We start from the raw sequence: 72,089 nt of genomic DNA, 5'->3' as shown, positions 1-72,089 counted from the left end.
GTCAAGGCCCTACCGGAGTAAATATAATAAATTAAACAGTAAAAGATATAAGTAGAATTTATGGTAACACAGTTAAAGAAATTTTCAAAAATTTAACAGTTAAGGGAGCCCTCGGGTCAAAACAAGGTAAACACAGTGGGAAATCTCTTGGGATATCATCCAGTAGTTTCAAATGAATATGCAGTACAAGGGGATCTCCCGGAATACGTCCGTAGTCCCAAAGTAAATATGTAGTGCTGTGGGATATCCCGGAATACGTCCGTAGTCCCAAAGTAAATATGCAGTACATGGGGATCTTCCGGAATACGTCCGTAGTCCCAAAGTAAATATGCAGTATAGGGGGATCTCCCGGAATACGTCCGTAGTCCCAAAGTAAATATGCAGTACAGGGGGATCTCCCGGAATACGTCCGTAGTCCCAAAGTAAATATGCAGTACAGGGGGATCTCCCGGAATACGTCCGTAGTCCCAAAGTAAATATGCAGTACAAGGGGATCTCCCGGAATACATCCATAGTCCCAATTTAAATATGCAACGCAAGATGAAATGACAGGTATGATATCCAGTTATACAGTTTATACTGGACACAAATAAGGCAAATAAGGACTTAACTGAACATGACGCACAGAATGTCAATTAGGCAGTTAAAACATGTAAGCATGCTTTTCTAGTCTAAACTACACAATTAAACTTATTAGTACAACTTAATAAGAGAAGCAATTTATGATTTAAAAAGGTTAAACAGGATTTTTGCAATAATAGCCCGTGTACGTACTCGTCACCTCACGTACACGGCGCCCACACACCAAATAATATCAAGATATCCTAAGGGGAAGTCCCCAACACAAGGTTAGACAAGCCACTTACCTCGAACCGCTCAAATCAACTTGATATCACGTTCTTCCCATGAGTATCCGACTCCAAATGGCCCGAATCTATTCAATACAATACAATACCATCAATACGCGCTAATGGAATGAATCCCACAAGAAAAACTATAAAATTAGGCCAAAACCCGAAATTGGCTCAAACCCGACCCCCGGGCCAATGTCTCGAAACCCGACAAAATTCTTGAAACTAGAAAGCTCATTCACTCACGAGTCTAACCATATCAAATTTATTAAAATTCGACACCAAATGGTCCTCCAATCCACAATTAAAACTTCTAAATCCCTAGCTTCCAACTTCCAATTTCCACCTTAAATACACATTAACTAGGTGAGAAAACATATGGCAAGGCAAGATTATTGACCAAAAATAAGCACAAGGAACTTACCTCAAGAAATGCCTCGAAAATGCTCTCAAAAATTGCCCTAACCCAAGTTTGCAAAGCCAAAAATGATAAAAATTGCGAATCCCTTCGGTTTTAATCACTGCCCAGGTATTTCCGCACCCGCGAAACCTGGGCTCGCACCTGCGGGTGCGCTTGTGCGAAAAACGTGCGCATCTGCACAACTCACTTACCCCCTCTTCCTTCGCACCTGCGACGAAAGGGCCGCACCTGCGCGTTTGCGCCTGCAGACATCCCTTCTGCTTCTCGCATCTTGCGCATTTGCGAACAGCCTTGCGTATTTGCGGGCATCGCAGATGCGGAACTCCCTCGCACCTGTGACCCCAGGCCAACTCTCGACTTCTCACATCTGTGCTTCCATCTCCGCATGTGTGGCTCGCGCACCTACAGTCTATTTTCTGCATGTGTGAAACACCAGAACCAGCAAAGGCACCAGATTTTCCTAAGTCCAAATTTCTTCCCGTTAAGCATTCGAAACACACCCGAGGCCCCCGGGGCCTCGACCAAACATACCAACCAATCCTAAAAAACCATACGAACTTAGTTGAGCTCTTAAATCCCATCAAACAATGCTAAAATCACGAATCACCCTCCAATTCAAACTTAAAGAACTTGAAACTTCAAAATTCTACAACTGATGTCGAAACCTATCAAATCACGTCTGATTGACCTCAAATTTTGCGCACAAGTCATAATCAACATTACAGACCTACTCCAACTTCCGGAATCGGATAACAACCCCGTTATCAAAAATTCCACTACCGGCCCAAAACTCCAAAAATTCGACTTTCGCCATTTCAAGCCTAAATGAGCTACGAACCTCCAAAACATAATCCGGACACGCTCCAAAACCCAAAATACCTAACGGAGCTAACGGAACCGACGAAATTCCATTCTGGAGTCGTCTTCACACAGTTCCGACTACGGTCCAAATCCTAAGGCTTAAGCTCACAACTAGGGACTAAGTGTCCCAAAATACTCCGAAACTCAAAACCAATCATCCCGGCAAGTCAAAATAGCAGAAAAAGATTTGGGGAAAGCAGTTAATAGGGGATCAGGGCTATTACTCTCAAAACGACCGGCCGGGTCATTACAATCACGATATTTTTGGAGCATATACACATAGAACACCGGATGAACTGTTGATAAACTAGGTGGTAATACAAGAATGTAGGCTACTTCGCCCACTCGAATTTCGAAGGGTCCTACATACCTAGGGTTCAACTTGCCCTTCTTTCCAAACCTCATTACACCTTTCATAGGTGAAACCCAGAGCAATACTCTTTCTCCAACCATGAATACAATATCACGAACCTTACGGTCGGCATAACTCTTTTGCCTAGACTGAGCTGTGCGAAGTCGATCATGAATAATTTTGACCTTATCCAAGGCATCTTGTACCAAATCAGTACCCAACAACCGAGCCTCTCTCAGTTCAAACCAGCCAACTGGCGAACGACATTGCCTTCCGTACAATGCCTCATATGGAGCCATCTAAATGCTCGACTGGTAGCTATTATTATAAGCAAACTCCGAAAGTGGCAAGAACTGATCCCAAGAACCTCTAAAGTCTATAACACAAGTGCGAAACATATATTCCAATATCTGAATAGTGCGCTCTGACTGTCCATCTATCTGTGGATGAAATGCTGTACTCAAATCAACCCATGTGCCTAACTCATGCTGTACAACCCTCCAAAAGTGTGAGGTAAACTGCGTACCTCGATCTGAAATAATAGACACATGCACACCGTGAAGGCGGACAATCCCACAAATGTAAATTTTAGCTAACCGCTCTGAAGAATAGGTAACTGCCACTGGAATGAAATGTGCTGATTTGGTCAACCTGTCCACAATGACCCAAACTACGTCAAATTTTCTCTGAGTCCGAGGGAGCCCAACAACAAAATCCATAGTGATACGCTCCCACTTCTACTCAGAAATTTCTAACTTCTGAAGCAAACCAATAGGTCTCTGATGCTCGTACTTGACTTGTTGACAATTTAGACACCGCGCTACATATGCAACTACGTCCTTCTTCATTCTCCTCCATAAATAATGTTGCCATAAATCTTGATACATTTTAGCTGCACCTGGATGTATAGAATACCTGGAACTGTGGGCCTCTTCCAGAATTAATTCACGAAGCCCATCCACATTAGGCACACAAATACGATCCTGTATTCGTAGAACTCCATCTTCCCCCATAACAACCTGTTTGGCACCACCGTGCCGCACCGTGTCCTCGAGGATAAGTAAATGAGGATCATCATATTGCCGTCCTCTGATGCGCTCATATAAAGAAGACCGAGCGACAGTGCAAGCTAAAACCTGACTGGGCTCTGAAACATCTAACCTCACGAATTGATTAGCTAAAGTCTGTACATCTACAGCTAACGGTCTCTCACCAACTGGAATATAAGCAAGGCTGCCCATACTTATAGCCTTTCTACTCAAAGTATCGGCCACCACATCAAAATTGTGATATCATAGTCTTTCAACAAATCCAACCATCTTCTCTTCCTCAAATTGAGATTATTTTGTTTGAACAGATACTGAAGGCTATGATGATTAGTAAATACCTCACACGAGACACCGTAGAGGTAATGCCTCAAAATCTTCAACGCGTGAACAATGGCTGCCAATTCTAAGTCATGAACAGGATAATTTTTCTCGTGAACTTTCAACTGCCGCGACACATATGCAATCACCTTGCCATCTTGCATCAATACTGCACCAAGCCCAATGCGAGATGCATCATAATACACCGTATAAGATCCTGAACCTGTGGGTAATACCAACGTTAGTGCCGTAGTCAAAGCAGTCTTGAGCTTCTGAAAGCTTAACTCATACTGGTTTGACTATCTGAATGGGACACCTTTCTGGGTCAGTCTGGTTAATGGGCTTGCTATAGATAAAAACCCTTCCACAAACCGACGATAATAACTTGCCAAACCCAGGAAACTCCGGATCTCTGTAACTGAAGTAGGTCTAGGCCAATTCTGAACAGCCTCAATCTTCTTAGGATTCACCTTTTTGCCTTCTGCCGATACAACATGCCCCAAAAAGGCAATTGAGTCTAACCAAAATTCACATTTTGAAATTTGGCATATAACTTATTATTCTTCAAAGTCTGAAGCACACCCCGAAGATGTTGCTCATGTTCATGTCGACTGCTGGAGTAAATCAAGATATCATCAATGAATACAACCACAAAAGAATCCAAATAGGGTTTAAACACCCGATTCATCAAATCCATAAATGTTGCTGGGGCATTTGTCAACCCAAATGACATCAATAGGAATTCATAATGCCCATACCGAGTCCAAAAAGCTATCTTAGGGACATCAGATTCCCTAATCTTCAACTGATGGTAACCAGACCTAAAGTTGATATTTGAAAACACCTTGGCACCCTGAAGCTGATCGAATAAGTCATCAATTCTTTGCAGTGGATACTTGTTCTTGATAGTAGGCTTGTTTAACTGCCGATAATCTATACACATTCGCATTGAACCATCTTTCTTCTTTACAAATAATACTGGTGCACCCCAGGGCGAGACACTGGGTCTAATGAATCCCTGATCGAGCAAGTCTTGTAACTGTTCCTTCAATTATTTCAACTCTGACGGGGCCATACAGTATAGTGGTGTAGAAATGGGTTGAGTGTCCGGAGCTAAATAAATACAGAAGTCAATATCCCTGTCGGGTGGCATCCCCGACAAATCTGCAGGAAATACTTTTGGAAATTCACGAACAACTGGTACTGAATCCATAGAAGGAACATCCGCACTAGAATCGCGAATATAAGCCAAATAGGCTAGACACCTTTTCTCGACCATAAGCCGAGCCTTCATATAAGAAATAACCCTACTGGTAGAATGACCAGGAGTTCCTTTCCACTCTAACCGAGGTAACCCCGACATGGTGACAGAGGGTGCTGCGGATCCCATGCAGATTTAGACTACATAGGGAGTTCTCTTAACCTTTTACCCTTCCCTGTTCTTATTTTTGTAAAGCATTGGGGACAATGCTTAATTTTATTCGTGGGGTGGCCTATTTTGATTGATTGACATTGACATGTGGCCTGTAATAACTCTTATACTATTTTTTTTCTTTATCTTTATTTTCTCTTTGGTATGTATATATTCTCCCTCTTCGTTTGATGTATATATTCAGTCTCCCTTATGTATATATTCATTTTACTTCGGTTTGTATATTCATTTATCTTGCTTTCTGTAGTTTATTTCGTAGTTTCTTTACTTTGTCTTTCTTAGTAGTATAACTTCTTATTTACTTTAGTAGTTTCTTTTTGATTTGTTAGCTTCTTTTTACGTTTGAGTGATCAATAAGCCTTTGGTTTTCTTAATACCATGGTTCTTTCCAAAGGTGGATTGTGTGTGAATTGGGTGGCTCTTCCCAACGATGGATGGCGTGATAACCTTCTTAAGGGATTATGTCCATTTTCTTTTATGTTTAGGCAAGTATAGTAGTAATGAATAAAAGGGTCTCAAGCATGCTTCACTTGGTACGAACACATTTACCTCCGACCTTATGGTTAAAAACAAAGTTGTTGGCATAAAATAGCTCTAGTTGTGACCTCTTGACTCTTGTGTTGACTTAAACAGTCATCGAGTGGTTCAATCGAGCCATTTGTGATTCTCAATCTTAACTAGGGTTGTTGTGGGACCTCGACTCCATTCTCTTTAGCAATAAAATAGCGTGAAAGGGGAGGTATTGAATTGCAAGTCCAAGTTCCCGTGCTAATAGTCTAGAACTTGCCCCGAATGTTTTTCTAGGCAAAATTCTAAGTGTAGCTTGTCTTGAAAAATTAAAGTAGGCTCTCCTTGATCCGATTTGAAGTTTGAAATCTTCCATAGCCTACCAATGTGATATCCCTAATCAACCCATTTGAGCCTAAGCCTTTTCTTTTCTTTCAATAACCACGTTACAAGCCTTTATCCGTTTTGTAATGACGCTCTCTTGGCATCAAATCTTTCCTTAGCATTCTTGAGAAACAATTGGCAAAAACATAAGTTTGGGGGAGAGACGAGGAGTTTAAAAGTGATAAAAGGTACAAAGAATAGAAAGAAAGGAAGAAAAGGGAAGGCAAAGAAAAGAAAGAAAGAACAAAAAGAAAAATGCCAAAAAAGTGAATAAGGTAGAAAGTTGAAGGGATTCAAAGAAAACAATGATCAAAGGCATGGAGTAAATAGAAAAGGAGAAAAATAAATGTCATGACCAAGAAAGAGTGACGTTACGTCTCTCTAGTTCCCCCGATAAAAAAAGGGAATTGACTCAAAGAGTCGACAAAGTATGAAAGAAAATGGAGTGCTTTAGGAAAGATGAAACCATTCTATTCCAACAAGTCCTACCTTAGTCCAAAAGGCTTCATTACATACCGCAAAATCCCTACATGATTTCAAGTTGAGTGAGCTTACATTAGTGGTGATTTACATAAGGGGCAAGCTTATGGTACTTAGAGCCGGACTTGTGACATTCTTTTGAGAGAGATGAGCGAACTTTTCACAATCCTTGCATCGAGTGTTACATTCTAAAGTGAGATATGCTAATGGAGAGTAGAGGATGAGGAGTTTGGGATCCACAATGACCTACATGAAAGAGCGAGCTTCCTTGACGAATAAAGTCAACTCTTGATGCTCTAGTGTCACATTAGAACTATTGTACTCAAAAAGTCAAATCATTGCATTGTTGATAATTCATACGTGTTGTGGGTAATTGTTGGTCCCAATTGATGTGTGAGTAATTCACCTTAGGCCAGCTGAAATATCCCTTTTTCTAGTGGAGGTGGGAATTAAGTTTGGGGGAGTTGATAAGTAGGGATTTTGACCGCTTATTTGCTCCCTTTTACTTGCGTTTTAGCTCAAAAATGCTTAAAGGTATTCTCGGGAACTAATAAAATGTGCTTTCGTGCAGGAATATTGGGAGACGAGCCAAAGAAGTCAAAATCAACTCATAAAGGAGTTAAAAATGGACAAGGACCAAAACAAGGGAAAAAGGGCCACAGTGCGGACCGCAAAATACTGTGTGCGGCCGCAGAACAATGAAACATCACTGTCAGATGCCCTTCAGAGTATGCGGACCGCACAATTATTATGCGACAGCAGAAGAGGAGATTCAGAGAGTTAGTTTTTTAGGTAGGCTGAAGATATGCGGACCGCACCATAATTGTGTGGCCGCAGGATGACAAGTGCAGCAGCACTCATAATTGTGCGGTTCGCAGAAGAGAAGAATCAGAGAGCCATGTCCCAGTCCAAGTTCAAGTGTGCGGCCGCACTCAAAATTGTGCGGTCCGCACAATCAAATGAAGTGCGACCGCATCCCACTTTTATGCGACCGCAGAAGGCCTAGTTGAACAGTCAAGCTCAAAGTGCAGACCACACACAGAATTGTGCGGCCGCACAACCTCCGCATGGGCATTTTTGTTAGATATTTTTAGCTGAGTATAAATAGAATTTTTTGTCATTATTAGGGTAAGTTTTGTTTTGGGAGAGCACCCGAGCCGTTCTTTTTAATTGTTTTGAGTAATATTGTACTATATTAGCTTCTAAATATTAGATTGTTTTTCCCTAATCAATTATTATGCATTCTATCTCAATTTCTTCTTGTATTTCTTCATTTTTTTATGAGTAGCTAAATTTCTAGCTAGGGTTGTGGCACAACCCTAGTATGGGTACTTAATGGGTGTTTGATTTAGGACTTGTTTGTGATTGGGTTAGTGATATTTAGCCTAGTTCTTGCTTGAATTCAAGAATTAATGGTTGCAAACATTGATTCATGCCTAATTGACTTTGTCTCTACTTGAGAAAGAGAGACTAAGTCTAGGAAAACTTGGATAACAAGAAATTGGGGTGAACTCAAAAAATTGATAGCCCCAATTTAAAGGGTTGAATCTAGATATAGTAAGTCCCGACTTGAGCATTTATCACTTGTTTTGTGCAATACCCATTTGGACTTGAGAAAGCCAAATTAGGCAAAATCACTCAAACTACCGAGAGGTATAGAGTGGGCAATTGTGTGTGATTGCTATATTACAACCCCGAACCAATCAAACTTGCTCTAGACAACCCATTAGGTAACCACCTAGGTGGAAGTCATGCCCCCTAGATCTTTTATCATTTGGTAAACAACCAAAACCAAAAATATTGTCTTCTAGTTTTATAATTGCAATCAATAGTTTAAAGTAGAAGTAGAAACAATAAACAAGAATGTGGAAGTGTAATCTAAGTCATATCGTACAATTACACTAAATATATACCTAATCCCAATTCTAACTCCCTGAGGATTCAACCCCGACTTGCGTTGGGTTTTATTATTGCTTCGACCGCCTCACTATCTATATTTGTGGTGTGAGTTTGGGCGACATCACTGATACCCATTAAAGGTTAACAAGTTGACTGTAAGTCTTCAACAAGCCCAATTCACCCATACATACCCTTTTTATCCTTAATAGATTTCATCCTTGGCCTTTAGTAAAAAGGTCATAACTTCATGTAGAAATCTCCAAATGACAAACGGTTTGAAACATTAGAAACTAGGCACATATACCTTTCATTTGATAGGTTATAAACCATATAAAACTTCATATCTTGAGAGTTATGCTCATTTGAAGTTAGGTCTCGTGCGAACTCACTTGAAACTTTACCCCATCGTATAATTTCCAACGTTTGCCAAATAACCCCGAAACGATCTACATACCTCCAAATCCACACCCGGGCACCCGCCTAAGACCAGAATTACTATACAGAGCTATTGGAATCATCAGAATTCAATTCCAAGGTTGTTTACGCATAAGTCAATATCCGATCAACTTTTCCAACTTAAGTTTTCAATAAAGAGACTAAGTGTGTCATTTCACTCCGAAATCCTTCCGGACCCGAACCAACTAACTTGGTAAGTCATAAAATAATTGTAAAGCATAAATTGAGCAGTAAATGGGGGAACGGGGATATAATACTCAAAACGATCGGCCGGGTCATTACTTATGCCCAAGTCCAAAAACATCATACGAACCTATTGGAACCGTCAAATCCCGATTCCGAGGTCGTTTTCTCAAAATGTTGACCGATGTCAAACTCGACCTTTTAAAGGCAAGTTATAGAACTAAGTGTTCCGATTTCAACTCGAACACTTCCAAATCCCGAACTAACCATCCCCGCAAGTCATAAATTAATAAAAGCACATACGAGGAGTTTTATTTAGGGGAACGAGGTTCTAAAAGTCAAAATGACCGGTTGGGTCATTACATTCTCCACCTCTTAAACAAACGTTCGTCCTCGAAGAGGTTTAGAATTATACCTGGAGTGCTTAATAAGTGTGGATATCTGCTCTGCATGTCCTCCTCGGCCTCCCAAGACGCATCCTCGATTGGTTGGCCCCTCAACTGGACTTTACTGCAGTAATCTTCTTGGACCTCAACTGGCGAACCTGGTTATCAACAATGGAAATTGGTTCCTCTTCATAACCCAAACTCGAATATAGATGAACCGTGCTGAAGTCTAACATGTGTGATAGGTCGGCATGAAACTTTCGGAGCATAGATACATGGAAAACCGGATGAACTCCTGATAGACTGGGAGGCAAAGCAAGCTTATAAGCAACCTCCCTAACTCGTCTCAACACCTCAAATGGGCCTATAAACCTTGGGCTTAATTGCCCTTTTCCCCAAATCTCATGATTCCCTTCATCGGCAAAACCTTCAAGAGAACTTGCTCACCTACCGTAAATGATAAATCACGCGCTTTCTGATCCACGTAACTCTTCTGTCTGGACTGTGCTGTCCGAAGTCGCTCCTGAATCAACTTTACCTTTTCCAAGGCATCCTTCACCAAATTAGTACCATATAACTTAGCCTCACCGGGCTCAAACCATCCGATGGGCGAATGATATCGCCGACTATATAAAGCCTCAAATAGAGTCATCTCGATGCTGGATTGGTAATTGTTGTTATAAGCAAACTCGACCAAAGGCAAGAAACGATCCCACTGACCTCCAAAGTCAATCACACATGCCTTGAGCATATCCTCCAAAATTTGAACGGTCCGCTCTGACTACCCGTCGGTCTGTGGATGAAAGGCTGTGTTGAGCTCTACACGGGTCCCCAATTCACTCTGTACTGCTCTCCAGAAATGTGAAGTAAACTGAGGGCTCTATCTGATATGATGGAAATTGGCACACCGTGCAACCGAACTATCTCCTGAATATAAATCGGACCTCTCCGAAGTATACGTAGTCACAACTGGAATAAAGTGTGCCGACTTGGTCAACCTGTCGACAATGACCTAAACTACATCAAACTTTCGCAAGGTCCGCGGCAACCCAACTACAAAGTCTATAGTAATGCGTTCCCATTTCCACTCAGGTATAATCATCTGCTGAAGTAGGCCACTGGCCTCTACTGCTCATATTTAACTTGCTGGCAATTTAGACACCTAGCTACATACTCAACTATGTCCTTTTTCATCCTCTGCCACTAATAATGCTGCCTCAAGTCACGATACATCCTCGTAGCACCTGGATGAATAGAATACCGAGAACTGTGTGCCTCCTCTAGAATCCTTTTCCTCAGTCCATCCACATTAGGAACACATAGACGATCCTGGAGCCGTAGAGCACTATCCGCGCCAATAGTAACTCCTTGGAACCATACCGTAGTGCCATTTCTCGAAGAACCATTAAGTGTGGATCATCATACTGGCAATCCTTGATCTGTTCAAATAGTGAAGACTGGACCACAACACACGCAATAACTCGGCTGGGCTCTGAAATATCCAGCCTCAGAAGTCTGTTAGCCAAGGACTGAATATCCAAAGTTAATGGTCTTTCCTCTCCTGAAATGAAAGCCAAACTACCCATACTCTCTGCCTTTCTACTTAAGGCATCTACAACCACATTTTCCTTGCCCGAATGATACAAGATAGTAATATCATAATCTTTTAGTAACTCAAGCCATCTGCGCTGCCTCAAATTTATGTCCCTCTCCTTGAGCAAATGCTGCAAACTGTGATGATCAGTGTAAACTTCACAAGACACCCCATAAAGATAATGCCTCCAAATCTTAATAGCGTGAACAATTGCAGCTAACTCCAAATCATGTACCGTGTAATTCTTCTCGTGGGGTTTGAGCTGATGTGAAACATATGCAATAACTCGCCCCTCCTGCATTAATACACAACCCAAACCAACGCGTGAAGCATCACAATACACTGTATACATCCCCGAACTGGAAGGCAACACTAACACTGGTGTTGTAATCAATGCTGTCTTGAGCTTCTGAAAGCTCACCTCACAATCATCAGATCATCAGAACGGAGCACCCTTCTGGGTTAATTTGGTCAAAGGTGCTGCAATAGATGAAAAAGTCTTCCACGAACCGACGATAATAATCTGCTAATCCTAGGAAACTCCTGATCTCAGTCGCCAAAGTGGGACAATGCCAATTCTGAACTGCCTCGATCTTTTTGGGATCAACTTTAATACCCTCTCCCGATACAATATGTCCCAAAAATACTATAGAATCTAGCCAAAATTCACATTTGGAGAACTTAGCATAAAGCTTTTGTTCCCGCAGTGTCTGAAGCACCACTCTCATATGCTGCTCGTGCTCCCCTTTACTGCGCGAGTAGATCAGAATGTCATCAATGAAGACAATGATAAATGAATCAATATATGTCCTGAATACCCTGTTCATCAAATCCATAAACGCCTCCAGGGAGTTAGTCAAACCGAAAGACATCACCAAAAATTCATAATGACCATATCTAGTCCGGAAAGCAGTCTTCGTAACATCCGAATCCCGAATCTTCAACTGATGGTACCCCGACCTCAAGTCGATCTTAGAGAACACCCTAGCACCCTGCAACTGGTCAAATAGATCATCAATACGTGGTAATGGCTACTTATTCTTAATAGTGACTTTGTTCAATTGGCGATAATCAATACTCATTCGCATCGTTCCATCCTTCTTCTTCACGAATAATACCGGTACACCCCAAGGCGATAAACTTAGTCTGACGAACCCTTTGGCTAGTAACTCCTCAAGTTGTTCTTTCAATTCCTTCAATTCTTTCGGAGCCATGCGATACGGTGGGATAGATATAGCCTGGGTATCTAGAGACAAGTCAATACAAAAATCAATATCACGATCTGGTGGCATGCCTAGAAGATATGAAGGAAATACATTGGAGAACTCCCGAACTACAAGCACTGAATCAATAGTCGGAGTCTTTGCAGTAGTATCCCGGACATCGGCTAGATAAGCCAAACAACCCTTCTCGACCATATGTCGAGCTTTTAGAAAGGAAATAACATGATTAGATGTGCTGATAGACGAACCTTTCCACTCCATCCAAGGTAATTCCGGCATTACCAAAGTAACAGTCTTAGCATGGAAATTTAGGATGGCATGATATGGGGATAGCCAGTACATGCCAAGATAATCTTAAAGTCGGTCATATCAAGCAGCAAAAGATCTGCTCTAGTCTCATAACCACAAAATATAACAACACAGGACTGATAGATCTGATCCACAATAACAGAATTGCCCACAGGAGTGGATACATAGATAGAAGTACTCAAGGAATCTCGAGAAACACCCAAGAAATGAGCAAATAGAGATGACACATATGAATACATAGATCCTGGATCAAATAATACGGAGGCATCTTTGCCGCAAACATAAATAATACTTGTAATCACTGCATTTGAGGCCTCTGCATCTGATCTGGCAGGAAAAGTATAGAACCGAGCTGGAGCGCCACCTGGTTGGCCTCCACCTGGCTGGCCTCCACCTCTACGACGGCCCCTACCCACCTTCCCTCCACCTTTGGGAGGTCGGACGGCTGGTGGAGCAACTGGTGCGGTAATCATAGGCTTCTGACCCTGCTGCACTGGTCTACCCGAAGCTTGGGGTAGAATCTCCGCATGTGACTGAAATCCCCGCACTCGCAACAACTTCTCGGTGCGATGGGCTGCTGACTAGAAGTCTGGCCCTGGTGACCTGAATACCCATTGGAAGAACCCTGAGTAGCTGGTGGGCGATAAGAACTTTCTGGCATAACACTGAAATAATGTCGCACTGGGGCACCCCAAGGAGGTGGTGGTGCTAGATATGGGGGCCTGATGGACTGCCCTCTCATGAACTGACCTCTACCCCCAGACGGAGTGCCTATGAACTCTCCAGAATATCTAAACCGCTTATCCCTCATAACCTACTCTCGGCTACGCTGACGTACACCCTCAATCCTTCGGGATATCTCCACAACCAGCTTATAAGAAGTCCCCATCTCAACCTCTCAGGACATAGTGGCCTGAATGCCAGTATGTAAACCCATAACAAACCTCCGCACTCTCTTTGTATCTATATGGAGTATCATAAGTGCATGGCGAGATAACTCAGAGAACCTCGCCTCATAATCGGTCACTAACATCTGCCCCTGCTGGAGCTGCTCAAACTGAAATCGCAACTCTTCCCTCTAGGAGGGTGGAATATACCTGTATAGGAAAATACGGGTGAACCTGTCCCAAGTCATGGGAGGAGAATCTGCTGGTCTGCCAAGAAGATAAGACTTCCACCATCTACGGGCTCTGCCATCCAGCTGAAAAGTAGCAACGTCTACCCTATGAGACTCCAATATCCTCATGTTGTGCAGTTTGTCCCTGCACCGAAAAATGAAATCCTGGGGATCCTCGTGTCGCTCACCCCCAAAGATAGGAGGGTGTAGTCTAGTCCATCTATCCAATAGCTTCTGCATCTTGGCAGCCGCAGCTGGCCTGGGCTCAGGTGTAGCTGCTACCATTGGCTGGACTCCACCCATGGGTAGTGCACCCGGGTCTGATATATAACAGCTGCCTGCCTATGAGCCTGTGCGGTAGGGGTCTGTGCTCCCCCGCCCGCTTGAGATATGGCTGGGTCTGCCGGAAATAAACCGGCCTGGGTCATAGTGTCCATGAATCGCAGCATATGGCCTATGACCTCCTGGAATCCCGGTGCAGACGTGAAATCCACCGGAGCTGGATCTGCTACGGGCACCTCACCCTGTTCCTCAATAATAGGATCCTCTGTTGGACCAACTGGAATAATTCTGGGACATCCTCGTCCCCTACCACGGGCTGGAGCCCTCCCTCAACCTCTGCCTCGGCCTCTAACAACAGGGGGAGTATCTCTTCCCTGCTCTGGAACCTCATTAGAGTGCGTTCTCACCATCTGTGAGAGAATACCAGAAAGATGTTTAGTACTACATCAACTACATGGTGGGAGATGAAGAAAGGTAGTTTTCCAAACACCCTATAACCTCTCGAAGATAAGTACAGACGTCTCCGTACCGATCCACAAGACTCTATTAGGCATGCTCATAACTTGTGAGACCTACGTGAACCTAGTGCTCTGATACCATGTTGTCACGACCCAATTTCCTATAGGTCGTGATGGCGCCCCACACCACAGCCAGGCAAGCCAACTAGTGATTTAAACATATATATATATATATTCCTTTAAAAATTTTTCGAGTAATTAAACTTTTCTTACTTGCAAGAATTTAAGAAAATATGAAAGATCAAATAAATTAAAAACCATGAAAATAATTAAGTCCAAAATTCTACTAGTGTGTGTGCCAAGACCTGGTGTCACAAATGTATGAGCATCTAGTAGATTATACAAAAATTCTAAATATTGTCTGAAATAAAATAGACAGAATACAAATACAAGAGGAGACTCAAGGGTTGCAGAACGACTCAAGAAGCAACTCACCACTAAGTCTCAGGGTATCTGGGATATGCTCTGGTAGGACTACCTGTTGCACCTGTCTCAGGTCCTGTACAAAAAGTGCAGCAAGCGTAGCATGAGTACCTAAACAACGTGTACCCAGTAAGTATCAAGCCTAATCTCGAAAAAGTAGTGACGAGAGGTCGACTTTGACACTCACTATGGGTCAATAATATTACAATAGAAATATTTAATTAAACATGATTTTTAGGAGAACAACAATAATTTTCTTAACAAGCAAAAATAATTAATTCCTTAAATTTCAATAATTTCCAATTTATCAATTAGCTTCACAAGCTGAAATTAAAATATCAAGGTATCGTGTAATTATTATTATTAGGCACGATTTCTGCCGAGGTCGTACGGCCCGATCTAGAGTGTTGTGTACACTATCGAGGGACGTGCGACACGATCCATAGATGCATCTATACTGCCGAGGCGTTCGGCCCGCTCCGCAAGAAAGGAGGACATTTTCTTATGAACCTCGGAATGAAAAGTTGTTATAATTTTAACACATAGGATGTTCAATTTATATTAACAATTAAATAATTTACACAAAATTCAAGTATATGAAGTTTCAATCTTTTACTTTTTCCTCTAACAATTTACAATGTAATTCCAGTAATTTAATTAAATAAAAGATGCAATTATCACAAGTAATTCATGATTTGAGTCCTAAACTACCCGGACATAGCATAATTAGTAGCTACGCACGGACTCTCGTCACCTCGTGCGTACGTAGCCCCCACAATTAGCAACAATTATTAATGTAAATCACCTATGGGGTAAATTCCCTCTTACAAGGTTAGACAAGAGACTTACCTTGTCTCAAAGCCCATTTCCCGATCACAATGTCGCGTAAAATCTCAATTCGGTGCCGAAAAATCTGAAATTATCCAAACGTTATATAAAATAATTAATACATGCTCAATAATTCGAAATTACACTATTAAATTAATTACCCTATCCAAAATGGTAAATTCCTAAAATTTACCCCGGGCCCACGTGCCCGGATTTCAAAAATATTTGGAGGAAATCGTTATCCTAATCTCAAGAACTCAAATATACAATTTCCATCCAATTCCATAACCATTTTCGTGGTTAAAATCTCATATTTATACAAATCTAGGTTTTCCTCTAACCCTTGATTTCCACAATTTATAGGTTATAATCTATCCATAATCTATGTACTTAACTCAAAGTATGTAGAATTAACTTACCTTCAAGTTGCTAGTTGAAATCCCCTCTCAAAAAGCTTCAAAATCGCCCAAGAATGGAGAAAATGGGCTCAAAAATGGTTGATCCCCGATTTTAACCCATTCTGCCAAGCAGTGGCTTCGCATATGCGGCTCCGCATTTGCGGAAAATGCGTCGTAGATGCGGCTTCCCCCCTAAGCTAGCCTCGTCCGCTTCTGCGGTGCCTTTTCATGCTCTTGCGGGCTCGCACTTGCGGCTGGCCAAGCACAAGTGCGGTTGCAGCAGAAGCTGGAAGCTTCAGCTGCTGCTCCAAGGTCCAAAATCGATCCGAGCCTCTTTCGGTTAACACCCGAGGCCCCGCTCGAATATACCAACAAGTTTGAAATCATAAATCGGACTAGCTCGAATACTCGAAACATGTAAAACAACATCAAAACTAAGAATCATACCTCAAACCAAATTGATTCAACTTAGAAATTTCAAAATTTTCAAACTTACTCCGAATATGCCGAAATATACTTATACTACTCGGAATGACTCCAAATTTTGCATGCAAGTCTTAAATCACTATACAGATCTATTCTCAGGTTCAAAATTTCAAACGGACTTCAATTACTCCAAAACCTACTCCAAACCAAATTTAAAGAACATTAAACCTTCAAATAGTTAATTTTCACTATTAAGCACCGAAACGCCCCCGGGTTGTCCAAATCCCGACTCGAACATACGTCCAAGTCCAAAATCATCATACAAACCTAATGAAATCTCGATTTCGGTGTTGTTTTCTCAAAATATTGACCGAAGTCAAACTTGGTGAGTACTTGAGGTTTTCTACTGAGATGTCATATTTCTCATATCGTGCAGTATTGATATATTTTGATTGTACTGAGTTTAACTGTTGAACTTGAAAACATGCCTACATTTCTGTATCATTATTTATGTACTGGACTATACCTGCGGAGCTCGTCACTACTTTCAGCCCATAGGATAGTCTTGTTACTTATTAAGTTAGTTGTACTCATACTACACTCTGCACCTCGTGTGCAGATCCAGGTGCTTCCGGACACAGCGTCTGTTAGACCTCCGTGTGTTGCCAGTTGGAGACTATCAAGGTAGCTACTTGGCGTCCGCTAACCTTGACTCTCTTTCTTTCAGTTATTATACTGTTCTATACTTTTTGACAGTGTTTTTATTAGTCAGACTTTGTATTCATTTAGATGCTCGTGTACTCAATGACACCGGGTTTTGGGAGTATTTGGTATCTCTAATTGTGAGGTTTTCTATTGAATTCAAGTATTATGTTTTCAAACTTAAAAGATATTGTGTTTTATTGAGGTTGTCGGCTTGCCTAGTATTGATATATGTGCCATCATGACAGGTGAGATTTTGGATCGTGACAAGAATAAACTATACCATAACTATTTCATGCTATCCTTATTTTATTAAAAAAATAGCTTTTTCAACAAAAAAGGACCCAACTTAATGAAATACATATGGGAAGTCTGTCATGACCAAAAATTCTACCATAGGCGTCGTGATGACACTTAGTCTCTAAGACTAGATAAGCCAATTACAATTACATTTCAAGCCTTTTTTTTTCAATTAAATACAGGTGCCAAAAACCAACAGCGGAAACAATTATGAAAACCTACCAAGACTGGTAATACTGAGTCACGAATTCTAATTAAATACATGGAATGATCTCAAGGATCTCAAGAAAAATTACCAACGCAATAACTCCACATCATCACATAGCATCCCTGACAATAGCCACCCTTATCTCTCATATAGCCACCCTTATCACTCCTATAATAGCCACCCTTATCGCTCCTATATTAGCCTCCCTTATCGCTTCGTTTAATAGCCACCATTATCGCTCCGCCCAGCCAATATCCCAACACATATAACCACAGTGAAATGCCACCCTTATACCCACATAATATCAACAGTGGAATGCTACCCTTATCCGCCACATAACAGTAACCTAAATCACATAACAATTTACATGGATATTACCACGATAACACAACAACAATTCATATTATAAATTGCCCGTATGCCACAACCATTTCCAAATATGCAACAAAATTAATTAATTTCATAGCAAATAGCCCAAGTCTCCACACAACGTATATAAACCTCGAAAACAACAACAAGGAAGGAAAATTAACTCAGCATGACACAACACCTTTAGTTCAAATTTTTGAAAAATATATTAGTACCTCAATTTAAACTTATTTAATAAATTATTTGCATACGAAAATGTAACGACCCGGCCAGTTATTTTGAGAGTTATAGCCCTGATCCCCTGTTTACTGCTTTCCCCGTATCTTTTTCTGCTTATGTGACTTACCGGGAGGATGTTGCTGTGGTTTCGAAGTGAATTGGTACACTTAGTCCCTAAATGGAAGCTTAAGTCTTAGGATTTTGAATGTAGTTGGAACTGTGTGAAGATGACTCCGAAATAGAGTTTCGTCAGTTCCATTAGCTCCGTTGGGTGATTCTGGACTTAGAAGCATGTTCGGACTGTGCATTGGAGGTCCGTAGCTGATTTAGGCTTGAATTGGCGAAAGTCAAATTTTTGGAGATTTTGACCGGTAGTAGACTTTTTGATATCGGGGTCGGATTCCGATTCCGGAGGTTAGAGTAGGTCCGTAATGTCAATTATGACTTGTGTGCAAACTTTAAGGTCAATCGGACGTGATTTGATAAGTTTCGGCATCAGTTGTAGAAATTTAAAGTTTCAAGTTCATTAAGTTTGAATCGGAGGGTGATTCATATTTTTAGCATTGTTTGATATGATTTGAGGGCTCGACTAAGTTCGTATGGTATTTTAGGACTTGTTGGTATGTTTGGTTGAGGTCCCCGGGGCCTCGGGTGTGTTTCGGATGCTTAACAGATTGAAATTGGACTTAGGCAAAAGGCTGAAGTTTTCTGGTGTTTCGCACCTGCAGTGGGGAGACCGCATGTGCGGGATCACACGTGCGCAAGGTCTATCGCAGAAGAGGATTGGGGTAGGTGATCAGGGTTTGTAGGTGCGAGGCAATTTTCTGCATCTGCGATGCCCGCAGATGCGCCAAAGGAGCGCAGATGTGAAGTGAGACCGCAGAAGCGGACCAGGTTCTACAGGCGCACACACGCAGGTGCGGCCCCTTCATCACAGATGCAAACCCAGCCCCTTAAGTCATTTCCGCACCTGCGAGGGAAATTCCGCAGGTGCGGCATCGTAGGTGCGATAGTAGATCCGCAGATGCGAAATCGCTGGGCAGAAAAAATCAAGTTCGAGGGTTTGTTTTCCATTTTTAATTTTGGGACCTTAAGAGCTCGGTGTGAGGGGATTTTTCGAGGGTTCTTCTAGGAAATTGTTGGGGTAAGTGATTCTAACTCGGATTGGACTATATTTCATGAATCTATTACTATTTGTGTCTTATAATTAGGGATTTGAGTTGGAAATTTGGGGGAAAACGGTATAAACTTCCCAGACTAAAATTTTGAGTTTTGAAAGGCAATTTGAGGTCGTATTCGAGTAATTCTTATATGGTTGGACTCGTGAGTGAATGTGTGTTCATATTTTGTGACTTCTACCCGATTCCGAGACGTGGGTCCAGGTCGACCTTTTGGGGCAATTTTCTAATTTCTTGCTTTAGCTTTGATTTCATTAATTAGATTAGTTTCTTATAGTTGTATTTATGGTATGTAATTGATTTTGGCTAGATTTGGGCCATTCGGAGTCGGATATTCGTGGAAAAGGCATTGTTACCGATTGATTGAGCTTGGTTCGAGGTAAGTGACTTGCCTAACCTTGTGTGGGGGAAATCTCCTTAGGATTTGGTACTGTTGTGATATGTGAGCGTCATATACGTGAGGTGACGAGTACGTAGACGGGCTATTGGTTGTAAAACCCGATTTATTTTACTGAGTAGTAACCTATTTTTTCTTTAATTTGAGTTATACCGTTTAAATGAGTATTAATCTATTTTCATTCTTAATTGAGCTATTCCAATATGTGTAGTTATCTTGTTTAGTCTAATATCGCACGTCTACGTGCTTTAACTGCTTATTTGAACTTTGTGAAGCATGCCTAGTTGATTTCCTGCTTTTTTTGTTCTTTATCAGTATAACTATAGAAATCTTGTTGTTAACTGTTGTATTTATCAGTTTAAGATGTGTGTTTACTTTTGAGACTACGAGGCGGTTCCTCAGGAGTTCTCCCTGCACATTTACTTTTGAGACTACGAGGCGGTTCCTTGGGAGTTCTCCCTACACATTTACTTTTGAGACTACGAGGCAGTACCTCGGGAGTTATCCCTGCATATTTACTTTTGAGACTACGAGGCGGTACCTCGGGAGTTCTCCCTGCACATTTTCTTTTGAGACTACGAGGCAGTATCTCGGGAGATCTCTTTGCTTCTTTACTTCGGGACTACGAGACGGTATCTCGGGAGATCCCCTGCTGTTTACCCCTGTGTTGTACTGCTATTTTTGTTGTGTTTTCCTTTTGTTAAATTCCAGTCTCTTAATATAATGTTATATTCCCATGCTTTATTTATTATATACCAGTGGGCCTGACCTGACCTCGTCACTACTCGACCTAGGTTAGGCTTGGCACTTACTGGGTACCGTTGTGGTGTACTCATGCTACACTTCTGCACATATTTTGTTTTGTGCAGATCCAAGTATTTCTTATCAGCCCCGCTATTAGCTGAGAGTGTTTGCTGTTGTACGGAGACTTCAAGGTACATCTGCCGCATCCGCAGACCTAGGAGTCCCTTTCTATTCTCCCCTATGTCAAACACTTCCTGTATTCCTTTTATTAGACTCTGGTGTATAGAGATGCTATTTTCCTTCTGTAGCTTGTGACTTACGACGTTTCGGATTTTGGGAAGACTGTGTATTTATAGAGTATTGGTTATTGTACATGCCGAGCGGCATTGTTACTAGTTATTTAGTTATCCACTACTGTTAGTTGCAAAGTTTTACTTTCGTTTTGTTATTTTCCGCAATTTGTTAGACTTACCTAGTCGTAGAGACTAGGTGCCGTCACGATGTTATACGGAGGGAGTTTGGGTCGTGACAGAAAAAATCCATAATATAATTATTCCCAGGAAATATCAAATCAACAAACACATGAAATTCTCATAAAATTCCAAGTCGCAATAACACCAAATTATCATATAAATACAAACTCAACAAACAAAGAATGAGGCATGACAAATCAAGGATTTACTAAATTTTCATAATTTTCCAATTTAATACATAAGAGTGTCTACAAATTTTTAACCGATATAGTTTGCACATATAAACCAAGTACGTACTCGTCACCTCGCATACATGGTTTTCCAATCACACAATTTCCACATAAAACTCAATGTCTGGGGGAAATTCCCTCACACAGGGTTAGGCAAGATACTTACCTTTTTGAAGTTAGGCCGATATTCCAAAATTACCTTCTTGCTTGAATTGACCTCCGGACAGCTCAAATCTATCCAAATTAATTCAATTCAGTCAATACTAATTATAGGAATTAATTCCATATAAAAATACTAATTTTTCAACAAAATCCAAAATTTAACTCAAAACTCGCCTGTGGGGCCCACGTATCGGAATCAACGAAACTCACAAAATCCGATAACCCATTCAATTACGAGTCCACCCATACTAATTTTGTCAAATTTCGATAACAACTCGACCTCCAAATCTAAAATTTTTGTTCTTGAAAAGTTTTGCAAAAATCTTGATTTATTCCATTTAAATTCGAAATAAATATTGAATATAACCATGGATTTATGAAATATAATCACTTTTGGATATAGGACACTTACCCAAGTCGAAGTCGTGAAGAAGTCCTCAAAATCGCCCAAGAACCGTGCTCCAAATTCCAAAAATGAAATGACCATTTTTGGTCCTTAAGTTTCTGCCCATCTGCCACTAAAAGTCCATTTTTCGTCACTAAAAGTCCACACTGGAACTTGCTTGCACCAACAATTATTTTTTTCACTAAAAAATTTCTAACTCCATCATACGAACTCGGAATTCGACCATTCTTATTCCTATGAGTGTCAAATAATAATATGAACCTAGTCGATAATTTGGAGCTCATTTGCTCAATGCGATACCAATTTCGCTCGTTAAACAATTAACTCATGTTTCGCGCTAAAAACCCAATTGCGACTTGATGAAATTAGACCAAACTTTCCAGATCATTCCTATAATTCATTATCAAAATCCCTGAAGTCTCGAAATAGAACTTCGATCTCTAGAACTAAAAATGCGAGATCAGTAGAACTAAAAATGTTGAAAACATCAAACTCTTCCAAAACTCTTCCCCGATAGCCTATAGTATATCAACCATAACTTCTTGTACTCAACTCCAACTGCCAAAAGTTTTAAATTTATGCAAACTAGATATAAAGGGCTTCAACTTTTATGTTTTGTTCATCGCCCAAATCCTTATAGATTGCGAGATATAAGCTCCCAAAATCAGCCTTGTGCAGCATAAATTTCTGGCGATGCACGCTGTTGTAGCCAAAATCTGCAGTACCACTTTCAATCAATCGATCATAACTTTTTGTACAAATATGCGAATGATGAATGGTTTATAATTCTGGAAAATAGAATCAAAGGGATACAACTTTCATGTTTTGATAATTTCCAGATTCCTTATAGATTTCGAGATATAAGCTTCCAAAGTCAGCTCTGCGCATCAGAAATTTCGCACATTGCTGTACAAAAACAGCAGTTAAAAATGATCTGAAACCACTCCGAAACTCAGCCGAGTCCCTCGGGACCTCAATCTAATATACCAATAAGTCCTAAAACATCATACGAACTTATTTGAAACCTCAAATCACATAAAACAATGCTAAAACCACGAATCATACTCCAAATCAAGCTTAAGGAACTTAAGAATTTCCAACTTCTACATTCGATGCCGAAACCTATGAAATCAATTCCGATTGACCTCAAATTTTGCACATAATTCATAAATGACATAACAGATCTATGAAAATTTTCAAAACTGAATTCCGACTACGATATCAAAAAGTTAACTCCCCGGTCAAACTTTCCAAAAATTCAACTTTCGCCATTTCAAGTAAAATTTCACTACGGACTTCCAAATAATTTTCTGGACAAGCTCCTAAGTCCAAAATCATCATACGGAACTATTGAAATCATCAAAACTCTATTTCGGGGTCGTTTACACATAATTCACCATCCGATCAATTATTTCAACTTAAGCTTCCAAAACAAGAATTGTTCTTTCAATTAAATCCTAAATCATCCGAAAACCAAACTTGACCACCCTCGCAGGTCATAATACACATTTCAAAGCTACTCGAGACCTTAAGCCACCGAACAAAACGTAAATTTTTAAAATAACAAGTCGGGGCATTACAAAGTCTTTGGTTACGTTGCCTAGTTGCATTCTCTTATATTAGGTTGTATCAGCCATTAACGTGCTCGTGTAAATAGAAAAACTCTTTCATGCTCCATCCGTTTTCTTCAATAACAAAAGTTATTTGTTTGATGTAATTAGTATTATGAGACTATCATATCTTTATCCATTTTTTTTTAAATTCTTGTAGATGAATAGAGAACACGTGACCTAATTAGCAAATCTTTTCTCCCATATAAGCTAATTAGCAATTTGATTATGCCTTTCTAATAACTTCTAAGAAATAATTTTCCTATCATAAAATTAATTCAAAAGACTACAAAAGTAAACCGATAATTGCACGGTACATAGTATTTGTCCTTTCTTTTGTCTGTCTAAAGGGTGTTCTGAAATGAAACAATAAAAGAAGAAGAATATTGTAGAGAAAAGTAGAGAGAGAATTCTTATTGATTTGGGATGATTTACAATGGAATAGAACCCTTCTATTTATAGGGGAAAAGTAATTTAGCCACCAAGTAACAAACCTTAAAATATTTCTAAAATATAGACATTCACCTTAAATATTATTCTATTTATAACACTCTCCTTTGAATGTCTATTCAACAGATAATGTGCCTCGTTAAAATCTTAACTAAAATAAAACCCAGTGGGAAAACATATTTAGTGAAGGAAAAAGAGTACACATATCTAATAATACGCCTTTTGGTTGCCTCGTTAAAAACCTTGCAAGGAAAACCCAATGGGACAAAACCTTGTAAGGAAAAAAGAGTACAACGTGTATTAACTCCCCATGATAAGACAGTCAATTCACATCTTTGAATCTTCGCATTCCAATCTTGTGCACCAACTTCAAAAGATCATTGGTAGAGATTTGATAAACAAATCAGTCATATTAACTCCAATGAATATGTTGCACCTTGAAAATCCTCGATATCATATTATCATGCTTATAGTTATAGCAAGATACAAATGTGCACAAATTGCACTTATGATGTAGTACTTCATGACCAAGAATTCTATATGCTTTAAGCAATTTAAATCCTTCAGGGATTATTATATAAGTTAAGTCATATAAGCCATATAAATAGAATTTATATGCATATCAAGTTTTGATGTCATGCTAGACACATAAGATAGATAAAAGTGATTGCACACACCATTGACTTTTTACTTTCAGGTATTTGATCTGCAGGTCAAAAACTACATGTCTTTCATATGAAACCAATTCTACTTGAATTATTTCTCCAGACTTAAGATCCTCATATATACTTGGCGCTATCATAGATGTCATCGACGAACATTTTATATCGGTTCCAATATTTTTTTCATAAATACATAACATAGAGATCTCTTCGTTCATTTCAAGTACCTAAATCTCTCCTGAGGGTTTATAAAATGTTATGTCATGTACTCTTCTAGAGCACTTGCCTTTTATTATGATCTTTTTGATCTTTTGCTCATCTTCTTTATCAAGAACTTTATTTGAAACCGATTTGTCTATACGCTTTAAGTGTATCATAGACTTTGTCCTCTAGGACTTATTCTAATAGGAGCATTTACAGTGAGAATATAGTTACTTTCTTTGGGTCAGCAAATGCTTTTGGCATGCTTTGCAATATATTGCAGGTGAATTATCCTTTTATGAATTTTCAGTTCATATTATCCTATTCGACGATCTAAATATACAAATGATAATTCATTCCACGTAACTCTTTATCAACTCTTATCATGTCTCCTCCTCATGTTAGAAAAATTAACTTGCTTTCTCAACTTTGGAAATCCACCTTTGTATGTTATGATGTTAATCACAATATACACCGCACATTAATAATAAATAAGATGAAATTATTTGGTTCCTGACCATGAACCATTTGTGAGGGGAGAATGTAATATACTTTCGTATATAATATATATCAAACTGATATAGATAACTTTATTCTCATAAGCAATAATTTTGCTATTACGTGGAGGCACTCAATAAATTATTTTGCTAAACTAACTTATCAAGATGAACTGTCTTAAATAGAAAATATGCAAATTATGCTCTAAATTAAATTACTGAGCAAGTTACTTCGCAAATACTAGGTTGCTAGTTAATAATAATCGCACATGTAACTATTTCATAGATGCATCTTATGTGGTATACATGGCAGGTGAATGGACCCACATTCACTTTTGATATTTTTAGCATTCATGGGATTCAATCCCAAATTTAGTTGGTCTATTAATTAATAAGAACAACCAACATAAGAGAATTCGTAAAGAACTTTCTAGTTCTTTAATATCTACCCATGTGAATTCTCTTTTATTTTTGCACATCATACTTAAAATAACATGGCTAAACTAATTATGCCAACTGAATAAATTATCAATATTGATAAACTTCAGGTTTACACCATGACGTGTGCAATTATGAATAAACTCCAAGTTTATTATGATATGGGTTTTTATATCAATAAACTTCTACTTTATTGTGACATTGATTTGTTTGTGTAGTACAAATTGGAGAATAAAGCAGGTAGCTTTTCACATACATATTACCCCGCTACAAGTTGTAGTAATAGAAGATATTAAATATTTTCTTTCTTTATAGTCTCAATATAACCAATCACTTTCGCGAATACTTTAGAAACTAAATAAGTTTCTTTGAGACTTACTACAATATAATGCCTTATTGATAATGAATTTTGTTCCTCCAAAATAGTAATAATTGGCTCTTCCAGAGCTCTCAATTAATTTTGTACTACCACATATTCATCAACATCCATATGGTGAATATCTCTTTTAAAGAGAAAGTTATACCATTATGGTTATGATCAAAATTATATGCAAGATCTGTTTCTTGCATTACCGTTGTCTTTTAATAATCACATTGCCAAAATATTTTGGCGTACAATAAGTACATGACCAATGACCATTTGTGCCATAATAATGACATTATTTTCTTATTTCCTCTCAAACCTCCTTCTAGAGGTGAGTGTGGTATATACCACTAGCACGCTCATATTCTTTCAAAAATGAATATGTATTCATAAATCACATGTTGTCATATTCACATCATGAATGGACCATAATTATCTATATGTGCTTTACAAAATCTCATGTCAAATCGATGACAAATATTACTTTCACATAGTGGGATTATTTTGAGAATACTTATTGTTCTCATTACCACAATGATGACGATTATAATTTTGTCTATTGCCACGTCCACATCCATTTATACATTCATGGTAATAATTTTGTCTTCTTTCAGACGTATCACATACTGCTATCATATTCTCTTAAGGGAATGAGAATGAAGAAAAATTTCACGATCCAAAATCCTACCAAAGGCATCGTGATGACACTTAGTCTCTAAGACTAAGTAAGCCGATTATAATTATATTTCAAGCCATTTTTTTAATATGAATTAAATAGGTCATCAAAACCCAATAGCGGAAACAATTATGAAAAACTCCCAAGACTGGTAATACTGAGTCACGAACTCTAACTGAATACATGAAATGATCTCAAGGATCGAATACTCAATACTGTTTGAATAATAATTAATAGTACAATAAAATGGAAAGACTCCAAGGGAACTAACGACCAAACAGCTCTACCATGAATCCTTGCGATCACACTTTAACTCTGTCCGAGTCCGATAGCTCCAATACCTGGATCTGCACAAAAATGTACAGAAGTGTAATATGAGTACACCACGGTCAGTACCCAGTAAGTATCAAGAATAACCTCAATGAAGTAGTGACGAGGTACAATCAAGACACTTACTAGTCTAATAACCTATACAACATAGTATACAAAATAATAGGAAACAATAACAATAATGGCAACACTAATCAATCAGTGATATGCACAGCAGGGCAACAAGAACACCATTAATATTGCTCAACAAATAATAAATACAAGTACACCCAATTAAATCAAGTTTTTCAAACATAAATCTTTTGCCTATATGCTTCTCAAATAAATATCTACAAGATATAATACTTTCCAATAAATATATTTTAATAATGACCCGGCCGGTCGTTTTGAGTGTATTAGCCCTGATCCCTTATTTACTGCTTCCCCCGTATCTTTTTCTTCTTATGTGACTTGCCGGGAGGTTTTGTTGTGGTTTCGAAGTAAATTGGGACACTTACTGCTTCCCCCGTATCTAAGGGATTTTGACCATAGTTGGAAGTGTGTGAAGACGACTCCGGAATGGAGTTTCGTCGGTTCCTTTAGTTTCATTGGGTGATTTTGGACTTAGGAGCGTGTCTGGACTGTGAATTGGAGGTTTGTAGTTGATTTAGGCTTGAATTGGCGAAAGTCGAATTTTTGGAGATTTTGATCGGAAGTGAACTTTTTGATATCGGGGTCAAAATTGGCGAAAGTCGAATTTTTGGCCATTTTCATCATTTTGAGCTCGGACCTTGGAGGTTTTTGAGAGGGTTTTTGAAGAGATTACTGAGGTAAGCTTCTTGTATTCATTTTTCTTCAATAATGATGTTTCTCCACTGATTTCCCACGTAGTTGGTGTGTTTTTGAAGTGAAATTTGGGGGTTTGAGGCTAGGGATTTGGAGAGTGAATTTTGGGGATTTAAAGGGCCATTTGGTGTCGGATTTTAGTAAATTTGAATGGTTAGACTCGTTAGAAAATGGGTGTTCATATTTGGCCATACTATAGCAATTATATCAACGGGCTGGGCCTCCCCTCTAGGGTGCCCTCTACCCGCCTGTCCTCCACCCCTAACTGGCTGTGCATGTGGGGTAGTAACTGCATTGGGGCCCATAGCCTGAGTGTTATGATAAAATCCACCCCTCCCAAGTCTGGGACAATCTCTCATAATGTGCCTAGTATCACCACACTCATAATAACCTCTTTGAGGTCGCAATTGCTCGTACTGAGTATGTGCCGGATAACTGGAATAACCACTGTAAGAATCCCGTGTCGGTAGTGCACTATAAGAACTTACTGGAGCATCCCGAGTAATCTGATGTGCGGACTGAGCTGGATGACTGCTCGAGCCTCCTCCATAATGGGTCATAGCTGAAGAGTAAAATCCACTGAACCCTCCAGAGCTTCGAGACCTTTTAGTCTCCTTAGACTCCCTTTCCTCACCTAGAACACCCTCAATCCTCCTTGCAATCTCCACTACTTATTGAAATGGAGTATCAGTTTGCAACTCTCGATCCATGCATATTTTAAGATCATAATCGAGCCCCTCAATGAATATGTGAATCCGCTCTCTGACTGTAGGTACCAAGATAGGTGCATGACGGGTTAACTCACTGAACCTAATAGCATATTCTGACACTGTCATCGTGCCCTGATGCAACCGTTCAAACTCTGTGCGCCACGCATCTCGAAAAGTCTGGGGAACAAACTCTTTCAAAAATATTTCCAAAATTGAGCCCAAATTGGTGGTATTGCATCGACTGGTCTACCTTCTTCATAAACTTGCCACCACTGATACGCTGCGCCTGACAACTGAAATGTAGTAAAGGCAACTCCGTTCACTTCCACAATACCTATGGTGCGGAGAATACAATGACATATTTCTAGAAATCCTTAGGCATCCTCTGAAGCTGTGCCACTGAAAATAGGTGGACTATACCTCTTAAATCTCTCAAGTCTCTTTTGTTCTTCTTCTGATGCCTCTGGCCTGACCTCAGGTGGAACCGGAATAACAGGTCATACCGGTACTACATCCGGAACCTGACCAATGTGAACCTGCTCCTCTGGAGTCATGGTAGGAGTCTGAGCTACTCCCCTAATATGCGAAATATTTGGTTCAACAGAGATCAATCCCGCCTGAGTTAATGTACCAAACATACTCAATAACTGTGCTAAAGTCTCCTGGAGTCTGAGGGTAACGACAGGTGTTTCTGGTACCTGTCCCCCAACTGGAGTTATTGGCGGCTCCTCAACTGTTGTTCTGACAGGTGCTCTAGTCGCGACACATGCCCTTCCTTGGCCTCTTGCAGCCCTAGCAAACTGTGCGGGTGCCTGGTCAGTTGACTCGGTAGCACGTGTCCTCACCAACTGTGAGATAATAGAGATACAAAGGCTCAAATTCCAAATTCAACAAATTCTGTATGACAAGAATGAAAGAAGTGGAAATTCCTAACAGTTCTGTAGCCTCTCGAAAATAAGAACAGACATCTCCGTACCGATCCACAAGACTCTACTAGACTCGCTCGTGACTCGTAGAACCTATGAACCTAGAGCTATGACACCAACTTGTCACGACCCAAAATCCCACCACATGCGTCGTGATGGCACTTAGTCTCTCAGACTAAGTAAGCCGATTATAATTACATTTCGAGCCATTTTTTAATTTTATTTTTTATATGAATTAAATAGGTAATCAAAACCAAACAGTGGAAACAATTATGAAAAACTCCCAAGACTGGTAATACTCAATACTATTTGAATAATAATTAATAGTATAATAAAATGAAAAGACTCCAAGAGAACTGCGAAGACCAAACAGCTCTACCTTGAATCCTTACGATCATACTTTAACTCTGTGCGAGTCTGATAGCTCCAATACTTGGCTCTGCACAAAAATATGCAGAAATATAGTATGAGTACACCACGGTCGGTACCCAGTAAGTATCAAGACTAACCTCAATGGAGTAGTGACGAGGTACAGTCAAGACACTCACTAGTGTAACGACCCGACTTGTCAAAATAATAATGGCAACACTAATCAACCAGTGATATGCACAGCAGGGCAACAACAACACCATTATTATTGCTTTAAATCAAGTTTTTCAAATATAAATCTTTCGTATATATGCTTCTCAAATAAAAATCTACATGATATAATACTTTCCAATAAATATATTTTGATAACGACCCGGCCGGTCATTTTGAGCGTATTATCCCTGATCCCCTATTTACTGCTTCCCTCATATCTTTTTCTGCTTATGTGACTTGCTGGAAGGTTTTGTTGTGGTTTCGGAGTGAATTGGGACACTTAGTCCCTAAAATGGAAGCTTAAGTCTTAGGATTTTGACCGTAGTTGGAACTGTGTGAAAACAACTCCGTAATGGAGTTTCTCCAGTTCCGTTAGCTTCGTTGGGTGATTTTGGATTTAGGAGAATGTCCGGACTGTGAATTGGAGGTCTGTAGTTGATTTAGGCTTGAATTGGCAAAAGTCAAATTTTTGGAAATTTTGATTGTCCGTAATGTTGAATATGACTTTTGTGCAAAATTTGGGGTCAATCAGACGTGGTTTGATAGGTTTTGGCATTAGTTGTAGGAACTTGAAGTTTCAAGTTCATTAAGTTTGAATCTGAGGGTGATTCGTGTTTTTAACATTGTTTGATGTGATTCTAGTGCTCGAATAAGTTCATATGGTGTTTTAGGACTGGTTGGTATGTTTGGTTGAGGTCCCGGGAGCCTTGGGTGTGTTTCGGATGCTAAACGGATTGAATTTGGACTTAGGCAATTGCTGAAGTTTTCTGGTCTTCTGGTGTTTCGCACCTGCGGTGGGGAGACCGCAGGTGTGGACTCGCACGAGCGGAAGAAGGAGCGCAGGTGCGATCTGGTCAAGCTTGGTCTGTGGGCGCAGGTGCGAGATTAGGCCACAGAAGCTGAGCCGCATCTCCGGAAGGCAGAGCGCAGAAGCGGACGGGGCCTGGAGCGTGAGGATCGCAGAAGCGGATAATATTCGCAGGAGCGGGCGCGCAGGTGAGGCCACTTGCTCGCAGATGCAGACCCTGCCCCCTTAAGTCATTTCCGCACCTGCGAGGGAAATTTTGCAGGTGCGTCATCGTAGGTGCGGCGTCGTAGGTGCGACTGGTGGTCCGCAGATGCGGAATCGCTGGGCAGAACCTACTTAAGCGAGACTTCGAGATTTTTGGCCATTTTCATCATTTTGAGCTCGGACCTTCGAGGTTTTTGAGAGGGTTTTGGAATAGATTACTGAGGTAAGCTTCTTGTATTCATTTTTCTTCAATAATGATGTTTCTCCACTGATTTCCCACCTAGTTGGTATGTTTTTGAGGTGATATTTGGGGGTTTGAGGCTAAGGATTTGGAGACTGAATTTTGGGGATTTAAAGGGCCATTTGGTGTCGGATTTTAGTAAATTTTATATGGTTAAACTCGTGAGCGAATGAGTGTTCATATTTTGTGACTTTTACCCGATTCAGAGACGTGGGCCTGGATCGACTTTTTAGGACGAATTTCGGAATTATTTGTTAAAGTCTTGATTTCATTAATTAGATTAGTCTATTATAGTTGTATTTATGATATGTAATTATTTTTGGCTAGATTTGGGCCATTCGGAGGCGGATAATCGAGGAAAGGGCATTCTTACTGATTGATTGAGTTTGGTTCGAGGTAAGTGGCTTGCCTAACCTTGTGTGGGGGAAATCCCCTTAGGATTTGGTACTGTTGTGATATGTGAGCGCCGTGTACGTGAGGTGACGAGTACGTACACGGGCTATTTGTTGTAGAACCCATTTTATTTTACTGAGTAGCAACCTGTTTTTCCTCAAATTTGAGTTATACCGTTTAAATGAGTATTAGTCTGTTTTCATTCTTAATTGAGCTATTCCAATAAGTGTAGTTATCCTGCTTAGTGTAATATCGCATGTCTACATGCTTTAACTGCTCATTTGAACTCTGTGAAGCATGCCTAGTTGATTTCATGCTTTTCCTTGTTCTTTATCAATATAACTATAGAAATCTTGCTGTTAACTGTTGTATTTATCGGTTTGAGCTGTGTGTTTACTTTTGAGACTATGAGGCGGTTCCTCAGGAGCTCTCCCTTCACATTTACTTTTGATACTACGTGGCGGTTCCTCGGGAGTTGTCCCTGCACTACTTTTTAGACTACGAGGCGGTTTCTCGGGAGTTCTCCCTGCATATTTACTTTTGAGACTATGAGACAATTCCTCGGGAGTTCTCCCTGCATATTTACTTTTGAGACTACGAGCCAGTACCTCGGGAGTTCTCCCTATATATTTACTTTTCGGACTACGAGATGGTATCTCGGGAGCGCCCCCTGTTGTTATATCATTGTGCGGTGTTATTATTGCTTTGTGAATACTTGCTGTTATCTTCTCCGTTTTACTTCATTTTTATCATAGCATCTATCTTACTATTATATTCAAGTAGGGCCCGAACCTGACCTCGTGACTGCTCTACTGAGGTTAGGCTTGGCACTTACTGGGTACCATTGTGGTGTACCTATGCTACTCTTCTGCACATGTTTTGTGTGCAGATCCAGGTACTTCTTATCAGCCTCGCTACTAGCTGAGAGTGCTTGCTGTTGTACGGAGATTTCAAGGTATATCTATCATGTCTGCAGACCTCGGAGTCCCCTTTTATTTTCTCTTATGTCATTTACCTTCCGTATTACTTTTATTAGACTCTGGTGTATAGAGATTCTAGTTTCCTTCTGTAGCTTGTGACTTACGATATTTTGGCTTTTGGGAAGACTGTGTATTTATAAAGTATTGCTTATTGTACATGCCGAGTGGCATTGTTACTAATTACTCAGTTATCCGCTGCTGTTAGTTGCCAAGTTTTATTTTCGGTTTTTTGTTATTTTTCGAAATTTGTTAGGCTTACCTTGTCATAGAGACTAGGTGCCATCACAATGTTATATGGAGGGAGTTTGGGTCGTGACAAGTTAGTATCAGAGCTCTAGATTCTTAGATGTCGTGAGTAACGAGTAGGTTTAGTAGAGTCTCGCGGATCGGTACAGAGACATCTGTATTTATCTTCAAAATGCTATGGAACTGTTAGGGAAATATCACTTCTTGGATTCCTTGTCGTGCGAAATTGTTGACTTCGAAATTCTAAACTTCTGTATTCTATTCTCTCACAGATGGTGAGGAAACATACAAGTAGATCTGATGACCAGGCACTTGCGCCCTCTACTAGAGCCGGCTTATGAGTTGGGTAGTCCGACTGAGGCAGCTTCACTTACATGGACTCAGTTCTCGGATATGTTTTTGAGAGAGTGTGTCCTTCAGAGTCTCAGAGACGCATGGTGCGCGGAGTTTGAGCAGTTGTGCCAGGGTGCTATGACTGTGTCAGATTATGCAGTTTGCTTTAGTGATTTGGCCTGACATGCACCAGCCTTGGTTGCCACGGTTCGAGAGAGGGTTCGTCGGTTTATTGAGGGACTCCACCCCAGTATCAGGCTTAGCATGGACCGGGAGTTGGAGATGGATATTTCTTACCAACAGGTTATGAGTATTGCCAGGAGATTGGAGTGTATGCTTGCTCGGGAAAATGAGGAGAGGGAGGCCAAGAGGTCTCGAGAGTCTGGCACTTATAGTGGTACTCGTGTCCCAGTTGCAGTTCGCCATGGTAGGGGCTATGGGAGCCTCCCCATTCATTCAGCTCTTCCAGCCGCCAGTGGTATTCCTATCCCTTCTAGGCCCAGAAGCCTTATTATGCACTGCCAGTACCTAGTGTGCCTCCTACACGGGGTACTTTTAGCGGCCAGTCCAGGAGACCTGGCCTGAGCCAGTCACAGCAGCCACGCCCTTTGAGAGCTTGTTTTGAGTGTGGAGACACTCGCCATATGGTGAGGGATTGTCCCAGACTTAGGAGGGGTGCACCTCCATAGACTTCTCAGCCATCGCGTGCTCCACCAGGTCCTCAGGCTATGATTCCAGCACCAGCTACTGCCCCACCTACTCAGCCAACTCGAGGTGGAGGTCGGGGAGGTCGAGGTCGCCCTAGAGGGGGAGGCCAGGCCAGATATTATGCTCTTCCGGCTCGTACAGAGGCAGTTGCTTCCGACTCTGTCATTACAGGTATTGTTCCGGTCTGTCATAGAGATGCGTCGGTTTTATTTGATCCAGGCTCCACTTATTTCTATGTGTCCTTTTATTTTGCCCCGTATTTGGGTGTATCTCGGGATTCTTTGAGTTCCCCTATTTATGTGTCTACTCCTATGGGAGATTCTCTTGTTGTGTACCATGTGTATCGGTCGTGTTTGATTTCTCTTAGTGGTTTTGAGTCCAGAGCCGATTTATTATTGCTCAGTATGGTAGACTTTGATGTTATCTTGGGCATGGACTGGTTGTCTCCCTATTATGCTATTCTTGATTATCGCGTTAAGACCGTGACGCTGGCTATGCCAGGATTACCGCGATTAAAGTGGAGAGGTACCTTAGAGTATACTCCCAACAACATTATTTCATTTCTTAAAGCTCAACGAATGGTTGAGAAGGGGTGTGACACGTATCTAGCTTATGTGAGAGATGTCAGTATTGATACCCCTATAGTTGAGTGAGTTCCAGTGGTGAGGGACTTTCCGGATGTTTTTCCAGCTGATCTTCCAGGCATGCTGCCCGACAAAGATATTGATTTGTTGTCGGGCACTTCATGTAACGACTCGATCGATTGTTTTGCTTTCTAGAACCCCGTTCCCCTAAATAAGACTTCTCGTACGTGCTTTTACTGTTTTATGACTTGCGGGATGGTTATTTCGGGATTTGGAAGGGTTCGGGTTGAAATCGGAACACTTGGTTCCTTAAGGTTGGCTAAAAAGGTCAAGTTTGACTTCGGTCAACATTTTGAGTAAACGACCCCGGAATTGGGACTTGACGGTTCCAATAGGTTCGTATGATGATTTCTGACTTGGGCGTATGTTCGGATCGGGTTTTGGATGACCAAGGAGCGTTTTGGCGCCTAATAGTGAAGGTTGGTTCATTGAAGGTTTTAGAAGTTCTTTAAATTTGGTTTGGAGCGGGTTTTGGTGATATCGAGGTCCAAATGGAATTTTGAGACTGAGAATAGTTCTGTAATGTCATTTAAGACTTGCACGCAAAATTTGGTGTCAATCCGGGTAGTTTAAGTACGTTTCGGCGTATTTGGAGTAAATTCAAGAACTTGAAGTTTATAAGTTTGACTCAATGAGTTTTGAGGTGCGATTCTTAGTTTTAATGTTGTTTCGGGTGTTTCGAGAGTTCGAGCGAGTCCATTTTATGATTTCAAACTTGCTAGTATATTCGGGCGGGGCCCCGAGTGTCGATCGGACGATGCTCGGACCAAGTTGGGAGCTTGGAGCAACAACTGAAGCTCCCAGATCTGTCATAATCGCACTTGTGCTTGGCCAGCCGCAGTTGCTGGCTCGCAGATGCGAGCCATGAGCCGCGGAAGCGAAAAATCATGGGCAGCCTAGGAACCGCAGATGCGAAAGATTGGACGCACCTGCATGACTGTAGGTGCGAGAGATGTGGTCGCAGGTGCGGCTAGGCTCGCAGAAGCAGACCCTTTCTGTCCGCAGATGCAGAGTAAGGCCAGGTGAGGGAAAAACGAACCTGCGAGGCATTTGCCGCAGGTGCGAGATCGCAGATGCGGCCAAGGCACCGCAAGTGCGAAAATCGCTGGGCAGTGATGGTTAATTTAATACGGGACTTAGGCCATTTTTATCACATTTTTCTTTCACTCTTGGGAGATTTGAGAGCTCTTAAGGAGGGGATTTTACCTAGCACTTGGAGGTAAGTGATTTCTACCAATCTTGAGTTACATACATAGATTTAAGGTAGCTAATAACATGTAAATTAGAAATAAATAACGGGTTTAAGTGAAAACCTAGGTTTTTGATAAAATGAGATTTAACTACAAAATTAGTTATGGAATTTAGTAAAAATTATATATTTCAGTTCATAAGGTTATGGGTAACAACTTTCTTCAAATATTTTCTGAATTCAGGCACGTGGGCCGGGGGGTGAGTTTTAGGATTTTTGCAAATAGGCTTGGGAAATCACTTTGATAGTTAGGGCATGAATGTTTAATCATGTATTAATTATTTTATATAACATTTGACTAATTTCGAGTCGTTTGGCACCAAATCGAGGGTTTGGGCACAAATCTTGGATCGGAAAGTAGGCCTTGAGGCGAGGTTAGTCTCTTTTCTAACCTTGTAAGAGGGAATTAACCATATATGTAAATTATAACTAATATGTGCTCTTACATGTAGGGGCGACGTACGTTCGAGGTGACGAGAGTCCGTATGTAGCTACTAATTATGCTATTGTCCGGGTAGCCTGGGACCCATACCATGATATACTTGAAATGTTTGCACTCCTACTTGTTGAGTTAATTGCTTAAGTCAGATTGGAAGTTGATAAAAGAGTTGTAAAAGGTTAAATTAATTTACTTAAAGTTGCAAATGGAACACTTGGCTATAAATGAGGATTTGTGTGTTATTTGAAATGTTTTCTATTTGTGGAGCGGGCCGAACGCCTCGGTAGCAGATAGATGCATCTATGATTCGTGTCTTTTGACCCTCGACAGTGCACAGTTTAAATATTATATTGGATCGGTCCGTACGACCTCGGCATAATATGCGCATGAAAATCTTTGGAACTATTCATGAGTTAAAATGCCTCGAAATACAAGCTGTTAAATAATGAAACAAAACTTGGGATTTAATATTTGTGAAAGAAGGATTTACTATTTCCTGACATTGAGCTTTCAGTATTGTTCATGAAATCCATGCTTAGTATAAAATTTGATATATCATTGTTGGCCCATAGTAAGTGTCAAAGTCGACCTCTCGTCACTACTTCTTCGAGGTTAGACTGGATACTTACTGGGTACATGTTGTTTATGTATTCACGCTACACTTCTGCACTTGATTGTGCAGGATCTGAGGCAGGTACATCTGGTTACCAGTCCAGTATGCATATTTGATCCCCGCTACGAGACTACACGGTGAGCTGCCTTCTAAGCCGTTCTGCAGCAGCCGGAGTCTTTCTTTTGTTTATTTGTTCTGTCTATTCCATTTCAGACAGTAGATTAGAATTCTTTTGTATAATCTACTAGTAGCCTATATACTTCTGACACCAGGTTTTGGCACACACTAGTAGACTTATGATTTTAGGTTGTATTTCTACTATTATGATTTCATTTAGCTGCTTTCGTTTTGCTCACTTTAAATTCCGTTATTTGTTAAATTCTTTAAATTTAAGGAAAGTTAGTTGTTTGAAAAACTTATTAAAAATGGAAATCACTAGATTGTTCACTGTCGGCTTGCCTAGCAACGATGTTGGGTGCCATCACGGCCTAAACCAGAATTGGGTCGTGACAACATGGTATTAGAGCACTAGGTTCACGTAGGTCTCACAAGTTATGTGCAGACCTAATTGAGTCTTGCGGATCGATGAAGAGACGTCCGTGCTTATCTTTGAGAGGCTATAGGGTGTTAGGAAACTACTCTTTATTCATCTCCTATTGTGCAATTGATGGTATACTAAGTTCCTTTCTCTCATTCTCTCACAGATGGTGAGAACACGTACGACGGACGTTCTAGACCCGGGAGGAGCTGCTCCCCCCGTTGCTAGAGGCCGAGGCAGAGGCTGGGGGAGGCCACCGGCCCGAGGTAGGGGACAAGGACGTCCCAGAGCCGCCCTGGTTATACCACCAGCAGATCAAGTGGAGGATCCCATCATTGAAGAGCAGGGCGAGGTGCCCGCAGCAGAGCCAGCCCTGGTAGATTTATCTCACCACCGGGCTTTCAGGAGGTCATGGGTCGTATGCTGCGGTTCATGGACACTATAACTCAGGCTGGTTTATTTCCAGCGGACCCTGTCACCTCTCAGGCAGGAGCGGGAGCACAGACCCCTACCGCTCAGGCTCCTGGGCATGAAACAGTTGTATATCATTCCCGGGGCACTCTCCCCGTGGGCGGAGCCTAGCCAGTCGCAACAGCTTTACCTGAGCCTAGACTAGCTGCGGCCGGCGAGCCGCAGAAGCTTTTAGACAGATGGACTAGGCTGCACTCTCCAGTCTTTGGGGGTGAGCGACACGAGGATCCTCAGGACTTTATTGATAGGTGTAGGGATAGACTACACAACATGAGGATATTGGAGTCTCACAGGGTGAATTTCACTACCTTTCAGTTGGAGGGTAGAGCACGTACGTGGTGGCATTCTTACCTTCTTGGTAGACCAGCAGATTCTCCTCCCATAACTTGGGACCAGTTCACATGCCTATTCTTGGACAAGTATATTCCACCCTCTCAGAGGGAAGAGTTGCGGTTTAAGTTTGAGCAGTTCCAGCAGGGTCAGCTGTCTGTGACCAATTATGAGGCGAGATTCTCTAAGTTGTCTCGCCATGCACTGGTGATACTTCCTACTAAGGCGGAGAGAGTGCAGAGGTTTTTTGCGGGGTTGCACTCAGGTATTCAGGCTAGTATAACACGTGAGGTAGAGATGAGGACTTCTTACCAGCTAGTAGTAGAGATTTCTCGGAGGATCGAGGGCTATCGCCAGAGGGGTAGGGAGCATATGGAGCAGTACAAGAGGGTCCATTACTCCGAGGAGTTCAGAGGTGCCCCAGATGTGGGCAGAGGTCAGTTCAGGAGGGGTCAGCCCAGTAGGCTCCATATCCAGCACCGCCGCCTCCACAGGGTGCTCCAGCGTGATCCTATTACAATGCCTCAAAATACAAGCTGTTAAATGTCTCTATGCTCGTTCAGGTATGTCTCTATGCTCAACCGCTATCCTCGTCTTTTCACCACTCCAGGTATGTCTCTATGCTCGTTCGAGGAATAACAATTATTTTAAGAGGGAGAGGATGTAACTCTTCAGTCGGTCGTTTTGAGTATATTAGCCCTGATCCCCTATTTACTGCTTTCCCTACATCTCTTTCTACTTATGTGACTTTTCAGGAGGTTTTGTTGTGGTTTTGGATTGAATTGGGACACTTAATCCCTAAACGGAAGCTTAAGTCTTAGGATTTTGACCGTAGTTGGAACTGTATAAAGACGACTCCGGATTGGAGTTTTGTCAGTTTTGTTAGCTTCGTTGGGTTATTTTTGACTTAGGAGCGTGTCAGGACTATGAATTGGAGGTCTGTAGTTGATTTAGGCTTGAATTGGCAAAAGTCGAATTTTTGGAGATTTTGATCGGAAGTGGACTTTTTGATATCGGGGTCGTATTTTGACTTCGGAAGTTGGAGTAGGTCCGTAATGTTGAATTTGACTTGTGTTCAAATTTTGGGGTCAATCAAACGTGGTTTTATAGGTTTCGGCATTAGTTGTAGGCATTTGAAGTTTCAAGTTCATTAAGTTTGAATCAGAGGGTGATTCGTGTTTTTAGCGTTGTTTGATGTGATTCGAGGGCTCGACTAAGTTCGTATGGTGTCTTAGGACTGGTTGGTATGTTTGGATGAGGTCCCTGGGGCCTCGGGTGTGTTTCAGATACTTAACGGATTGAATTTGGACTTAGGCAATTGCTGAAGTTTTCTGGTCTTCTGGTGTTTCGCACCTGCGGTGGGGAGACCGCAAGTGCGGACTCACACGAGCGGAAGGAGGAGCGCAGGTGCGATTTGGTCAAGCTTGGTCTGTGGGCGCAGGTGCGAGATTGGCCCATAGAAGCTGAGCCGCATCTCCGTAAGGCGGAGCGCAGAAGCGGACGGGGCCTGGAGCGTGAGGATCACAGAAGCGAAAGATATCCACAGGAGGGGGCGCGCAAGTGCGTCCACTTGCTCGCAGATGCGGACCCTATACACTTAAGTCATTTCCACACCTACGAGGGAAATTCCGCAGGTGCGGCGTCACAGGTGCGACTGGTGGTCCGCAGATGCGAAATCACTGGGCAGAACCTACTTAAGCGAGACTTCGAGATTTCTGGCCATTTTCATCATTTTGAGCTCGGACCTTGGAGGTTTTAGAGAGGGTTTTTGAATATATTACTAAGGTAAGCTTCTTGTATTCATTTTTCTTCAATAATGATGTTTCCCCACTGATTTCCCACCTAGTTGGTGTGTTTTTGAGGTGAAATTTAGGGGTTTGAGGCTAGGGATTTGGAAAGTGAATTTTGGGGATTTGAAAGGCCATTTGGTGTCGGATTGTAGTAAATTTGATATGGTTAGACTCGTGAGCAAATGTGTGCTCATATTTTATGACTTTTACTCGATTCCGAGACGTGGGCCCGGGTCAACTTTTTAGGATGAATTTCAGAATGTTTTGTTAAAGTTTTGATTTCATTAATTAGATTAGTCTATTATAGTTGTATTTATGATATGTAATTGTTTTTGGCTAGATTTGGGCCCTTCGGAGTCGGATAATCGAGGAAAGGGCATTCTTACTAATTGATTGAGCTTGGTTCGAGGTAAGTGGCTTGCCTAACCTTATGTGGGGGAAATCCCCTTAGGATTTGGTACTGTTGTGATATGTGAGATCCATGGACGTGATATGACGAGTACGTACACAGGCTATTTGTTGTAAAACCCGATTTATTTTACTGAGTAGCAACATGTTTTTCCTTAAATTTGAGTTATACCGTTTAAATGAGTATTAGTTTGTTTTCATTCTTAATTGAGCTATTTCAATATGTGTAGTTATCCTGCTTAGTCTAATATCGCATGTCTACGTGCTTTAACTACTCATTTGAACTCTGTGAAGCATGCCTAGTTGATTTCCTGCTTTTTCTTGTTCTTTTTCAGTATAACTGTAGAAATCTTGCTGTTAACTGTTGTATTTATCAGATTGAGATGTGTGTTTACTTTTGAGACTATAAGGCGATTCCTCGGGAGTTCTCCCTGCACATTTACTTTTGAGACTACGAGGCGGTTTCTCGGGAGTTCTCCCTGCACATTTACTTTTGAGACTACGAGGCGGTTCCTCGGGAGTTCTCCCTACATATTTACTTTTGAGACTACAAGGCGGTACCTCGGGAGTTCTCCCTATATATTTACTTTTGGGATTAAGAGACGGTATCTCGGGAGCGCTCACTGTTGTTATATCATTCTATGGTATTGTTATTGCTTTGTGTATATTTGTTGTTATCTTCTCCGTTTTACTTCATTTTTATTATAGCATATGTCTTATTATTATATCCTAGTAAGGCCCGGACCTGACCTTGTCACTACTCTACCGAGGTTAGGCTTGGCACTTACTGGATATCGTTGTGGTGTACTCATGCTACTCTTCTGTACATGTTTTGTGTGCAGATCCAGGTACTTCTTATCAGCCCCGCTATTAGCTGAGAGTGTTTGCTGTTGTACGGAGACTTCAAGGTACATCTGCCGCATCCGCAGACCTAGGAGTCCCTCTCTATTCTCCCCTATGTCAAACACTTCCTGTATTCCTTTTATTAGACTCTGGTGTATAGAGATGCTATTTTCCTTCTGTAGCTTGTGACTTACGACGTTTCGGATTTTGGGAAGACTGTGTATTTATAGAGTATTGGTTATTGTACATGCCGAGCGGCATTATTACTAGTTATTTAGTTATCCACTACTGTTAGTTGCAAAGTTTTACTTTCGTTTTGTTATTTTCCGCAATTTGTTAGACTTACCTAGTCGTAGAGACTAGGTGCCGTCACGATGTTATACGGAGGGAGTTTGGGTCATGACAACTGAGTCACAAACTCTAACCGAATACATGAAATGATCTCAAAGATTGAATACTCAATACTGTTTGAATAATAATTAACAGTACAATAAAATGGAAAGACTCCAAGGGAATTGCGACGATCAAACAACTCTACCTTGAATCCTTGTGATCACACTTTAACTCTGTCCGAGTCCGATAGCTCCAATACCTGGCTGTGCACAAAAATATGCAAAAATGTAGTATGAGTACACCACAGTCGGTACCCAGTAAGTATCAAGACTAATCTCAGTGGAGTAGTGACGAGGTACAGTCAAGACACTCACTAGTCTAATAACATGTGCAATATAGTATACAAAATAATAGGAAACAATAACAAGAATGGTAACACTAATCAACCAGTGATATGAATAGCAGGGCAACAAGAACACCATTAATATTGCTCAACAAATAATAAATACAAGTACACCCAATTAAATCAAAATTTTCAAATATAAATCTTTCGCCTATATGCTTCTCAAATAAAAATCTTCAGGATATAATACTCTCCAATAAATATATTTCGAATATACTCCCTTCAAATAAATATCTTTCAAATATAATTATTTCAAATAAGTCTCTTTGAATAAAAATCTTTCTAAATAAATATTTTGAATATAATTCTGTCATGTCCCAAAATCCATTAGAGGTCGTGATGGCGCCGGAACCCGCTGTTAGGCAAGCCAAATTGGAACCCCTAATCACCCCAAAACCAGGTGTCACAAGTGCATGAGCATCAACTAGGAACGTAAAATAAAATACAGCATCGGTCAGGAATACAAATTGGACATGAAAAATATAAATACTTTGAAGGAGACTCTGTCGGATGCGGGTCGTAATATGGAATACAGCTCACGTAAGTCCCCGGAGGAGTAGTGACGGGGGTCGACATCGACACTTACTAGTTGTCCAATAATATCATATATAGTAAAGAGATAAGTAAATATGAGGCAGCGTAAATAAATAAGGTAAACAAGTATAGATCATGTGGTACAAATATCCCTCTTTACGAGGAACTCAAGCACTCCATTAAAAATTCTCTCCTTAACCGGAGCATATATATGAATATAGTGGATCTCATCAGATAGATTTTCATAACCCAAATCGGGAAACCTGACTGATACTCTGGCTTCTTGCCAAATATTACGCACGATTCCATGAGGAAATGATATAGGAAATGCCGAGGTGTATGGCCCGATCCAACATAAAATTTAAACTATGCATTGCCGAGGGTCGAACGACGCAAACCATAAATACATCTATTAAACTGTCGAGGTGAACGACCCGCTCCCATGAGAGTATGGTACATAAATCCTGTCGAGGCGAACGACCCGATCCCATTAGAATAAGAAGCTTTTACGGGTCCTTGACCCCACTCATGAATAAACGTGTGAGTTGTAATTTATTTTACAAAAACTTTCAATGATCCATATATATATATATCACGGAAGCATTTCAGAGGAGTAAAATTATTTGGTGACAAGTCATGAACTCGTGAAGTCTCTATAATAGCAAGTCTAGTCTCAAGTAGTAATGTAAAACAGAGGAATTTAGTAGGCGAGAGACTGCTCAAATAGTATAGCTATAGTATGATGTGAACCTAAGCCTACCCGAACAATAACATGAATGTAGCTACGTACGGACTCTCATCACCTCGCGCATACGTAGCTCCCACAACAAGTAGCACACATAAATATACAACACCTAGGGGTAATTTCCCACTCACAGAGTTAGACAGGAGACTTACCTCACTCCGAAGTTCCATAACCGGCTCCAAATGCCTTCCAACAAATCCCACTGATGCTCATCGCTCCAAAACTAGTCAATAAATGAGAAATTCCATAAATATATACTCTAATACTCATTATAATCCTGTTTATAATAATTCTTAACTCCGCTTGAAAAGTCGATAAAATCACCCTCGGGCCGACGTGACCGGATTCTAAAACTTTTCGAAGATAAACCTTACACATATCACCACAAAATCAAATATATAATTTATTCCAAGTTCCACGTCCAATTTCGTGGTCAAAAACCAGAAATAAAATTTCTAGGTTTTCTACCAAAAACTCCACAATTTCTACCAATTTCCATGCTTAAATCCTTATACAATTCATGTATTTAACTTGCAATAGGTGGGAATCACTTATCTTGTGTTGCTTGATGAAAATCCCTCCTTGAAGCTCTCCAAAATCGCCTCAACCAAGTGGAAAATGAGAGAAGAAGAGCCAAATCTCGCTCTTTAAAATAATCTTCCCAGTGACCTCTCGCACCTGCCGTCCCTTGACTGCTTCTGCGGTTCCGCAGGTGCGGCCAAATTACCACTTCTGTAGTCCTCCTTCATACCCCTCAACTCCGCATCTGCAATCCTCATCCTCTTCTGCGCCTTCGCTCCTGTGGCTCCACGTGCGCAGATGCGGTCCTGCTTCTGCGGAACTCAACCGCATCTGCGGTCCCAACCTTCCCAAGCCTAAGCCACTTATGCGACCCTCATGGCCACTTCTGCGGCTCCGCACCTGCGGCCCTAACCTCGCAGGTGTGTGACACTAGAAGGCCAAATTCAATCTGTTAACCCTCCGGAATCCACCTGAGGCCCCCCGGGACCTCAATCAATTATACCAACACGTCCAAAATCACATTACGAACTTAGTCGAGCCTCCAAATCACATCAAACAACATTGAAATCATGAATCGCACCCCAATTCGAACTTAATGAACTTTAGAACTTCAAACTTCTATATTCGATGTCGAAAACCATCAAATCACGTCTGATTGACCTCAAATTTCGCACACCAGTCACATTCGACATTACGGACCTACTCCAGCTTCCGGAATCGGAATCCGACCCTGATATCAAAAAGTCCACTCTCGGTCAAACTTCTCAAAAATCTTCAAATTCCAACTTTCGCCAAATGACCTCAAAACGACCTACGGACCTCCAAATGCACATCCGGGTGCGCTCCCAATACCAGAATCACCATACAGAGCTATTCCCAGGATCAGAATCCCAAACGGACATTGATAACATTGAAATGCACTCCAGCTCAAATTTATGAAATTTTCGAAAATGCCAACTTCCATAATAGGCGCCGAAATGCCCCCTGGTCATCCAAAACCAGCTCCGTACATACGCCCAAGTCCAAAATCATCATATGAACCTGTTGGAACCTTCAAATCCCGATTCTGAGGTTGTTTACTCAAAAATCATACTTTAGTCAATTCTTCTAACTTAAGGCTTCCGAAATTTCCCGAAATTAAATTTTGACTACTCGTACAAGTTATAATACCTGGAGTGATGTTGCTCAGGGCCTTAAACCGCTGAATGACATGCTAGAGCTCAAAACGACCGGTCGGGTCATTACATTCTCTCCCACTTAAACATACGTTTGTCCTTAAACGTGCTAAGAATTGTTCCGGAGTCATCCAAAATTATTGTTTAGCACCACGTGCACCTAACCGTGCTACCACAATCCAGTTGAGCACATTAGCTTGAGCCAGTCTGGAGATCCTCCCCTTTATTTAGTCAAATAAGCCTTAGTGCCAAATTCCCACATCCGAAATTCTCCACCAGGCCTGTTTCCAACATACGAACACCGTATCAATCACTACACACTGCACCAAACACGATCGTATACCCTTTCTGAAATTTTACCATGCACCGCGTAACTCATTTGCCCAAGGAAATCTTTCCAAAGCACAACAGCTAAAATTTCCACTGACCGAAGACCGTAGTGTACCTCATGACCAATTAAGCCTTGCTTTAACCCTCACAATACTGCCATAACCGAGAAGATGTGTAGAACTCATAGTCACATGCCGAATCCCAATTTATGGAGTCTCTCCCCCCGACACGAACCATTACCGCATTCTTGAATGAATAACAATATTTACTCTTTAATATGCTTCATATAAATCTGATTGCACAGATCCCAGGTCCAATAATCTCGTCTCACCCAGTACAAGCTGCTCCGGCAATAAGCCACCTCAGACATTGCCAAAAGTCTCATATGATGCCACAATGTGCCAACAAGGTACAAACTCGAATATGATACATAAGGAAAAAATAACTAACTCTGGAAAGAGCTACTCAACCCACGTAACTAATTAAACAGCCGAAAGGATGTTAGGAACCTTACTCAGGAAATGAGAGGCAAAACACACAATAATAGATATGGGACATTGTACTTAATATCATACTGTTGCGGCGTGCAACCCAATCCACACATGATACCGCTGCGGCGTGCAACCCGATCCAACCATGATACCCGTGGCGGCGTGCCATCCGATCCAAAAAACATATCTGTGGCGGCGTGCCACCCGATCCAACCATATGCCCACGCCGCCCTATCCACACATAATAATATAAAGAAACGCTTATACTCACGAAATGCCCGAATATCAACCATAAGCACGCCAAGTCCATAATATAAATCATGGGGAGACGGGTAGCATCGTACGCTATAAAACTCAAGCACAACTAAGGTGCAATAAATGACCTACATCTCGAGAGCCATCCTGCTCATATAACACCACAAACTATACGGGATCTCAATACGAGTGCGAATAATCAAACCGCCTCACAACCCACATGGCACAATAGAGACTACACGGAAAGGCCGAAAATAGAAATAACATCCAAGGCCCGAAGACCCCTCCGAAAAAAGCGCTATGCTGAAATGAACACGTCCGGCATGATATAGAGCCCACATTCACATTTAGATCCATACACAGACCTCAAGTCGATTCTGATCGTACCGCACTGGGCTAATAACATTTCAAGGATCCATAACAACCTTTTTTCCCATGACACATAAGAACAACCGTCAAATCTGGAACAAACTTCCACAATTGACAACCAACTGAATAGAGCAACTTTTAGGGCTAAACTCTCACATTAGCGATAGTACCAAATCTCCATACTTGGTTCCAATCTTAAATCAATCAAGTGACTACATGCCACACTTATACAATCTTCCTATGGGATACGCTCCCACGACCTTCCGCAGTAGGTAACAAGTCTGCACATCCACTCAACAGGCCATACTAATATTGTAAAGAAAATCAAGAAGCCGCAATTCAGTACACCAAGCCTCTTACACAGGACACCGATCTCAGGTGACGCTAAAGACAATACCAGCTCACTCTAAACATCTGAATTCTTTCCTGATCATCCGAGCTCGTGACATTCTTGTCAACACCGAATCGCAACCTTGATCGTCAACTTCCAGTTCCCATGCTACTCACTGCACCTAATCATGCCAATGTGCAAGAGTACACGAATTTCATCATAACTCCTGAACCACTAATAAAATACACACTTCATCATATATGAGCCTCTCACTTGACTCATTTCAGGAGAACCATTGCCACACGTGACTGAATTCCCATAACTGCAGAAAATACAAACCTCGAGTGGTGGTCTAAACTACCATAATTCTTCTGGGCTCCATCTACACATAACAGGCCATAATACTCGAATGCCTCCAAATAAGATCAATTACGGCAGCCTTCAAACTTCGCACGTACCGCCACAAATCACATGTATACTTAACACGCTGAAGGAACTGATCATTCCCCCATCATGCCAATTCAACCATTGCTAACCGAATCCGACTTCTTCTAATTTACTCAGGACTTGCCCTAGAAATAATGATAGCTCCATTCAAAACATCATGAACCCAAATCTGCACTCATCCTGAGTGACCTTATTTCACGAGACCACGTTGTCTCCAAAACCCACGAATCATCTCATACTTTCCTTATGTGCATATTCGCATCTTCAACGGGTACACTCATTCTGATAATTTCCCTATGATTCCGAAGTTATTTTCTCCCATTCTTCCACTGCTACACCGCATACTGAAGATAACATAGAACACTCCAAGCCCCTTTTATAATTCGCTGCAATAGCTCGATACTTAACCATACTACAGACTCGAAATCCTTAGGCACCACACTTTAACTTTGGAATCCACTAGGACCATTATTGAGAGCCACCCACTCTGACTTGGTCCCGAATATAATCAACTACAAGGCTCCGTTAGCACATGAACACCCTCTCAAAGAAGCACCCGACTGAATCACCTTTCTTGTATATCACATCTACACGAAGCATAAATCTTGAGTCTTCCCAAAGCCTGAACAAATATTGATAAGGCCAATTATAGCATACATTTCTCAAATCCTTTGCTCAAATCACCACTGATGTTCTCTTTCCTTAGCCATCATAACCCACCAATATGCCGATAACCAAAAACCTCCCAAGTAAACAGCCATGGTGGGGCTCTCCCACTTAGTCTTGAAGCTACAATTATATAGCCCTGGAGCCCACCAGAAATTCATAATGACCATATCTAGTACGGAAAGCAGTCTTCGAACATCAGAATCCTGAATCTTCAACTGATGGTACCACGACCTCAAGTCGATCTTAGAGAACACCCTAGCACCCTGCAACTGGTCAAATAGACCATCAATACGCGACAACAGGTACTTGTTCTTAATAGTGACTTTCTTTAATTGGTGATAATCAATACACATTCACATCGTTCCATCCTTCTTCTTCACTAATAATACTGGTGCACCCCAAGGCGATATACTTGGTCTGACGAACCCTTTTGCTAGTAACTTCTCAAGATGTTCTTTCAATTCCTTCAATTCTTTTGAAGCCATGCGATAGAGTGGGATAGATATAGGTTGGGTATCTGGAGCCAAGTCAATACAAAAATCAATATCATGATCTGGTGGCATGACTGGAAGATCTGAAGGAAATATATCGGAGAACTCCCAAACTACAAGCACTGAATCAATAGTCGGAGTCTCTGCAGTAGTATCCCGAACATAGGTAAGATAAGCCAAGCAACCCTTCTCAACCATATGTCGAGCTTTTAGAAAGGAAATAATATGATTAGATGCGCTGACAGACGAACCCGTCCACTCCAACCTAGGAAATTCCAGCATTGCCAAAAGTAACAGTCATAGCATGGCAATTCAGGATGGCACGATATGGGGATAGCCAGTCCATGCCCAGGATAATCTAGAAGTCGGTCATATCAAGCAGCAGAAGATCTGCTCAAGTCTCATAACCACAGAATGTAATAACACAGGACCGATAGATCTGATCCACAACAACAGAATCACCCACATGAGTGGACACATAAAAAGGAGTACTCAAGGACTCACAAGAAACACCCAGGAAATGAGCAAATAGAGATGGCACATATGAATACGTAGATCCTGGATCAAATAATACGGTGGCATCTTTTCCGCAAACAGAAATAATACATGTAATCACGGCATCTGAGGCCTCTGCATCTGGTCTGGCCGGAAAAACATAGAATCGAGCTGGAGCACCAACTGGCTGGCCTCCACCTCAAGGACGACCCCTACCCACTTGCCCTCCACCTTTGGGTGGTCGGACGGCTGGTGGAGCAACTGGTGCGGTAATTATAGGCTGCTGACCCTGCTGCACTAGTCTACCCCAAAGCCTGGGGTAGAATCTCTACATGTGATTGGAATCCCCGCACTCGTAACAACTTCTCGGTGCGATGGGCTACTGACTAGAATTCTGACCCTAGTGACCTAAATACCCATTGGAAGAACCCTGAATAGCTAGTGGGCGATAATAATTCTCTGGCATAAAACTGAAATAAGGTCGCACTGGGGTACCCCGAGGAGGCGGTGGTGCTGGATATGGGGGCCTGCTGGACTGCCTCTCAGGAACTGACCTCTACCCCCAGACGAAGCACCTTTGAACTCTCCAGAATATCTAAATCGCTTATCCCTCATAACCTGCTCTCGGTTGTGCTGACGCACACCCTCAATCCTTTGGGCTATCTCCACAACCAACTCATAAGAAGTCCCCATCTGAACCTCTCGGGCCAAAGTAGCCTGAATGCCAGTACATTAGCCCGCAACAAACCTACGCACTATCTCTGCATCATTAGGGAGTATCATAAGTGTATGGTGAGATAACTCAGAGAACCTCGCCTCATAATCGATCACTGACATCTGACCCTACTGGAGCTGCTCAAACTGAAGCTGCAACTCTTCCCTCTGGGAGGGTGGAATATACATGTCCAGGAAAATACGGGTGAACCTGTCCCAAGTCATGGGAGGAGAATCTGCTGGTCTGCCAAGAAGATAAGACTTCCACCATCTACGGGCTCTGCCTTCCAGCTGAAAAGTAGCAAAGTCTACCCCGTGAGACTCCAATATCCTCATGTTGTGCAGTCTTTCCCTGCACCACTCAATGAAGTCCTGGGGATCCTCATGTCTCTCACCCCCAAAGACAGGAGGATGTAGTCTAGTCCATCTGTCCAATAGCTTATGCGGCTCGGTAGCCGCAGCTGGTCTGGGCTCAGGTGTAGCTGCTGCCACTGGCTGGACTCCACCCATAGGTAGTGCACCCTGGGTCTGATATACAGTAGCTGCCCACCCATGAGCCTGTGCGGTAGGGGTCTGTGCTCCCTCGCCCGGCTGAGATGTGGCTGGGTCTACCAGAAATAAACCGACCTGAGTCATACTGTCCATGAACCGTAGCATACAGCCCATGACCTCCTGGAATCCCGGTGCAGACGTGAAATCCACCAGAGCTGGCTCTACTACGGGCACCTCGCCATGTTCCTCAATAATAGGATCCTCTGCTCGACCCACTGGTGGCATAACTTGAAATAACTCTGGGACATCCTCGTCTCCTACCACGGGATGGATCCCTCCCTCTGCCTTTGCCTCGGCCTCTAACAACAGGGGGAGTAGCTCTTCCCTGGTCTGGAACTTCATTAGAGCGTGTTCTCACCATCTGTGAGAGAATAAGAGAAAGATATTTAGTACTACATTATTTGCACGATGGGATATGGAGAAAGGTAGTTTTCCTAACACCCTATAGCCTCTCAAAGATAAGTACAGACGTCTCTGTACCGATCCGTAAGACTCTATTAGGCCTACTCATAAATTATGAGACCTACATGAACCTAGTGCTCTGATACCATGTTGTCATGACCCAAATTAACCTATAGGTCGTGATGGCGCCCAACATCCCAGGTAGGCAAGCCAACTAATTATTTAAATATATATTCATTTCTTTAAAATTATCCGAGTAATCAAACTCTTCGAAATTTCAAAAATTAAGAAAAATAAGAGAAAATAAAATAAATTAAAACCCAAGTAAAATAATTAAATCCAAAAACTCTACCAGTGTGTGTGTGCTAAGACCTGGTATCACAAGTGTATGAGCATCTAGTAGATTATACAAAAAATTCTAAATAGTGTCTGAAATTGTGATGACCCAAAAGGTCATCTATAAATTTGATAATTAATTCTATATTCTAAGACCTTGAAAAGCACTATTTATCACTCCTCGACTTGTGTGCGCTGTCCGTACAATTTTTCGGAAAGTGTTTATGTAAAAAATGGATTAAAATGTGAAATAGAGCTTTAAAACACAACCGAGTTGACTTTGGTCAATATTTTGAACAAACAGACTCAGATCAGTGTTTTGATAGTTCCGGTAGGTCCGTATCGTGATTTGGGACTTGGGCGTATGCCCGAAATCGAATTTCGAGGTCCCTAGCCCGAGATATAAAATTTTTATGAAAAATTAAAAGTTTGAAAGTTTGATGATTTTAAGAATTGACCAATGTTTGGTCTTGTTTATACCGGGTCTGTATTGTAGTTTCGGAGCCCCGTACAGGTCCACTATAATATTATGACTTGTCTGTCGAATTTGGTGAGAAACGGAGTTGATTTGACGTGATTCGGACGTCCGGTTGTGAAAATATAAGTTTTAAAATTTTCTTGAAAATTTCCTTTGATTTGGTGTCCGATTCGTAGTTCTAGTGTTATTTTGGCGATTTGATCGTGCGAGCAAGTTCGTATGATATTTTAGGACTTGGGTGCATGTTTGGTTTGCAAGAACTCAAGGGAGGGTTTTGCAAGATTTCTTCCAAAAAGGTAATCCTACACCCTTAGACTTACATGCACGGATTTATTATGGAAATATGAGTATGAATCAAGTATTAGAACTCATGGTATGGTGATTGGAAGCCATAAATTCCCAATTTAAATGCATAACCATTGTAGAGATTGAAAAGTGATTATTTGATAGAATTTTTGTTGGATGGTTGTGAATGGTTGGTCACACATGTGATGTTGGAAGTATAAATTATTAAAGAATGATGATGGGATAAATTGTTGGAAAATGATGGTAATTGGATGAACTAATTCTATGGTTAAGAGATATAGAAATTTATGCCTACCAGGTGTTTGATAAATTGTCTAAATGGCCTAAACTATGGAATTGTTACAAATGTTGGTCCCATTGGATGTTGCTATTGTAGATTGAAGTTTCTTAGTGTAGTTGATTGTTGTAGTGTAATTAAGGGGGCGCATTTCGAGTGTGTTGGCTAAATTTTCTCTCTTAGAATCGAATTCCATAATGTCCCCGTAAGTTTCAAGTATGGTTGGCTATGGGGTATTTAATTAAATATCCACCCTTTATCATTTGGAATTGATTTCCAATAGCTTGTGTTGATTGTATTGAACTAATTGTGGTTAGATTCGAGCCTTTCGGAGTTGGATAATCAAGGAAAAAGTTCTACTATTGGATTGAGATAGCCTGATTGAGGTAAGTAACACTTTTAAACTTGGTTCTGAGGGTATGAATCCCTGAATTTGGTATGATATAAATTGTTTGGAGGTGACACACACGATAGGTGACGAGCATGTGGACGTGCACCATAGAAATTGTGTCTTGAATAAATCCTGTGCAGTTGTAAAATTTATGAATCATGTTATTATCTGAACATGTTCCACATGTTAGAGAAATTGAGCTGAGGCTCTTATTAAAGATCATGTTTAGGCTACATGCCAATATTTTAGGACCCATAGGGTCGTGTTGCTGTTGAATTAATTGTTTTTAAAATGTACATTTCACACTCAGTCATCTTCATCCATTATGAGGATATTTATGGGATTGAGTTGCGAGCCACAGCAGGCCATATTGGCTTTATATATATTATTATTATATAAATCGGGATGCACGCCGCAGCAGGCCTTATAGGCTTTATTATTATGGGATCGGGTTGCACGCCGTAGCAAGCCTTATAGGCTTTATTGTTCTGGATCGGGGTTGCCCGCCTGTAGCAGGCCTTATAGGCTTTATTATTATATGGATCGGGGATGCCCACTTACAGCAGGCCTTATAGGATTTATTGTTATATGGATCAGGGTTGCCCGCCTACAGCAGGCCTTATAGGCTTATTTATTATACGGATCGGGACTGCCCGCCTGCAGTAGGCTATATCGGCTTTATATTACACTTGGGTTGAAGGAGCCCTTCCGGAGTATGTACACACCCCCAGTGAGCGTAGATGATTATATATTCGGGATGGACTTCCCGGGGCATGGATTTGCCTTACTTATTTATATTTTGATAAATATCCCTGGACATGGATCTTGTCCGTATCATTTTCATTTGGGGATAAATTACCCCAGGGCTGGATTGGCCTTATACAGTACTGAGTGACTGACTGTCAGCCGATCCATATTGGCCTTATACGGTACTAAGTGACTGACTGTCAGTCGATGCATATATATATACTGGATGGAATATCCCTAGGCTGGATTGGCCATAAACAGTACCGAGTGACCGAGTGATTAGTGATCGTGAGTACACGAGGTTTTCCACTGAGATGTCATATTCCTTATATCGTGCAGTATTGATATATTTTGCTTGTACTGAGTTTAACTGTTGAACTTGAAAGCATGCCTACATTTCTGTACCATTATTTATGTACTGGACTGTACCCGCGGAGCTCGTCACTACTTTCAGCCCAGAGATTAGTCTTGTTACTTATTGAGTTGGTTGTACTCATACTACACTCTGCACCTCGTGTGCAGATCCAGGTGCTTTCAGACTCGGCGACTGTTAGACCTTCGTGTGTTGCCATTTGGAGACTATCAGGGTAGCTGCTTGGCGTTCACTGACCTTGACTCTCTTTCTTTCAGTTATTGTACTGTTATATACTTTCGGACAATGTTTTTATCAGTCAGACTTTGTATTCATTTAGATGCTCATGTACTCAGTGACACTGGGTTTTGGAAGTGTTTTGTATCTGTAATTGTGAGGTTTTCTATTGAATTCAAGTATTATGTTTTCAAACTTAAAAGATATTCTGTTTTATTGAGGTTGCCGGCTTGCCTAGTATTGAGATAGGCGTCATCACGATAGGTGAGATTTTGGGTCATGACAAGTTGGTATCAGAGCTTTAGGTTACATAGGTCTCACGAGTCATGAGCAAGTTTAGTAGAGTCTTGCGAATCGGTATAGAGACGTCTGTACTTATCTTCAAGAGGCTTCCGAACCCTTAGAAAAATTTCCCTTTTTGTATTCTATCGTGCAGAATTGATTCAGCTTGAAACATAACTCTTTGAATTCCTTCCACGCATTCGTGTGCGCATGTGAGCACTCTGTATCAGTTTTGCATCACCGGCTTGTGATTCCATGAACGAGATTCGAGATGAGTATTCTGTATTTTGGTAATGGGCCAGTCTGGAGGACTTGAAGCCAGGGTTAGACTGCAGCTTAAGCTCGGTAGTTTTGGATGTGAGAACTTGTACGTTTGGACTTATGCGTCGGTAGTATCCCTATGAGTGGAATTTGTTGCTTGATGGGCGGTTAAATGACTATATGATGAGTATGATGTAATGCATGATGTGTTCAGGTGGGTTGAATGAGACAAATAAAGTTTACTTGTCACTCAAGAGTTTGCTATTGGGTACTTGATTCCTGGTTTGATCTGACGTACATTCTTGAGTTGTGAGTATGTTGAGGGATCTGTCATGTTGTTTAATTGTGGAGCGAAGTAGATTTTCATGTCGTATTGATGAGTTCAAACTCAGAAAGGTTAAGTGATTGCATAGTAATTGTGACTGCGAAAGGGTATAACAGGATGCCAATTTGAGGCTAAGTAGGTGGGTTATTCCCTGCGGAGTAATCTACGTAGGTGTGTTCCTTATAATGTTGAGTGGAGAATGTCACGACCCAATTTCTTATAGGTCGTGATGGAACTCAACACCACAGCTAGGCAAGCCAACTAGTGATTTAAACATATATTTATTCCTTTAAAAATTTTTCAAGTAATTAAACTCTTCTTACTTGCAAGAATTTAAGAAAATATGAAAGATCAAATAAATTAAAAACCATGAAAATAATTAAGTCCAAAATTCTACTAGTGTGTGTGCCAAGACCTGGTGTCACAAGTGTATGAGCATCTAGTAGATTATACAAAAATTCTAAATATTGTCTGAAATAAAATAGACAGAATACAAATATAAGAGGAGACTCAAGGGCTGCAGAACGACTCAAGAAGCAGCTCACCACTAAGTCTCAGGGTATCTGGGGTATGCTCCGGTAGGACCACCTATCGCACCTGTCTCAGGTCCTGCACAAAAAGTGCAGCAAGCGTAGAATGAGTACGTAAACAACGTGTACCCAGTAAGTATCAAGCCTAATCTCAAAGAAGTAGTGACGAGAGGTCGACTTTGACACTCACATTGGATCAATAATATTACGATAGAAATATTTAATTAAACGTGATTTTTAGGTGAACAACAATAATTTTCTTAACAAGTAGAAATAATTAATTCCTTAAATTTCAATAATTTCCAATTTATCAATTAGCTTCACAAGCTAAAATTAAAATATCAAGGTATGGTGTAATTATTATTATTAGGCACGATTTCTGCCGAGGTCATACGGCCCGATCCAGAGTGTCGTGTACACTGCCGAGGGACGTGCGGCATGATCCATAGATGCATCAATACTACTGAGGTGTTCGGCTCGCTCCTCTAGAAAGGAGGATATTTTCTTATGAACTTCCGGAATGAGAAGTTGTTATAATTTTAACACATAGGATGTTCAATTTCTATTAACAATTAAATAATTTACACAAAATTCAAGTATATGAAGTTTTGATTTTTTACTATTTCCTCTAACAATTTACAATATAATTCCAGTAATTTAATTAAATAAAAGATGCAATTATCACAAGTAATTCATGATTTGAGTCCTAAACTACCCGAACATAGCATGATTAGTAGCTACGCATGGACTCACGTCACCTCGTGCATACGTAGCCCCCACAATTAGCAATAATTATTAATGTAAATAACTTATGGGGTAAATTCCCTCTTACAAGGTTAGACAAGAGACTTACCTTGTCTCAAAATCAACTTCCCGATCACAATATCGCGTAAAATCTCAATTCAGTGCCGAACAATCCGAAACTATCCAAAAGTTATATAAAATAATTAATACATGCTCAATAATTCGAAATTAGACTATTAAATTAATTACCCTATTCAAAATGGTAAATTCCTAAAATTCACCCCAGGCCCATGTGCCCGAATTCCGGAAATTTTCGGAGGAAATCGTTACCTATAATCTCAAGAACTCAAATATACAATTTCCATCCAATTCCATAACCATTTTCTTGGTTTAAATCTCATTTTTATACAAATCTAGGTTTTTCCTCTAACCCTTGATTTCCACAATTTATAGGTTATAATCTACCCATAATCTATGTATTTAAATCGAAGTTTATAGAATTAACTTACCTTCAAGTTGCTAGTTGAAATCTCCTCTAAAAAACTCCAAAATCGCCCAAGAATGGAGAAAATGGGCTCAAAAATGGCTGAGCCCCGATTTTAACCCATTCTGTCAAGCAGTGGTTTCGTATCTGCGGCTCACAAGCCGCTTCTGTGGCTCCGAATCTGTGGAAAATGTGTCGCAGATGCGGCTTCCCCCTAAGCCGGCTGCGTCCACTTCTGCGACTTGTACGTCGCATCTGCGCCCAGTCCACTTCTGTGGTGCCTTTCACGCACCTCCAGCTGGCCAAGTGCAGGTGCGGTTGAGCCTCGTCCGGTTAACACCCGAGGCCTCCGGGGCCCCGCCCGAACATACCAACAAATTTGAAATTAAAGAAAATAATGTTTTTCTGAATTTCCAAAATAGTGATATATGACAGCTGGAATGCAGCAAATAATGTAATCAATGCATCCTCTTAGAGTAACAATCACTCAGTCCTCCCATTCACTCCAACCTCACAGTCACTCTTTCCTCACAGTCACTCATTCCTCACAGTCACTCAGCACTCGGCACTCGCACTCGGCACTCACACTCAGTAGGTACTTGTGCTCACTGGGGTATGTACAGACTCCGGAGGGGTTCCTTCAGCCCAAGCGCTATATAAAGCCAATCATGGCATAAATCAATAAAACATGATGCGGCGTGCAGCCCGATCCATAAATATCCTCACAATTAGGCCCTCGGCCTCACTCAGTCATCAACCTCTCCATTCACTCAGGCTATCAGAAATCATGATAATCACCCAAAATTGATAATATGATGTTTTAATAAATAGCAACAGAGACTGAGATATAATATGAAATGAATAAACATGACTGAGTGTGAAATTGCAATTTGAACATATAATTCAACCACATAAATGACTCCAGTGGGTACCAATAATAACAACATATGTCTAAGCATGATTTTTAATACGAGTCTCAGCTCAATTTTCCCTAACACGTACAGAATGTACGGATATCAATAGGTAATTCAACTACACAGTTCTATGGAATTTGACAAAGTCACAATTCCTACGGTGCACGCCCACACGGCCGTCACCTAGCATGTGCGTCACCTCAAAACCAATCACATAACACATGATCCGGGGTTTCACACCCTCAGGACCAAATTTAAAACTGTTACTTACCTTAAGTCCAAGCTTCAAATAATAGTACGATGCTCCAATTCATTTAGAACTCGCAAACGTCGCCAACATGCCAATATCTACATTAGACATACTAAGACATCAAAACTTTTTCAAATATATATGTCGATACCCATTAAAGGTTAACAAGTTGACTATAAGTCTTCAACAAGCCCAATTCACCTATACATATCCCTTTTATCCTTAATAGATTTCATCCTTGGCCTTGAAGCCCCAATCTAGGTTATATGCTTCAATATTTTATCATTTTTAAGCTATTGAAGCACTAGAATCACCAACCATCCTAACAAGATCCAAAATTCACTATTCATCTTCTTCTCCATTCAAGAACCCTAACTCACAATACCCATTTCAAGGACTAGCATAATTCTTCAAACAATTGGTACTTTGTACTTCACAATATATTCCAAATACTTAGTCCATAGTTGTATTTAAGTGTAGGGTGGAGACTTTACCTCTTGCAGCTCAAACCCTAACTTGAACCCTTTTGAATGATTCTTGAAGATTAGAGAAATCCCTATGAATTTCAATCCATGTAGATGTTAATACAGCCATTAACTAGTGTTAATCCATTATAAAAATATCATAAAACTCACCTTTGATGTGTATTTGGGTTGAGGATGCTCCACCTTCTCTCTAGAACCCAAAACTTAGCCAAAAATGTTATCTTTTTCTCTCTCCCCGAACCTCCCTTGTTTTATAGAAAATGAGTTGCGTAGGCTGGCTGCGTAGCCTACGCAAATTGGCTACGTAGCTTAAACCCTCCCCTTCACTTCCATGCTGATTTTTCCTACGCTGCTATGGTATTTAGGCTACGCTTCTATGGTGCGTAGGCTACGCAAGACTCACGTAGCTGTTCTTTCACCCTTTAGTAAAAAGGTCATAACTTCTTGTAGAAATATCCAAATGACAAACGGTTTGAAGAATTAGAAACTAGACACATAGACCTTTCATCTGAGAGGTCATAAACCATATAAAACTTCATATCTTAAGAGTTATGCTCGTTTGAAGTTAGGTCTCGTGCGAACTCACTTGAAACTTTACCCCATCGTATAATTTCCAACTTTCGCCAAATAACCCCGAAACGACCTACAGACCTCCAAATCAACATCCAGAGATATTGGAATCATTAGAATTCAATTCCAAGGTCATTTACACATAAGTCAATATCCGATCAACTTTTCCAACTTAAGTTTTCAATTAAGAGACTGTCTCATTTCACTCCGAAATCCTTCCGGACCCGAACCAACTAACTCGGTAAGTCATAAAATAACTGTAAAGCATAAATTGAGCAGTAAATGAGGGAACGGGGTTACAATACTCAAAACGACTGGCCGGGTTGTTTTGAATCATACTTGGAGTCTCAAATAGGTGTGGATATTTTCTCCGCATCTCCTACTCAATCTCCCAAGTAGCTTCTCCGACTGGCTAGCCTCTCCACTATACCTTCACTGATGCTATGTTCTTTGACCTTAGCTTTCAAACATGCTGGTCTAAAATAGCCACCGGCTCCACATCATAAGTCAAATTACCGTCCAGCTGCACTGTACTGAAATCCAGAATATGAGACAGATCCCCGACATACTTTCGGAGCATGGATACATGGAATACTGGATGAACACCTAATAGACTAGGTGGCAAGGCAAGTCCATAAGCCACCTCTCCAATTTTCTTAAGTATCTCAAAAGGCCCAATATACCGAGGGCTGAACTTTCCCTTCTTTGCGAACCTCAACATACCCTTCATGGTGAAATCTTGAGCAGAACCTTTTCCCCAACCATGTAAGCAACATCAAGGACCTTTCGGTCGGTATAGCTCTTCTGTCTAGGCTGCGTCATGTGAAGCCGCTCCTAAATCAATTTAACCTTCTCCAAAGCATCCTAAACCAAATCAGTACCCAATAGCCTAGACTCACCCGGCTCAAACTAACCCACTGGAGACCGACACCATCTCCCATATAAATTCATACGGAGCCATATGAATGCTTGATTGGTAACTGTTATTGTAAGCAAACTCTGCTAGTGGCAGAACTTTATCCCAAGAACCTCCAAAATCAATGACACAAGTGTGTAACATATCCTCCAATATTTGAATAGTGCGCTCGGACTGTCCGTCCGTATGAGGGTGAAATGTTGTACTTAGATGAACCTTTGTACCTAATTCTTACTGCACTGCTCTCCAAAACTGTGATGTAAACTGCGTGCCCCGATCTGAAATGATGGACACTGGCACACCGTGTAGGCGAACAATCTTACGGATATAAATTTCAGCCAACTGTTCTGAAGAATAAGTAGTACCAACTGGAATAAAATGTGCGAACTTAGTCAACCGATCCGCAATCACCCAAACAACATCAAACTTCCTCAAAGTCAGTGGGAGCCCAACTACGAAATCCATGGTAATACGCTCCCATTTCCACTCCAAAATTTCAAATCTCTGAAGCAATCCTCCCGGTCTCTGATGCTCGTACTTTACCTGTTGACAATTTAAACACCGAGCTGCAAACCCAACTATATATTTGTTCATCCGCCTCCACCAATAGTGCTGCCCCAAATCCTGATACATCTTCACGACACCTGGATGAATGGAGTACCGTGAACTGTGAGCCTCCTGGAGAATCAACTCATGCAACCCATCTACCTTAGGCACACATAGCCTACCCTGCATCAGTAACACATCGTCATCCCCAATAGTGACTTCCTTGGCATCACCGTGCTAAACCGTGTCCTTAAGGACAAGCAGATGAGGATCATCATACTGGCGCTCTCTGATGCGATCATATAAAGAAGACCGAGAAACCACACAAGAAAAAGCTTGATTCGATTTGGAAACATCCAATATAACAAACTGGTTGGCCAAGGCCTGAACATCCAAGGCTAAAGGCCTCTCTGCTACCGGTAAGTATGCTAAGCTACCCAAACTCTCCGCCTTACGACTCAAGGCATCAGCCACCATATTGGACTTTCCGGGATGATAGAGAATGGTGATATCATAATCCTTAAGCAACTCCAACCACCTCCGCTGCCACAAATTAAGATCCTTCTATTTAAACAGATGATGTAGACTCCGGTGATCGGTATAAACCTCACAGTGGACACCGTACAAATAATGCCGCCAAATCTTCAAGGCATGAACAATAGTTGTTAACTCAATGTCATGGACCAGATAATTCTTCTCATGTACCTTTAACTATCTGGATGCATAGCTAATCACCCTACCATTTTGCATAATCACAGCACCGAGACCAATACGTGACACGTAACAATACACAGTATAAGACCTTGAACCTGTTGGCAACACTAATACTGGAGCTGTAGTCAAAGATGTCTTGAGCTTCTGAAAGCTCTCTTCACATTCATCTGACCACCTGAACGGAGCACCTTTCTGGGTCAACTTAGTGATAGACGATGCAATAGACAAGAAACCCTCCACAAAGCGAGGATAATAACCGGCCAAGCTAAGAAAACTCCGAATCTTAATAACTGAAGATGGCCTGGGCCAACTCTGAATTGCCTCTATTTTCTTCGGATCCACCTTAATCCCTTTACTGGACACTATGTGTCCCAATAATGCCACCGAACTAAGCTAGAATTCACACTTAGAGAATTTGGAATATAGTTTCTCCTCTCTCAGCCTCTACAATACAATACTCAAGTGATGTGTATTCTCCTCCTGGCTACGAGAGTACACCAGGATATCATCAATAAATACCACGATAAATGAGTCAAGATACAACTAGAATACACTATTCATCAAGTGCATAAATGTTGTTGAGGCGTTGGTCAGCCCAAAAGACATCACAAGAAATTCATAATGACCATAACAGGTCCTGAATGCCGTCTTTAGAATATCCGAGTCCCGAATTTTCAACTGGTGATACCCCGATCTCAAATCAATTTTGGAGAATAACCTCGCTCCTTGAAGTTGGTCAAATAAATCATCAATACACGGCAAAGGATACTTATTCTTGATTGTAACTTTGTTCAACTGCCTTTAATCGATACACATTTGCATAGTACCATCTTTCTTTTTCACAAACAGAACCGGCGCACCCCAAGGCGACACGCTAGGCCTAATAAACCCCTTCTCAAGAAGCTCCTAAAGTTGCTCTTTCAATTCTTTTAACTCAGCTGGTGCCATACGATACAGAGGAATAGGAATGGGCTGAATGCCCGACACCAAGTCAATACCGAAATCAATATCCCTGTCGGGAAGCATACCCAGCGGGTCTGCAGGAAATACATCCGGAAAGTCTCTCACTACCGGTACTGAATCAATAGTAGAAGTATATGTATCAACATCTCTCACAAAATCCAAATATGACAAACACCCCTTCCCAACCATACATTGGGCTTTTAAATAAGAAATTACCCTGCTGGGAACATGATCTAGAGAACCTCTCCATTCGACCTTTGGCAACCCGGGTATCGCCAATGTCACAGTTTTTGCATGACAGTCCAGAATAGCATGACATGGAGACAACCAACCCATACCCAGGATTACATCGAAATTAACCATACCGAGCAATAAGAGATCAACCCTAGTCTTCAGTACCCTAATGGTTACCGCATAAGACCGATATACACGATCCACAATAATAATATCGCCCACCGGCGTAGATACAGGAACAAGTGAAACTAAGGACTCATGGGGCATATCCAGATAATGAGTAAAGTACGATGATACATACGAAAAAGTAGAACCAGGGTCAAATAATATAAAAGCTTACATGTGGCACAATGAGACAATACTTGTGATCATTGCATCTGAGGCAACGATATCTGACCTGGCAGGAAAAGCATGGAATAGGGCCTGACCGCCACTTGATCGGCCTCCCCCTCTTGGGCGACCCCTAATTGACTGACCCCCACCCTGTGCTGCCTGTGTGGGTGGTGAAGCAACTAGTGCTGGAGTCGTAGTCTGACTCTTCTGTTGCACTAGACCTCCCGAGCAACGAGGACACTGTCTCCACATATGCCCAAATTCCCCGCACTCAAAGCAGCTCCCCGGTATTGGTGGTGGTGCAGATTGAATCGGGCCCCGAGAACCATAATAACTGCTAGAAGCACCCGGTGCAAATGAACCCTGAACTGAAGGGGCACGGGACGAACTCTGGGCTGGGAGGGCACTGAGAGATGACTGACCCTGCCTGATGAGAAATATATGAACCATGTCTGGATGATGCACCATGGTAAACTGGACAACCCTTTTGTGTGTGTATGTAAGGACGAACCCTACCGCGATAAACCTGACCCCCTGAAGGAATACCGCTGAAATCACTTGGTCCTTGAGGCCTCTTGGCCTCCCTCTCTCCACGTTCCTGACTACAGACCATCTCTATCTGTCGAGCAATGTTAACTACCTTATCAAAAGTTGCACCAGATACTCTCTGTCGAGTTATAAATAACGATAGTTGATATGTGAGGTCATCAATGAACCCCCTAATCCTCTCCCTATCAGTGGGAACCAACCAAACTGTGTGACGATCCAACTCAAAAAACCTCATCTCGTACTGCATCACCGATATGCCATCCTGACGTAACTGCTCAAACTGTCTGCGCAGCTCCTCTCTACGAGACTATAGCACAAACTTCTCCCAAAAGAGAACGGAGAATTCCTGCCATGTAAGTGGTACTGCACTAATCGATCTGCGTCTCTCGAAGCCACCCACCATCTGAAAGCATCCCCAAAAAATTGAAATGTAATGAACGAGACCCCACTGGTCTCCAGAGTACCCGCTGTCCGCAGCATCCGCTGGCACTTATCCAGAAATCCCTGAGAATCCTCTGACCCAGCACCGCTAAATGATGGAGGTTGAAGCCTCCCAAATCTCTCAAGTTTCCTCTGCTCATCATCTGCCATAACGGGGACTACCGGGGCCTGAGCAGCCGCAGCCGGCTAGGATGGTAGTGCCCCCGGTATCTGAAGTCCCTGTACTACCTAATTTGGAGTACGGGCAACATGGGTATGAGTACCTCCACTGACCTGAGAAGTGGCAGGTACGGCCTGAGCCGAAACCACCTGAGCAAGGCCAGTGCAAACTATAAATATCTAGGCCAAAGTCTCCTGAAGTCCTAGAATCTCAATGGGCACAGCTGGTGCCTGAGCTGGTCCTATCGGATCAGCTATATCTGGAATCTGCTCCTGAGCTGGAGCAACTGGTGGTACTACTGGTGCTACTCCAACTGCTGTACGAGCGACACCTCGACCTTTACCTCACCCACAGCCTCTACCACGACCCTAACTGGTGGCACTGGTGGCTGACCATCTGATCTAGTAGTACGTATTCTCACCATCTGTGAGAGAATAGAATAGCAGAAATTTAGTTTCCGGAATCAACAAATTCGCACGACAGAGTACAAGAAATTAAAACTTTCCTAAGGGTTTGGCAGCCTCTCGAAGATAAGTACAAACGTCTCTGTACTGATCCGCAAGACTCTACTAAACCTGCTCATGACTCGTGAGACCCATGTAACCTAGGCTCTGATACCAACTTGTCACGACCCAAAATCACACCTGTCATGATGGTGCCTATCTTAATATTAGGCAAGCCGACAACCTCTATAAACCATAATTTCTTTTAAATGGGGAAAATATAATAATTAATTTAAGAGAAAACCCTACACATATTGATATAAATACACTCTCAAAACATGGTGTCACTGAGTACATAAGCATCTATACATTATAATTCTGGGAAACCCGGTCTATAATAATCCGAGACCAAATACAATAAACAAAATGGCAGGGAAGGAGAGACAAGGTCTGCGAAACAGAACAGCTACCTCTGAATCTCCGAAAAATTAACTGTGTGAAATAATCAACACCCACTGTATCTGGGATCACCTGGATCTGCACACGAAGTGCAGGGTGTAGTATGAGTACAACCCTGGGGTAGAGAGACTGTTTCCGATAGACCCTCGGCTCCCTCCCTCCAAGAACTCCCCACCTTGCTCTTGGGGTGACTCGAACTCATGACCTCTTGGTTGGAAGTAGAGGGTGCTTACCACTAGAGCAACCCCTCTTGTCTAAACCTTTAGATTATTCTTGAAGTTTAATAATAGACATTCTTCAGTTTTGTAGTAACAAAAGTTCTTGTAATTTTCTTCATAGCTATCAATTCAAGTATGTAATTTAAAAGTTAAAATGTTTATAATTTGCTATTTTATGAGAAAATTATATAAAAAAAGTAAATACAAAAAATTAGAAACCAGTGAGCCTTAAATATTTAAGCATAGAGCAACCAAACTTCATACGAAAAGATATAACAAATTAGCATGTTTGTTTTCGGTGGACATGTAATTTGCTATTTATGAAAAATAGAAAGCAATTACATGAAATAGAAACAATGAACCTTAAATATTTAAAAATAGAACAATTAAACTTCTTAGAGAAAGATATGCTAAATTTAGTACATCTGATAGTGTGCATGGCTGAAGAATACGAAAGAGATATAATTAGCCTCATTACAGGAATACTAGGAATATGAATGCCACAAAATATTTACAATCGTGGAGCATAAATTCAGTAATAATTGATACAAATCTAAAATATGTCTGCACCTTAATAAAGTTGCTGAGCTATTTATATTTTTGAGTTATTTTACAATTCTTATAGTATTTCAATCAATTAAAGAAATAGAAGACGAGAAAAAGATTTTTGTTAGTTAGCTACCCATGCATGATTGTGTTTATAGAATGAACTTAAGAATATGTACCTTTGGAAAAAATCAAAAAAAACCTTTAAATTTTCAAAAGTTTATGTGTTCTTACTAAAAAAAAAAATTTAAAAAAAGAAGCTTGAAGACTTGTAAAATAATAATAACTTATAAAGAGGAATAATTTTATAGTTGAATATATTTACCAAGATGATTGAAGATTGTTTCTTTCTTTATTAAGTTAGCTATATAGAATCAACAATAATCATTTTTAGGAACTTACTCTTTTTGTTGTAACTATTTTATTGTTCAAACACTATTCGATAATGTTAGGATCGGGAACTCGGGTAGTGCGAAATATAGCCAAACAACGGTATAATGACAATAACAAAGATAATAGAAGTTAATAACAACGACAATTAAAGTAGATAAAGAAGACACAAATTTAACGTGGTTCGGTCAAAGTGACCTACGTCCACAAGCGGAGAGGAGCAATTTACTATAACAATAAGAGTACAAAAGAGAGTACAAAATTAGAGTAAACACTCTAATTAATCCCAAATACCCTAAGAGAATAACCTCACAAGATCACTCCAAAGAAAGGGTTCACACAAGTGCTTCCCAACACTTAACTCTCATACAAAACACTCTTAATAAAGGAAGAAAGGAAGAAACAAGAATTGAAGATAAGTCTTGTTGGTGTGTTTAAAATGAACTAATGGCCTTCACTTTTATAGGCAAAAAAGTTTTGACCTCTTAGGTGTAAAAGAAGAGATACAACTTATGCAAATGATGTCCAACACACAATGCAACATTTTTGGGTCCCAAAGAATATTTCCATCAAAGTCTACACTTTGCAAATATGCTTATGCTTATGTGAGATGGACTCTATTTGACAAAATAATGTCCATATTACAAATCTCCACCTTGGCCTAATTTTGGATGATACAGTAAATTTGCTCCACCTTCTCTGCAAAAGTCCCACTGGGCATATGTTAAAATTTAATGCCATCAAAATCAGACAAATTGTCTGATACCGAAACTGTAGTAGGACCTATAACGGTGGATCCCAATAAAGTATACAACGAACTAGATCTGTGTGCTTTCATGATCAAACGAGAACCTTGAAATATTTTCAGAACACCACCTTCACCAGTGAATTTGCACCCAAGGGATTCTAAAGTGCCTAGAGAGATGAGATTTTTCTTCAACTCAGGAACATATCTAACATCGGTGAGAGTTCTCACCACATCATCGTGCATTCTGACCCGAATTGTACCTTTGCCAATAACGTTACAAGTAACATTGTTACCCAATTGGACAACTCCACCTGCAACTGAATCATATGTAGAAAACAAGTCCCTGCTAGGACACATATGATATGAACAACCGGAATCTAAAATTCACTCATTGTTGAAACTAGTTTCAGTTGCTAAAAATATAGTTCCCTCAATCTCATCAGTTACACTAGCTTCGGCGGTGTCAGTATTTTTGTGCTCATTTTTTCTTTCTTTGTGCTTTTCTTTATTTTTCAGTTTATAGCATTCAGAGATATTGTAACCTTTCTTATGACAATAGCGACACTCTAAATTATTCTATCTGGAATTGGAGTCGGATTTGCCCCTAACAAACAAGCCAACTTTCGCTTGAGTTCTACTAGCTTCCCCAGTAATATCACTATCTATCTGTTCTTTTGATTTTAAGATAGATTTAATATCCTTATAAGAGATATTATCCTTTGTATAAAGCATAGTATCTCTTATATGCTTAAAAGATGGGGGTAGAGAACAAAGCAGTAACGCGGCTTGATCCTCATCTTTAATTTCAGCATCTATATAACTCAAATCCATAAGAATGGAATCAAAGGTGTCAAGCTGAGAGAGAATAGAGGTACCTTCACCCATACGAATTGTATAAAGCTTCTGCTTCAGGTAAAGTCTATTTTCTACCGTCCTCTTCATATATAAGGTTTTCAATTTTTTCCACATGCCTTTAGCTGTGGTTTCTGCAGAAACTTCACGTAAAACCTCATTTGAGAGATTTAAAATCATACCTGCTTTTGTCTTTTTGTCTATGATGGCAAACTGCTCGTCTGTCATTTTATCCGGCTTCTTCTCCTTTCCTTGCAACGCTAAGTCTAAGCCATCCTGAATTAGGATAGCTTCCATCTTTAATTGCCACATTCCGAATTTTGCACTTCGGTCAAATTTCTCAACATAGGTCTTTGTTAGAGTCATTTTGGCTATTGAAACTAACCCGGTTAGATCCGGCTCTGATACCAATTTGTTAGGATCGGAAACCCGGGTAGTGTGGAATATAGCCAAACAATGGTATAATAACAATAACAAAGACAATGGAAGTTGATAACAACGACAATAAAAGTAGATAAAGAAGATACAAATTTAACGTGGATCGGTCAAAGTGACCTACGTCCACAAGCGGAGAGGAGCAATTTACTATTATAATAAGAGTACAAAAGAGAGTACAAAATTAGAGTAAACACTCTAACTAATCCCAAATACCCTAAGAGAATAACCTCACAAGATCACTCCAAAGAAAGGGTTCACACAAGTGCTTCCCAACACTTAACTCTCATACAAAACACTCTTAATAAAGGAAGAAAGGAAGAAACAAGAATTGAAGACAAGTCTTGTTGATGTGTTTAAAATGAACTAATGGCCTTCCCTTTTATAGGCAAAAAAGTCTTGACCTCTTAGGTGTAAAAGAAGAGATACAACTTGTGCAAATGATGTCCAACACACAATGCAATATTTTTGGGTCCCAAAGAATATTGCCAACAAAGTCTACACTTTGCAAATATGCTTATGCTTATGTGAGATGGACTCCATTTGAAAATATAATGGCCATATTACAGATAATATAATATAATGTGATTTTTAAAGTTATGTATATATTAAGATAGGGTACACGCGCAACACGCGTATCCTAAGACTAGTTATTATAAAAGCACGTGACTAAAATATTCTCGAAATATTAATCGATCTTTATACACTTAAATATTTATGTTATTTTTTAGAAGAACTCATGACGTAAGGATACAACTGGAAATAATACACAGTATTATTTTTTAGAAGAACTCTAGGCCACAATTTCGAGACATGTGATGAACCAAAATGTCATCTTTAAATTTAATAATTATTTATGTGTTGTGAGACCTCAAATAACACCATTCATCATTCATCGATTTGCGTGCGCAGTCCGTAAATTTTTTCGGAAAGTTGTTATGTGAAAAATTGATAAAAATATGAAATAGTTCTTTAAAATTCAATTAAGTTGACTTTGGTCAACATTTTGAGCAAATGGACCCGGATCAATGTTTTGACAGTTCCGGTAGGTCCGTATCGTGATTTGGGACTTGGGCGTATGCCTGAAATTTAATTTGGAGGTCCCTAGCTCAAGTTATTGCCATTTAACATATTATATTTTAAGTTTATATTGTTGGAGGGGTCGCACGCCGCAACAGAAATTTATTGAATAATTATATTATTGGAGCGGGTTGCACGCCGCAACGGAAATTGGTTGAACTAATAATTGGTTATGACTGCCGAGTTGGCTTCAACTGTTGAAATAAGTTACCTGTTTTATTTTTATTATTATCGTTATTACTATTATTGCGTACAAGTTAATGTAAGTGACCTGCCTTAGCCTCGTCACTACTTCGTCGAGGTTAGACTCGACACTTACAGAGTACATGGGGTCAGTGTTACTCATATTACACTTTGCACTTCTTGTGCAGATTTTGGAGTTGGTCCCAATGGTGTACCATAAACTTGTTCGGATTTTAGCTTCCCAGAGGAGACTTGAGGTATAACTGCACAGCGTCCGCAGTTCTGAAGTCCCCTTCTACTTTATTTTAGCGGTGTGTTTTCTTTCAGACAGCTTTATTTTATCCAGACACTTGTTTGTATTATTCTAGAAGCTCGTGCACTAGTGACTCCAGTTCTGGGATGGTATTTAGACATCATATTATTTTTGGTTTGCACATTTAATTTCAGATTGGTACTTCGACGAGAAAATTAATGAGTTGTGGCAGAATTGTGTTAAAATGACTAATTATATTGTAACGTTGGCTTGCTTATCAAGTAAAATGTTAGGTGCCATCACGATCCCGAAGGTGGGAATTTCGGGTCGTGACAAGTTAGTATCAGAGCACTAGGTTACCTAGGTCTCAAGAGTCACCAGCAAGCTTAGTAGAGTCTGAAGGATCGGTACGGAGACGTCTGTACTTATCTCTCAGAGGCTATGAAGTTTAGGAACAATATCACTTCTTTCTTATTCTGTCGTACGATTGAACCATTCTATTATTCTTATCTCACAGATGGAGAGAACACTTAATACATCTACCGATGGACATGGACTAGAGCCCCCGGTGGCAACTATGACTAGGGGTAGAGGTCAAGTCCGAGGTCGCGCTAGAGGCCGAGGCAGATGCAGAGTTAGAGCTCAGTCTAGAGCTCGAGCAACAACACTCGTTGTAGAACCTCAGGTGGATCTTCAGGAGGAGGTTCCAGTTCAGACTATACCGGTTGGACCAGTTCAGGTCCCGGAAGGATCCATAGCTATTCCAGTGCTTTAGGACACTCTAGTCATTTGGTGAGTCTTATGGAGGGCGTGGCCCAGAATGGTACAATACCAGTAGCACCAGCCATCTCACAAGCTGGGGGAGGAGCACAGACTCCCACTACTCCCGCTCTGGAGCAGATGACTCCCTAGTATCAGGCTCCAGTAGCCCCGCCAGTTGGGGTAGTTCAGCCAGTTGTTGCGGCACATGCCGGTGATAGGCCCGCCATGTCTTCTGAGGTTTTATTGAGGTTGGACAAGTTTACTAAACTTTTTCCAGTTCACTTCAGTGGTACACCTTCTAATAACCCACAGGATTATCTTGACAACTGCCATGAGGTATTGCAGAACATGGGTATAGTTGAGACCAATGGGGTCAATTTTGCTGAATTTCAGATGACGGGTTCCTCCAAAAGGTGGTGGAGAGATTATACATTAACCAGACCAGTTGGATCGCCTCATTGACTTGGGAGCAGTTCTCACAGCTATTTCCAAAGAAGTTCCTCTCTATCACATTGAGAGAGGATTAACGCAGGCAATTTGAGTGTCTCAAGCAGGGCAGTATGATTGTTACTCAGTACGAGACCCGTTTTGTGGATCTAGCCCGTCTTGCTCTCATTTTACTTCCTACTGAGGGAGAGAGAGTGAGGAGGTTTATTGATGGACTCAGTCACCCTATCAGGCTTCAGATGGCCAAGGAGACCGAAAGTGAGATTTCCTTTTACACGACTACTAATGTTGCTAGGAGGATCGAGATGGTTCTTACACAAGAGAGAGGGCGGGGGTTTGATAAGAGGCCTTGTCAGTTCGGTGGGTTCAGTGGTGCCTCGTCTGGAGGTAGGGGTAATTTTGGTAGGGGTTATCCTCCCAGGCCACTTCATTCAGCACTTCAGGCGTCTCACGGTGATTCAGCGAGTTACGGTCCTATTATGCCTTACTCTGGGCAGCCAACATTTAGTACACATTCAGCTCCTATCAGTGTACCACCACTCCAGAGTCACTATAGTGGTTATTCGGCCCATTTAGGTCAGCTTCAGCTTCAACAGCCACGGCAGCAGGATGGGTGTTATGAGTGTGGGAATATTAGTCACATCAAAAGGTGTTGCCCTAGGTTGTCGAGCAACAGATCTCGGCAGGATTCTCGTGCCATCGTACAGGCACCGGTTGCTTCACCGCCTGCTCAGCCAGTTAGAGGTGGAGGTGGAGGCCAGCCAGTTAGAGGCCGTCCCAGAGATGCAGTTCAGAGTGGTGGGGCCCAGCCCCGATTTTATGCTTTTCCAGCTAGGCCTGAGGCCGAGTCATCTGATGCTGTGATCACAGGTATTATTCCAGTTTGCCATAGAGATGCTTCAGTTTTATTTGATCCAGGATCTACTTATTCCTATGTGTCCTCCTATTTTGCTTCATATTTGGTTGTGCCTTGTGATTCTCTAAGTGCTTCTGTGTGTGTATCTACACCGGTGGGAGACTCTATGGTAGTAAATCATGTCTACCGTTCGTGTGTGGTTACTATTGGTAATCTTGAAACTAGTGTGGATCTTTTACTTCTTGATATGGTAGATTTTGATGTCATCTTGGGTATGGATTGGTTGTCACCTTATCATGCTATATTGGATTGTCACGCCAAAATGGTGACCTTAGCTATGCCGGGGTTACCTCGACTAGAGTTGAAAGGGACTCTTGGCCATTATATCAGCAAGGTTATCTCTTATGTGAAAGCTCGGTGTATGGCCGAGAATGGGTGTCTAGCTTATTTGGCTTATATTCGCGATCCCAGCGCATAAGTTCCTTATATGGATTCAGTTCCAGTTGTCCGTGAATTTCCAGATATATTTCCTGCAGATCTGCCGGGAATGCCATCCGACAGAGATATTGACTCCTGTATTAATTTAGCTTCGGGCACTCAGCACATTTCTATTCTACCATACCGTATGGCCTCGCCGGAGTTGAAAGAATTGAAGGAGCAATTACAATACTTAATTGATCATGGATTCATTAGACCCAATGTTTCGCCCTGTGGTGCACCAGTACTATTTGTAAAGAAGA

The sequence above is a fragment of the Nicotiana tabacum genome, chromosome 4 (assembly GCF_000715075.1).
Source record: "Nicotiana tabacum cultivar K326 chromosome 4, ASM71507v2, whole genome shotgun sequence".
In the NCBI taxonomy this organism is placed as follows: domain Eukaryota; kingdom Viridiplantae; phylum Streptophyta; class Magnoliopsida; order Solanales; family Solanaceae; genus Nicotiana; species Nicotiana tabacum.
The sequence above is the reverse complement of the archived record's forward strand: the minus strand, read 5'-3'. Positions refer to the sequence as shown.